This window comes from Dromiciops gliroides, chromosome 4 (assembly GCF_019393635.1).
Source record: "Dromiciops gliroides isolate mDroGli1 chromosome 4, mDroGli1.pri, whole genome shotgun sequence".
Classification (NCBI taxonomy): Eukaryota; Metazoa; Chordata; class Mammalia; order Microbiotheria; family Microbiotheriidae; genus Dromiciops; species Dromiciops gliroides.
In genome coordinates this window covers 273,852,579-273,924,667 of record NC_057864.1, presented here as the reverse complement: position 1 = coordinate 273,924,667, position 72,089 = coordinate 273,852,579, and the positions used below count along the sequence as shown (strand labels likewise).

Below are 72,089 nucleotides of genomic sequence, written 5' to 3'. Positions count from 1 at the left end.
CTTGATGCAGACATTTACTTCCCTTTTGGTCATTTCCCTTCTTTACTTAAGGAATTCAGGACCTGATTCATAAGCTTCCCTTTTCCATATGCCCTACCCTAATACTTGTGAACTTCAATATTTGGTATGTGCTGGTGGTTTCTCAAATACCCCAGTGTCTTACCCTCTAAATTTCCCATGTCCTCTATCATTATCTCTTCAACTATACTTAGGGATGATCATTACTTTCATATGCCCATCACTCATGAATGATCTACTTCCATAATGAAGAATTCTTTCTGACCACAACCTCTAGTACTCTAATTGCTCTTTTGGGTTCATCACTTCTAAATCTATTATTTATCCTTATAATTTCCTCTAATCTCTACACTCTATCCTGTTCTGTCCATATATCTCCCCTCCCTTTGAAGTGTTAACCTTAGATTTGAGTAGTTTTAGTCACTTGACTACATTGTGCTATCAATAGTAATAAATACCAAACTCCAACACTTAGATTCTTTACAGGTATTCAAACTTAATATAGGCAAAACAGAACTCATTTATTTGCTTGCAACCCATCCCTCCCACAAATTACCCTATCCCTAACAATACCACTAACATCTAAATAGTTTAACTCTCCTAGTGTTGCCATCTACCTTCTCCATTCTTCCTTTTGTTTTCAGTGTTCATGAAGAAAAAACAAACAAAAGAATCTATTACAATCTAAATTCATGCCATATAACCTCAACATGGCCCTTACTTCAGTATGACAATCTTTTTATTCTTCCCTCATTGTCCTTCAATAGCCATCCTTTTATACTTCCTCTGTTACATCAACTCTTCTGAACCTTCTTTCATTTTAAATATGTCATTTCCATCATTTTGTCAGTATATTCTTTTCTACTCAATTCATATCTGAATATTTCTGTGACTTGCTTGGTGGTATTTGAAACTTCCTGTGACTGAGAACTTTATCATGTAGAATGTCTCCAAATAGCCACACTGGTCTAGAGGACCACTGGCCCAGTGATGATGGGCACTATTGTCCCTTATTGGTAGAAGTTGTCATATTTCATATTCCCCTGGCATATAGCTTTTAAGCATACAGGATCCCTTCCATCCAACAGTGCAGAATTGCAATAAGACTTCAGTAGAGGAATATTATTTTTCATAATTCAGCTTTTATATAGGGATTTGAAATATAAAAATTAGTATGTACTCACTGATGTAATACATACATAGCAAAAAACCCCCACAACTTTTTTTTTTTAATGAACAAATTGAGTGTTTAAACTTCCTGGAGAATGAGTTCTTTTCTCTTTTTAGGTAAGGGAACCTTCTCATTATAACTTTACTATTGGGTCTGCAATGATACTTTTACATCCCCAAACTGACTCTAAGCCATAGAACAAATGGACTTCTGCTTTTGAAGAGATGATTGTTACAGGCATTTTAGGAGACCAACACTTTTTCTGCTTATGATCTCAAGAGGACCTTTTAAGTGACAACAAAAACAAATCTCCATAGAGAAGTACTCAATCCCTGAGGAATATCAAATTTCAGAAGCTTGTTAATTCTCAAATCTCAATTATACAATTGAGCCAAAATGAAGAGCCTTGATTGAATGCATGTGCCTACTGCTTACACCTGCAGTGTGTGATTTTTTTTCAAAATTAAATGTTCTAAGGAAATTATGCAGCACTTCAGATGCTGACAGACCTGAAATTGAAGGCATCTTCATCTTGCATTGAACATAACACTATCCTGAAAATTTGTGTACTCAGAATTAGATCTTTAAAATCAGAATATGTTCCAAATAGCTACCTCTTGATTATCTGCACTAATAGAGAGGAACAGCAGCACAAAGAATCCAAAGATCATTTGCACTTGGCTTTAGAATGTATGTAATTATTTTTTTGGGAAGCAGATTTACCTTTCTCACTCTGCTTCGCTTAGGAAAATATTAAAATTAGTCTGTACTGCCTGAGCACACACTGACTAGGCAAGGGCAAAGAGCTGCAGCCTGGAAGTTTGTTCATCAGTAGGATTAAAAACATATCAGAGAAAATTCACAAACTAGATGAGACATCAATAGAAGGTCAATAGCTGATTGGCAGCTTAATGGTTTTTTTTAATTTATGGAATTCATGATTGCGTGTCATAGGTATATGAAATCATTATTAATTATAACATTTCATTTTTTCAATTCAACAAATATGCATTAAATGCCTAGTATATGCAAGATACTGTGCATATGAGAGCACGAATTATGGAAAATACAATATTGCCTGCCCTCAAGGAATTTGGGGGTCTCATGGAAGGGAGAATAAAATGTACATATATAAGTGTGATACAAAAGAAAATCTCATAGGAGCAGAGAATGGGTGTAGAAAAAGTCCTATTAGAAATACAAGGGGAGAAAAATCACACTTCATAGTGTTAAACATAAAGAAACTGAAAGGAATAAAAAGATTTCAAGAGGCAGAGATGTAGAGGGAGCACATTTCAGGCAGGTGTGTCTGTGTGTGTTGGGGTTGGGGAGTGATCTATGCAAATGCACTGAAGGAGAAGGTTCTGGGTTTAAATTGCACCTCTGCCACTTACTATCTGTGTAGGTAGTTTGCTTAACTTTCCTTGGTTTCAGTTTCCTGATCTGAAAATGTGGATGTTGGACCATATGACCTCTTTGATGCTTTTCTATTGTGAATCTTTTATCCTGGGGGATAGTTGGCAATCCAGTTTTTCTGGAACATAGAATGTGTGATGGGAAACAGAATGAAATAAGGCTTTCACACAGTATGGAGACAGATTGTGAAAGGCCTTACATGTTAAAGCAAGAAGTTTGCATTTTTATTCAGAAGTGTAGAGAAATCCACAACAAATTGTGAGTGATCTGGTTAGATGTATATGTGAGAAAGAGAATTTAGAAGCTGTTTAAGGGGGGAATGGCTAAAGAGCCGAGAGATTAGAGATATATTTTAGGAAGCTATTGCAATAGTTCAAGAGAGAAGTAGTGAGGACCTTGAAAATGAAGGCCTATGGCAAAATGAACTAGGCAGGTAGCTGTATCAGTGAGCAACTTAGACCTGCCCAGCTTCCATCTACAGGGTAGTATTTGAGGAATACTTCAAGATCCTTTTCCTGCCTCAAATATTTCCTTACCGGTTACATTATAATATAAAACTCCCCTTTCACCTTTATAGCCTACCATTTTCTCTGCTTGGTTTCATTAACAAATTTAACATTCTAATAGTTATTAAGAAGGCACTATAAAGGTGCAGCTAGGTGGCACAGTGGATAGAGCACTGGCCCTGGAGTCAGGAGTACCTGAGTTCAAATCCGGCCTCAGACACTTAACACTTACTAGCTGTGTGACCCTGGGCAAGTCACTTAACCTCAATTGCCTCACCAAAAAAAAGAAAAAGAAAAAGAAAAGAAGAAGAAGGCACTATATGTAAGGTGAGAGACAACATAGTCTAGTGCATAAAGAGCTGGTGTTTGAGTCAAGAAGATTAGGGTTCAAGCCCTATCTCTGACAAATACTGACTTAGTGACCCCGAGCAAATCACTTAACCTCTTATTGCCCACAGGCAATTCATAAAACTCTAAGTTACAGAGGAGGTGCCAATCTGTGTCAATAGAAGTAGCTTCTCATTGAGATCTCCTAAAATAGATGAAACCATATTTTCAAGTTTTTTGTTATTTTTTGTTTTTGTTTTTGTTTTAAGTACAAGATGATATGTTAAATACTGGTGAGACAACTAAAAAACCACTAAAACTGTTATGTAACTTATAGTCTAATCAAAGGTAGAGGCATTGTCTGCAGCAATCAAATGTTGAAATGTATGTTACATAGGAAGAGAGGAAGGCCGTCTTGTCTTATCCCATGAGGACAGCAGCATGGGCAATTTTGTAAAAGTAGGAAATGTTGGTATTAGTAGGTACCCCAAAATTTGGTTTTAATGAAATTTTATTTAGGACAGGTAATTTTTACATGGGTGATTTGAAGTGGTGGTGGTGTACCCCCACAAGAACAAAGAGAAAATTAATAAGATACTCATAAACTCTCTGTCAGTGCCTGGCTCCAAGAAAGGAATTATATGAATTTAAGAATATTATTTTCAAAGTATTTTCCAATTTATGTTATCAAGTGATGTTTATGACCATCTGTAGGGTAGGTGGATAGGAGTTATTTGTCCCTAAAAAAGGTCCATTTAGAAAAAAAATTAAGATAAAAACTTGGTGTCAGTTCATGATGAGATTATTATTTAGTCCATTTAGTTCAACATTTCATGTCATGTTGTAGAAAAAGGATGGGTCCTTTTTACCTTGGATTTCAAATTTTGAATTCTTAAATGTTCTTTTAAATACTTTGACAACAACCAACCCAGAATCATGGGAGAGTGAGACTCTGAGGAACTAGTAAAATAAAATCTATTGAGACTCAATATAATTCATTTATAAGTGGAAGCAAACAAAAATAGCAATGGGTCTATAGATTTAAAAAATGAGAAAATGTGAATTGAATTTCATTTTAAGAGGTATCTTTATGCTAAATATTGCTCTTAATATTATTTTACATTAAATAGTCATTTTTTCGGCAAATGTAACTACAGAGAGAACCATTTCATTATTTTGGTTAAACATGAAAAATTCAGTTTCAAATTTTGAAGATAAAACAAAAAGTACAAAAAAGACAAGAAAATTAGCACCAGAATGAGTAAGCTTGATCCATAAAATGAGAAGGAAGACACTGTTCAATTTTAGTATATGTGTTCCCTCTGGACTCTGGGGTTCCTTAAAACAACTCATTACAAGATTGTGAAAATAACACATTTTTTCTTGATGCCTCTTCATACCTTCTTTTGTCTTCCTCTGCCTTAATTAGGCTTTCTTATTTCCCTGTTCTCATTGTGGTGACCCACCAACTAGATGGTGCTTTATCTTCCTTATCTTTGCCCAATTTCCCTTCTCATAGAGCCTCAAATCCATGAAAACTTCACATGATTAAAATTTTTCAGAATATAGAGACCAAATGAAATATGACCAAGAACACCTGCCACAAATTTCCTAACAAATGGTCATACAGAAATTTAAACTTCTCCAGTTGGGAACAAGAAGGCTACTGGCTCCCCAAACAGCCATTTTCAGTTGTTTACATATTTATTTATTAGGAAGTTTTAGTTTTTTCCCAACATTGAGTTGAAATTGACCTGTCTTTAATTTCCATCCTTTGTTCTGTGGTAAAAAAATATGAAAGTTTTTTAACAGTTGGTTAGGATAACTGAAAGACACCAGTTTTTGAAGGACCACCCTTTTGGGGAGGAGACCAACAGTCCGCCTGCAGTGCACGTCAGACTGCCTGCTACACACTCGACTTCCGGGGTGCGAGGTTAAAAGACTAGGAGAGAACGGAAGTGGGGCTTTTCCCTGCTCTGCTGGTCTCCTGACTGCGCTGTACAGACGGTCTCTCTCTCTCCAAAGGTGGCCTTCGGTTTTGGTGAGTTTTTATAAGGAATATAGACTAAGCTTAGACTTAAGACGATTTGTATTGTGTTTCTACTTTCCTATCCTTCTAATCAACATCACCTTGTGACTACCATAACAATAAAAGGTCTATCTAGAAAACCAAAAGCTTCTTCCATTTACTAGTCTGAGAGATAAATTAAGGGAAAGGTTAAGTAGGGAAGATTTATGATCTAATATCCAATTTTAAATCTCACAGTTCTTAGCTCTACACTCTTAGACCATGAAGAAAAAGTCTAATTCATCATATGACAACCCTTCAAATGCTTTAAGACAACTAACATTTCTCTCCTAAATCAACCCTTCTCCAGGCTACACATCACCATTTCCTTCAGATGAACTGATCAGTTAATCCACAGGTATTTATTAGAGACAAGCCCTGTGTTTCATAGTAAGGAAAGAAAAATAGCAAAAATAGGCTTTGCAAACATTTGCATATAAAACCAGGAATCATACATTCTAAAAAGAGAGACAGTATACATACATATATATATATACATATATATATATATATATATACACACACACATATATAAACATGTGTATATGCACACATTATATATGTATAGACATATACATATATGTTCGTGTATATGCATGTGTGCTTGTGTGTATGGAGAGGAGGTAATGTTAGAGTAGATGGCATTAGCAATTTTGGGGATAAATAAAAGCCTCCTAGATGTGGTGATCCTTGAGCCAAAGAATCAAAGAATCCAAAGATCATAAGAATTGGTAGTTGGAAGGGAAAAAATTGTGTGGAAATTGCATGGAAAACAGCCAGTGCAAAGGAATAGAATGGCGCAAAATAGGAAGCAAGAAACATAGAAAGGTAAGAAGGATGTAAGCTATGGATAGCTTTTAAGTGCAAAGAAATTTATATTTGATACTAGAAGTAATAGCGAGTTACATGATTTTATTTAGCATGGGTATAACATTATCAAACCTTAGATTTATGAAAATCACTTTGGTACCTGTGTGGAGGATAGATTTAAGTGAAAAAACACTTAGGAGAGGAAAACCTGTTAAAAGGTTACCATAATAGTTCGGGGAAGAGGTAAAAAGGCCTGAAATAGAGAGAAGGTTTTTATGAGTGGAGAATCAGTGACATATTCAAAAGACATGAAGGTAGAAATAATGAAATTTGGATTTAATATGTGGGTTGATTAACTATGAGGAATTTAGGATGACAAAAAATTGTTAGCCTAGTTGGCTGGGAGGAGGGTGATATCCTTGAAAATTATATGTGCCAGCTACCACGGGAATAACTTTACAAATATTCTTTTGTGTGATCCTCATAAAAATCCTATGAGGTAGGGGCTGCTATAATCCTCAATGAATGAATGAACCATAAATGAATTGCCTGGGTCATATAGTTAGCAAGTGTATGAGGCCAGATTTGAACTCAGGTATTCTTGACTTCAGGCTCAATTCTCTTTTCTTGCATGTTGGGGAAAAAGATAAGTTCAGTTTTGACTTATTGATTTGAGATGTCTACTTGACCCTTAGTTTGTGATGTCCAAAAGGCATTTAGTAATGACTAGATATGGTTCAGGAGAGAAACTGGGGCTGAATATATAGATTTTGAAATCACCTACAACCATCCAAAACTATGGAATCACCAAATGAGACAATGAAGGAAAAATATGAGGGACCAGGGTAGATCCTTGGTGGGAGCAATATACATACATGGCAGCTCAAAATCCTCGGACTTGCAATAGCCTTTAAATAGCTATTTAAAGCTATGAAAGCTTTTATATAAAGCTTTATATTAAAACATAAGGGGGTGAGAGATGACATTACTCTTCTATACTGTATATGTCGCAAGGAAAGAATAAAATGCTAAGATATGGCAGGCACCTGGAGAATGTGGAGAGCTCCCTGACAGACTTGATCTGAAGGGAAGTCCTCCTTGTTCATGTTTTTTTTTCTCTGAAACTCATTCATATTTCCAAGATGTCTTTTTTCGTTCTCTGTCTTTTTGAAAAAAAAATCACCTGCTGTACTTCCTTTCCTAGATCATGTCAGTCTGTCAGCCTGGTCCTTTACTATATCATATTGATATTTCTAAGTATTTTTCTTCTTTGCGAATGTTTAAGCTTTTCCTTATTCCTTGAAAATAATTACAAAGTAATTTAATATCTTATTATATACCTGCATATATTATTCCACTTTATGTCCCATCCTATTTTGAGAAGAAAGTCAAGTATGGTATTTTCTCTTTATGTCATTTTCTTATAGCATATATACTCCTTGTGTTCTCCCTTCAAATAACAATCCTGGTTTCCATCAGATAAGCTCATAAGGACATTAAGGGTTGCCATCAGTCTAAAACACTTGATCTTTGACAAAACAAATGAGGTTAAATTAAAGGAAGTGTCTGCTTCCATAGGGCAAACAAGATAATTATTTTACTCTGGCAACCTTTCTCTCACTCTAATGGACCTTTCCTTTTATTGCCCACCATCACCTCCAGTAACATGAGGTGGTCCAGTCATATATGTAATACTGAAAATGAAATATGAACAGACCCCTATTTATCAAGGAAACAATGGTGTAAAAACTGAATCACTCTCTATACAATTCTGCCTAAATGACCACAAGAATGTAAGCTAAACATATTTGAAAAAGTGCTTTTCTTTAATAATACATCATATAATCCCATAGTTTTTGAAGAGATTTTAAATTTAAAAATCCTGGTTGTGCTAACAAAAAAATCTAATTATCAAAAATTGGAAGGTGGCTCTCCCTCCCATCACTTTTATTCCATGAGATATAAACAATTTACAAAAGTAAATGTTCTGCTATTGTTAGTTTGTATGAACAAGGAGATCCATCCTCAATGGGATGTGCTGGGTGCCTGGCAACCATTTCAGTGACATCACAATGTTCCTTTAGTACAATAAAGGAACTGAAGCACATAATTCTACTTACTTTTCCCTCAATGCTATTCTTCATGGAATTTAGAAGTACCATTTTAAAATAGTAATCCAATGAGCTTGTCTAATATATTTTTTTTAAATTTAATTCAATTTACATCCCAAAAAAATTTCTGGAAGTTTATTCTCTTAGTTTTTGAGGTTTTTTGGATTAGTGTTTTTAACATTAAGAATTCACAATGTATTGGAAATCCAATAAAAATTTCAGTGGGTTTTTGTTTTTGCAAAATAGGTACTGTTACCACTACTGCCATACAATTTTCATGGTCTTAAAACATTAGTTCCTTTAAAAAATATTTGCTAATAGCATTTCTTGTGGGCTATTTATCCCCATACTTACATTATATAATCTGGACTATATCTCTTTCATACTTGAATTTCTTTCTGGTTGATTAAAATATGTTTTCTTTGACTTGGAAATTAAGAATTAGTTAAGACATTTTTTGGATGTTTGCAATTTAGAGTGGGATTTTGGGGGCGGCAACCTGTGAATTTCACCCACATTTTCACTTTTCCCTGTTGTAATGTATTTGAGACTGTCATGTTCTATATGTTTCTGCCATATAGCAAGACCAGTAGAATATTCATTTTTAAGGAGTGGACCTTAACTCCCATGGGAAGCATGAGATTATTAGAGCAACTTTACAGTTCTCTTAAATAATCCAGTCTTCTTTCTTTCTCCTGTTCAACTCTACTCCCAAGCCATATTTGTAATGAGTCCTTACTATAAGATATGAGAGAACTAGCCTTGGAAATCAAGCATGAGAAAATATACAAGAAAAACAACTTATCCCACAGGTACAGTCTACCTATTTGTAACTGAGTAAGGGTCCCTAAAGGAATCAATGGACAAGAAATCCCTACACAACCAGAGATATGAATTGCCTTGACCAAATATAATCTTTGTATGTATGTTGCAATGCAGTTGGACGCTAAATTTGTGCTCACTATCTCCATAAAAACTGTGTGCATCTTTGGGAGAGTAAGCCCCAAGTTTATAGGGAGAAACATTTCATATCTATTTTAATAAATGTTTTTTATTTCAGCTGATTTTTTGTTGACTAATTGTTAAGGGAAAATTCACTGGTGGGAGTCATGTGGTATTAGGTTAGACCCATAGTTACCATAGAATCTGGGAATAGTAACCATCTTCCGGTAACCTAACTGGTCAATGTCAGTGTACGTATGTGATAAATAGCCCACAAGAAATGCTATTAGCAAATATTTTTTTAAAAGGGACTAATATTTTAAGACCATGAAAACTGTATGGCAGTAGTGGTAAGAGTATCTATTTTGCAAAAACAAAAACCCACTGGAATTTTTATTGGATTTCCAATACATTGTGAATTCTTAATGTTAAAAACACTAATCCAAAAAACCTTAAAAAGTAAGAAAATAAACCTCCAGAAATTTTTTTTTGGTGTAAATAGAATTAAATTAAAAAAAATATTAGACAAGCTCATTGGATTACTATTTTAAAATGGTCCTTCTAAATTCCATGAAGAATAGCATTGAGGGAAAACTAAGTAGAATTGTGTGCTTCAGTTCCTTTCTTGTACTGAAATCCCATTGAGGATGGATCTCCTGTTCATACAAACTAACAATAGCAGAACATTTACCTTTGTAAATTGTTTATATCTCATGGAATAAAAGTGATGGGAGGGAGAGCCACCTTCCAATTTTTGATAATTAGACTTTTTTGTTAGCACAACCAGGATTTTTTAATGTAAAATCTCTTTAAAAACTATCCCCTCCAATCTGTCCTCCCTTCTTGTGTAATCCTGACTGTGGCTCCATAATAATTGAATTGTTTCTTTCTGGCTGCTTGCAATATTTTCTCCTTGATCTGGCAGTTCTGGAATTTGGCTATAGTATTCCTGGAATATTTCATTTTGGGATGTCTTTCAGGAGGTGATCGGTGGCTTCTTTCAATTTCTATTTTACCTTCTGCTTCGAGAGTATCCAGGTAATTTTCCCAGAAAATTACTTGGAAGATGATATCTAGGCTCTTTTTTGGATCATGGATTTCAGGTTGTCCAATAATTTTCAAATTACCTCTCCTGGATCTATTTTCCAAGTCGTTTTTTTCAAATGAGATATTTCACATTTCTTTCTCTCTCTCTTTTTTTCATTCTTTGGGTTTGCTATATTGTTTCTTGATTTCTTATAAAGTCATAAGGAATTACTTTCTTCAGAGAGCTTTTGTACCTCTGTTCACATTTGGTCAATTCAGCTTTTCAAGCTGTTGATTATTTTTCATGATTTTCTTGCATCACTCTCATTTTTCTTTCCATTTTTTCCTCTACTTCTCTTACTTTATTAAAAAAAACCCTTTTTGAGTCCTTCAATGGCCTGAGACCAATTTATATCTTTCTTGGAAGCTTTGGATATAGGAGCTTCAACTTTTTTTTTCTTTTTTCTGAGGGTGTATTTTGATCTTCCTTGTCACTATAGAAACTTTCTAGGGCCAGCATTTTTTTTTCTGTTTGCTCATTTCCCAGCCTATTTATTAACTTTTACCTCATTGTTAAAGTAAGGCACTGCTTCCAGGGAGGTGGGCACACTGTCCCAAGCCTCAGGGGGTTTGGTCAGTTGTTCTTTGAGATATTTCTAGGAATTTTTAAGTCCTTAGTTCTTCCAAGGTGACATGATTTAAGTAGAGGTATGCTCACCACTCACCAGGCTTGTGCTCTGATCTGCAAGCAACCAGAGGCCTTATTCTCTGTCCTGGAACCCTGAACAGTGCCCTGCTCCACTGGGGCTGCAAGCTCTGGTGTGCTTGAGCTCCTCCCCCACCTAGGACAGCCACTCATGACTACAACCTGGATGTGAGTATGGGCAAAACAAGAGTCCCACTTCAGCACCAGCAAAGAGATTACTGTAATCTCCCCCTGACCAACCACTCAACCCCCTCACTGTCAGTGAGCTGAGTTCCAGAAGCAGCTGCTGCCTCAGCTAATGCAAAGGTTCCTGAAGCCTAATTTGCTGGGGCTAGGGCTGCACTGGTGTTGGATCTGTGCTGGCATGGTCTATGATGGGCTGCACTCCACTCTCCCCTTGGTGCAACAGACCTTTCCTGCCCACCTTCTAAATTGTCTTTGAATGGAAAAAGATTTCATCCTGTCCTTTTGTGGGTTCTGCTGGTCCAGGAATTGTCTTATGGCTTTATTTGAAGGTATTTGTAGGGGTCTTGCAGAGAGCTCAGGCAAGTCACTGCCTTTCCTCTGCCATTTTGGCTGTGCCCCCTGATATTTAGTGTTCAATTTACACTATAAAATGAGACATACAACAAGGACATTTCCTTTTTTCTTCTTACCAGTAAAGCAGAAGTGTGTGTGTGTGTGTGTGTGTGTGTGTGTGTGTGTATGTTTGCACTTTATTGTCTATCTTCTGTCTAAATCTACAGTGAGCCAATGTAACAGAGGTATCTTTCTGCTGTGCTTCTCCACTCCAACTGATAGACTAAGTACCTTTTCTTGAATTTTCTGTTCTCCTGGGATGACTACATAGCAGTATCCATTGGATGTAATACAGTAATGTATTAGTTGACATAATCTTTTCAGGAATGGAATACACCATTATAAATTTTCTAGAAATCATTACATGTGATTTTAAAGATGAAGATAAAATTTATTTTCATTATCTAGAAGTCATTTTTATAAGCATGAAAATTTCCACTCACCTTAGAATTTCTCTTGATAATAGTAGATGTCCTCATAACATCTCAACTTATAGTGAGTTTATATATATTAGTCACATGATATGAATTTCATCCATAGCACATGAACATGATAGTTTCCATATATTTTGCATCTATATTCATACCTACATTCCAATCTATTTCTATTACATCTATATCTACATGCCCATGCCTATAACGATGTCAGCTATGTCTATCTTTACATTACCTTGAACAAATATTTTACTCAACTGTAAAGTTACAACCTTATTGCACTCTCTTCTGTCAAACTTCTTATCAAACTGGATTATTCCAGATGCTTCTACATGTTCTTCAATTCATTCACTACTTTAATGTTACCTTCTGACATAGTTTACATATTTAGTACTCCTGCACCTGGAAATAAGATTTTTTTTTTTACCAACAGCTTTTTCTCTTTTCATTCGTTGTGACATCTAAAGCATTTAGCACTAATAACTGCTCCTTATTTATTGAGAGCTTCTTTTCCTTTGGCTTCCATAAAATTATTATGATAGGTAGATAGGCACATTAAAAGTTGATATTAAAGGGTCACAGAATCATATATTCATAACTAGTAGGAATCTTAGCAATTGTCTAGTCTAATTCCCTATTTTATAGATTAGAAAACTGAAAATGAGCAGTTATATGGTTTCCCAAAAGTCATATAAATAAGGTAGTAAGTTGACATAGCTAGAATATGAATCCTCTGATTCAAAATCTAGCATTTGCCTGTGGTAACTGACGTTTTTGACTAGTAGTACCTTTTTATTTATGTCAGATAATTAAACTGCAAAACTAATTAATACAAAGACATCCTATTCCACAGTCATTGAGATCATGTAAAAAAAGATACTTGCTTACTTATATAACAAAATTGATTGCTAAATTGAAATGAGATAACAAGCTTTTTAAATGTAATTTTAGAATTAGGAAAAAGGATAAAAAAGGACAAAAATATAGCCTTTTAAAATATAATGGATGTACTTAGACTTATTCTGGAAATTCCACATGGTATAATGGAATAAGCACTCAGTTTAGAGTCAAGAAAGATACAATCATAAATTTAGAGTTGAACTAGACCTTGGAGTCCTTCAAACCCAACCTCCACATTTCACAGATGAGGAAACTGAGACCCAGAGAGATTAAGTGACCTTTCCTAGATTCCCAATAACAGTCTGAAGTGATCTTTAAACAATATTTTCTTAATTCAAGTCTGACACTCTACCTAGTACACCTTAATGTCTCATGTCACCCAGTTTTTTTTGACCTTGGACAAGTCATAAAACTTACTGAAAATTCATTTTTTCAAATGCCATATAAGATTATTAATAAATGCCTCTGACTCTATGTGACAGGGCTATTAAAATCAAATGAGAGTTTTTGTAAGGTAGTGTTATTATTATACTTTAAAATTGTGATCATTATCTCTCTCCATCTTTATCTCTTATTTCTCTTTGTCTGTTATTGACTGAGAAGCAGGCCAAATTTTGGTACTGAAATGTCACATTCACAGAATACTTTTAGTTACAAGGACTTATTATTTCTCAACTATCCATTTTGCATTCACCAGGTAAAGACTTTGTTTTTCAGAATAGTCACCCTCTGTACAGCTTTGCCCTTCTTGTATTGTCCTTTCCCACCTCTGGATCCCTACCTCCCCATACACAGAAGTTGCTTTTTCTAAATCTTCATTTATTTTCTCACCTATTTCTTTCAATTCTACTAATATTCTTCTAAGTCTTCAGCTTTATAATCTGTCTTATACAATTGTTCACTTTATTCCATCTGACATGTCCAATTAGCTCCTAAGTCTTGCACTTCTACCTCTACACTATCTTATACATCCATTTACTTCTGTCCAGTCATATCACCATCACCTTAGTTCAGGTCCCTCATACCTTCTCACATTCATTTTTTTTTTTTTTTTTGCAGAGCAGTGAGGGTTAAATGATTTGCCCAGGGTCACACAGATAGTAAGTGTCAAGTGTCCAAGACCGGATTTGAACTCAGGTCCTCCTGAATCCAGGGCCAGTGCTTTATTCACTGCACGACCTAGCTGCCCCTTCTCAATTCATTTTTGCAAAAAAAGCAAACAAAATCAAAACCCTTCTAAATGGTCTTTCCGGCTTGATTTTTTCCCCTCTCCAATCCAACCTTCACAAAGCTGCCAAACTGTTATTCCTAAAGCACATATCTAATAATGAAATAAAGTGTGACAGTTACTAGCAATGTGATTGTGAGCAAGTGACTTAATATGTTTGCCTCAGTTTCCTCATCTGTAAAATGAGGATAATAATAATGCCTACCTCCCTGGCTGGTTGTGAGTATCAAAAGATAATAACTTTAAAGCACTTAGAAAACTTCATGGCACATTAGTAAATAATATATTAATGTTAACAATAATGACAACAAAAAGGAATCAGTTCTTTATTAAAGAATCCCCAGTGATTTCAAATACATTTAGGATCTAATACATACTTATCTCTTTGGCATTTAATGCCCTTCACAACCTGGCTCTGTCCCTATATTTCTAGGTTTATCGCACATTACCCCTCTTTCTGTGAACACAGGAGCCCTGTGTTCCAGAAAACATAGCCTATCATTTCCCATCTCTCTGCCTTTGTTCATGCTATTCCAGAAGCCTGGAATGGACTCCTTCCTTATTTATTATACATTTTAGAATTCCTAGTTTCTACCTGTACAAGGGCTTGCCTTATTGTCCCAGTGGTTAGAATCTTATTTGTCACATTACTTTGTATGTATAGACATCCATCTATATACCTACACATGTTTATACAAAGTAATTACAAACTTCTTGAGGACAAAATCATGTTGACATTGTATCTTGAAGGCTCCATGGTCCCTGGTGCAGAGTAGGCCTTAATAAAATGCTTGTGAAATTTAAATGAATGGTTAAAATGCTTCTCTTTTTTTGAGATCCAGCTTAGGCACCTCAGCATCCAGGAAGCCCTTCCTGAATGAATATAAAAGCTTACAAGTTAAGCTATTACTATGTGACAATCACTGTTCTAAGCCATGTGAATAAAAATACAAAAATGAGACAAAAGCTACAAGTTATATCTCCTCAATCTTTATCATCTAATTGACATCATCTGTTTTTATGTTTCCTTTGTCTCAAAATAAATCCTTTGTCTGTATCCCCATCCAGAAATCCATTCCCCATAACAAAAAAGATTAAAAAAAAGAAAAAAAGGTTACTTAATATAAGTAATTAACAAATCAACTGTAATAGTACATTCAATGTTCTATACCAATAGACTTCCACCTCTCTGTTAAAGGAGAAATGTATTTTAGCATGTTTTTGTTGGATTTTATGTTTTTTTGCCATTTGCAGAAGACTTTATTTGTAGGATCACAGTTCATAAATGAATAGGAGATTTAAATTCACAGACCAGGGTATCCTATCCTGGTGGGGAATGCTGGAATACTCCAGGGCAGCATTTAATATGGAGAACTGAGTTCCTTTCTCTCAAACCTTGCCCTCTTCACTGGACAGTTTTGTTAAGGGACCTCCAGGGACCTTTGTTTCATGGGCTGACTCAGTAGGCAACCCTGGATTTTCCTGTTTCAAGCTGTTTATGCATAACTGAAGCGTCAATGGCTTAGCCAGTTCTCCTCAGGGGATCCTTATGATTGTCATTTTGGTTGGGGTTCCCCAAAATGCCAATCTAGGGGGCCAATATTGGTTCCCAGAGTCAGTGTAGGATGCTGGCCACTAAAGCAGGAAGTAATGTTCTGCAGGGATGAGGTTAGGTTTGACTTCTCAGGATAAAAAGCCACGTCATTGAAGGTCTTTCCTCTGAGCCTGCATGGCTTTTGTGGCCTGTTGTAAGAGAGATGTTGGGTCCCATCAAGCACAGAAGTGAGCTAGGCTACCTGACAGATGGACCTCTGTAGGGACCAATTTTTAATTGGGGAGTGCTAGCTAAGCAGCTCGCCGCAATATTGGGGCAAGGAAGGAGACCGGCAGCCTCCCTCAAAACAGAATAAGATTTATTTTAAGAAGAATGAACTTAAAAACACACACACACACACACACACACACACACACACACACACACAGGATCAGTAGGATCAAGGGAAAGGAAATAAAATGGGTAAAGGGAAATTATAATACCTGAAAAAATACCACCGCCCAGGAATCAGCTGAAAATACTCAACAGAACTCCTGTCACTTTCTAGCTTCCACCTCGAATGCCCAATCCTCCTCCCCCAAACCTAGAAATACCCCACACAGCCCCAGCCAATGGGATGGCTGCTCTGACAGTCACATGACTGCCCTCACTAGGCTTCCAATCGTTATAATTTTGCCAGGCCCATGTAGGTGTAGGTGAGTGGTGATGACATGAGGTGCCAGAGCCCTGGCAACAGCTACAACCAGTGGGTGGAGCATTGTGCGGTTTGCGGAGCCCCAGGCCAGTGTGTGCCGAGGCATAAAAACCTCAAATAACAATTCTTTACACTTCACATACTTATCAAGGCTCTGTGGTGAGAAGCAATCACTTTAGCAACAGGCTTATTCGTTTTATTCATATATTATTCAATGCCATTTTTTCTTTCCATTTATTGTAGTATGGGAATTACATGGCTTATATAATAATTTTAATATGGTTTCTTTTTGTGACAACAATGGTCACATGCCCATGTCTTTTTTCTATTCCCTCCATTTTGCCATTGATAAGGTTCATCACATCCTTATCTATTTTCTTCCTTATAACTTCCCTTTTCTACTTCCCCCAATTAAGTTTAGTCTCATGCAAAAACATTGATTCATCTGTAGGCAGGTTATTGTTAGGTTTAGTATATGGTGTTTCAGGTAATGATACTAAACTAACTCAGAATAACTGACCTTGACAAAATCATACTAGACTCAGCTGGTTTTCCCATCTTTGGTTATTTCTATGAATTGAGTGCAAGATTTTATGTCACACACATTTGGTTGATTGTTCTTTGTTTTAATTCTGTTCCCTCAACTCCTAATCACAGGTCCCCAGGTCCCCAGGTCCCCAGAGAGCTAAATTGTTTTTCATCCTTGCCTGGTAGGTTCCTAACATAGCTTTGAGGATATAGTCAATCCTTAATAAACATTTATTAATTTGAATTGGATTTTAGAGGTAACTCCACTATCCATTTCACTTTTCTCTTTTATTATGGAGGCATAAAATGTCACTGTGATTCTAAATCAGTTGCTAAGTGTGACTCAAAATGATTCATTTACCTAACTTTTTTTCAAAGGAGACAGACTATTTTACAGTAAAAACTAACATATGCTAAGCAAAGATAACATATCACATGTAACAAATATAACAGGGATCTTTTTTTAATGCTGTGCAGTGTCATTCATAAAGGATACTGTTTACCAAGCTACTAAAAAAAACAACTCTGTGATTAGTATCCATAAAATTATACTATACTACTCTCACCCCTCCCCATACCTCTATGTTCTTTCTTCTATTTCTTTTGCTAGCTCTTAATCATTCTCCACTCTAACTTAGATATTCTTCAACGACCAATATCCAATCTTCCATTCTCTTCCTGTACTCTTTCCTGTTCTCATGGTTTCAGCTAAGATCAATAAATGAATGAACTTTATACTCAATCCATGAACTTTACTTTTCTTGAATTCTAGTCCCAAATATCCCATGGTAAATAGGATATTTTTTCTTTGATCACCATAAGTTCAAACTTAATATGTCCAAACCACCCCATCATTCATCTAGTATATCATAAGCACCCCTTATGTTGGATGTATTATTTAGACACTGGGGGAATATAAAGATAAATTAGACATAATTTCTTCCTACATACCAGGAATTTATAACCCAGTGGGAAAAGAATAAACTCACCTAGAAAAATATAGTATACACAAGAGTATGACAGATACATAAGGGGTATATATGAAATAAGATGAAAAAATAACTTGCATCTGGGGAATCAGAGGAGGCTTCATTGAAGGGTTTGCTTTTGAGCCTTGAAAAATTGAGCAGTATCTGGAAAGGTGGAAATGGAGGAGATGACTCAAGCAGAGGCAATAGTATAAGCAAAGGCAAAGGAGCCATAAAGTATGGGGTACATTTGAGGGATATTGGCAATCCATTTAACTGAAGCTTAGCATTTGTGAAAAAGGAGTTTTATGAAATAAGTCTAGAAATGTAAGGTGGAGTTAGATGGTGTGGTATTGTCTGTGCCAGATTAAGGAATTTGATCTTTATTTATTATATGATGGGTTTAAGTTCAAGTTTGGGGGAATGATTCTTTAACTCTGTTAGAGGAAACAATATGATTTCTAAGGATAAGGTATAGGAGGTGGGGCAGCTAGGTTGTGTAGTGGATAAAGCACCAGCTGTGGATTCAAGAGGACCTGAGTTCAAACTTGGCCTCAGACACTTAACTCTTACTAGCTGTGTGACTCTGGGCAAGTCACTTAACCCGCATTGCCTTGCCAAAAAAAAAAAAAGAAAAAGAAAAGAAAAGAAAAGGCATGGAAGGTAGGGAGACCTGTTTGGAGACAATTATAATAGTCTAGAAAAAAGCTAAGCAGCAATTGTTGTATGATAATAGCAGTGGGAATGGTAAGGAAACAGTAAATGACCAAGATACTCTGAAAGTAGAAGGACTTGGTGATTAACTAGATATGCAGAATTAAAAAGAAGTGAAGGATAATGTCAAGGTTATAAGAATAGGTAGAAAATGATTTTGCCATTGGCAGAGATAGAGAAATGGAAAAGAAATGAAAGAACTCTGTGTAGTATGGAACAGCCAGGAAGAGGGTAGAAGAATGGGGAAAAATTATGAGTTCAGTTTTTCTCATGTTGAAAGCTGCCAGTGTTATAATGCACTTGATGTTCCAGTGCTACATGCAGGTATAAATGTAAAGTTGACAATACCAGTGTAGAATTTAAGAGAGAAAGTCTGTCTAGAAATTGTGATTTAGGATTTATCTGTATCACAAAGATAGTTGAATCCCTAGAAGCAGATGAGGTAATTAAGGAAGAAACTAAAGAGAAAGGAGACTAAGGACATATCTTTGTGTAACAATTACATTAAGAGGGCCAAAAGAAACAGGAAAGAAGATGGAGATGGAGTTGTTAGACATGTGAGAGAAAAATCAAGAGAGTCTGATGCCACAGAATTCAAGGGAGTAGAGAGTTTTATGAAAAAAAGATGGTTTGTCAACAATTTCAGGGAAACTGGTGGCACAAGTGCTGGGGCTAGAGTCAAAAAGACCTGAGCTCAAAATCCAGGCTCAAACACTAGCTTTGTGATGTGGGCAAGTCACTTAACCCTGTTTGGTTCAGTTTCCTCATCTGTAAAATGAGTTAGAGAAGGAAATGGCAAAGTACTCTAGTGTCTTTGCCAAGAAAACCCAAATGAAGTAAAAAAGAATTGGACATGGTTGAAACAGCTGAAAAATGTGTCACCTGATACAGAGAAGTCATGGACAATGAGACCTAAGAAAAGGTCACTGTTTTGATTGATAGCTTTGGAAAGTTCATTATTTTTTCCACTACAGATATTTTCTCTTAGCAAATTTCATATAAGTAAGATTAATCAAGATGTATATCAAGGTAGCACTCCATGTTAAAATAGTTATAGTAATAACTCAAATGATAATTGAAACATGGCAATTAAGTTTTACAAAACACTTTATACTTATTTCATTGGATCCTCATAATAATCCCATGAGCTAAGTGTTACAGTTCTTATTATGTCCATTTTACAGATAAGGAAAATTTAGGCTGAAGCAGGATTCAAGTCTTCCTGACTCGAGAGACAATACTATGCAATGTTGCTTCTGTATACTTTAAGGAAGCATCGATTAGTCTATTTGAATGTGGGTTATTGCTTCTAAATCACAGTTTGTCCAGGATACTTTGGAAAAAAGATAGTATTTCAACCACTCTATTCTTCAGTAAGGGAATGTTTCTAGAGAATATGCTTCACTTTTGCTCATGTAGTCAATGCAAACACTGAAACAAAGATAATAAAGAGAGGAAAAATTTAATCAATGTAAATAAAATTTTATTTTCTGGCTTAGTCTCTATAAATGAAAATAATTCTGTTACCTCCTGTATCCTCCTTCTTCTCACTATTTTGCCTTCCATTTATAAAAGCCTGATTACTTAAAGAGTTCAGCATTGTGTCCTGGATAGCATACTGGGCTTGTGGACAAGAAACGTGGGCTCATATTCTACTTTGACATTATTTATGTGACACAAGGCAACTTAACCTCTGTGTGAAAGCCCCTAGGATTTTCCCATTATGTTATTGTGATATGTTTGGTGGAGGGAAAAAAAAACCCCACAGATTTATTGTGTATTTATGGTATTCAAATATATTCAGTCAAGAAGTCAAAAAGCATCCATTTAGGACTATGTAGAGGAACTGAGCTAAGCACTGGAGACAGTCCCTGCCTTCAAAGAGCTTAATTTTAATGGGGCGGGGGGAAACAACAAATAAAAAGGTGAAAAGTCAGGGTGGAGAAAGAAGTCTGTGACAATTGGAGTGATGCCATCTGCTGGAGAGTTACTGTAGGATAGCTCCGCCATTAGGAGAAGGTGTATGAGGGCAAGCCATGTGGCTTGGAAGGTCAGTTCCTTGGCATCAGGAAGTGATGTTTGCTCATGGGTACTATCTATCAAAGCTACCAGCCAATTAGCTTGGAGGTGTGTGTGTGTGTGTGTGTGTGTGTGTGTGTGTTGGGGGGCAGGATGGGCTGCTTCAGTTTTCGAGGAGAGGCTTCTGGGAGGAAGAAAGAAGCGTTGGTCCTTTTTTGTTCCTGACCTTGCTATGGCAGGTCAAATGATGGGGTCTCTTAGAAATAGTTAGATTTTTACCTTTCTCTCTGATCATTAGATCCTAATGCTCTTTAATAAATACCTAAAAGTCTAAACTCTTGCTAAAGCTTCTAATTTATTGGCAACTACTCATTAGATTTTTTAGACAGACTAGCTAGAATTTACAGGCAACCAACCATTCAAGTCCAGACAATCAGCAACTGAGACAGAGAGGAATGATGGACAAAAGATTGCTGACTTGGACACTTCTCTCAAAATGGAATTTCTGGGAGGAATCTCATTCAGAAGAAGGGTTCACTAGGGTATAATGATTTTCTAGGGGTGGGAAGGCTACTTGGAAGAAGTAATTTGGTGTGAGAAGACTGCTAGACCATGTTGGAGAATAAAGTCCAGAGATGGGGGCAGCTAGGTGGCGCAGCAGATAAAGCACTGGCCCTGGATTCAGAAGGACCTTAGTTCAGGCCTCAGACACTTAATACTTACTAGCTGTGTGACGCTGGACAAGTCACTTAACCCCCATTGCCTCTCAAAAAATAAAATAAAATAAAGTCCAGAGATGAATTAAGAAACAAACATAAATATCTTAAAATGCAAGAATCAGATTTTGGGCATTAAGGCAAACACACTTATAGGACATTACTTTGTTCCAGTCCTATTTCACATTGGCCAAGAGTTGTTTATCTTCTTTTTGTGTCATTGACTAATTTATCAATCTGGTGAAGCCTCTGAACCCCTTCTCAGAATATGTAAAAATGCATAAAATAAAACACATAGGATTAAAAAGAGTAAAAATAAAGATTTTTTTGCCATCCAAATTTGTAGATTCAACTCTATTAATAACTCCTGACAAATCATGTGGGTTATTAGTTCTCTAGGAACATTTGTAAAATGTAGCAATAATAATCTCAGTGTACTATAGACAAAGACAAAGCCTGAAATCAAAATCAAACATAACTATACATTTCCATGAGAGCGGCTTTGTGTTTTTGATATTTTTATATGTGTATATATATATATATATATATATATATATACACACACTATAATAAAGTATATATAATATAATACATGCACACATACATATATACATGTGTGCATGTAGAGATACCATGGGGCACAAAAGAATCTGAATCCTTATTTGCTTATGCTCCATCAGTAATGCCAGCCATTGAGATGTTTTCGGGAGCAAGAGCACATGCATGACAGCTAGTGAAATTGCCTTACATAAGACATAGCTGGATGACAGTTGTTCATGAGCTACCACCTTTGTCCAGAAGTATTTAGACTATAACTGTTTCTCTAGAAGGCTATGTCCCTTTCAACAAGAATGAAATAAGTCTTAAGCTAGGAATATTGACTTCTACTATACCAGCTCCCACTCATCCTAATTTCCTGCACTGAGGAAGCTGATAGAATAGAGAATGATGTTCTGTGGCTAAGATACATATGGAGGAACTTGGTACCTAAGAATGGCCACTCTAGTGTCTGGAAACTCTTCTATAAATGATGATCGCAATATTTACCCTGCCTAAGTAGTATGATAGGGTCAGAGAGTTGGATCTGGAAAGGAGAATAGATGTTGTGAGGGAAAACAATCCTCTTCTCAGTAATTCTCAGGAACTCAAAGCAATGTGACAAAGGCTCATTTGTTTCCTTCTCATGAGAAGGGGGCACCCTAGTGTGAAGCTAGTGGGTGCCCAAAAATGGGGGCTTGCAGGCCCTGTTTTAAACCCTAGTCCCTAACACAAATGGGCCCTCCCCTTTTCATCATTGGTCTGATTATTCAAGGGTTACAATCTATGCACAAATCTAGCTAATCAGAACTCAGTATTCCTATTCCTTAACAATTCTAACTTATATGGGCCTAACTCAGGAGCGGACCTTATTCTTCTTTATATGGACATAACTCAGGAACAGACCTTATTGAGACCATAGCTCCTTGAACCATGTGATTTTGTTAGCCAGAAGGGGAGGAGGAGATCTGAGGCCTTTGTCCTAAAAACAGGTCAGGAGGAGTATGATTGACTGTTATATCCTCATTGAGAGGGGACAATTACCCATTTTCTCACAGATGTCATCTAACCTATCTTCTCATTCGACAGATTAAGAAACAGAGGTCCAGGAAGGGTAAATTACTTGTTTATAGTAAGAGCATATAAGCATAGGGGCTTTTATGGCCTTTGAATGGTCCAGTTATGGAAATCCTTGCTACAGTTTGTTAGATGTTCAAAGAAACATATTAGATGTTAGTATGTTAGATATTTCCAGAAACAGGCACTCTGAATTCATTTTGGATATTATTTATTGACTGTGGGAAGAAAATAATTTTCTAAGTCTTAAAATGATATATAATTATTAAATGCTGCCATTCTTATCTTTTTGATAGCAATCAGATGCAGTGGTCATGGGACAAGTCACTATCTTGCTATTACTCTTTTCTATTTAATGTGCTGTGAACTATTATAGCATAAGATGTGACTATTTTTATAATTTTGTAACATAATAAAAATATGAGTATGTAAACTCATTGTATTTAGGCTCATTGAAAAAAAATCTTTGGAACAACTCCAGTCGCAGAAAGAATGACTAGTAGTACAAAATGTACCTCATGGTTTTGATGTCTTCTGCTAGACCTTTATATTATGAAAGCTTTTCATTCCATAACATTTTGAACTATGAATGTTCTGTATACTAAACATGGTTCTTAACATCTATAATAGATCAATACTATGTTTTCACAACAATGGGTAGCTATTTTGTCTATGATAATGCTCTGATTTCTGGGCAGTTTACTTTTTAAATCCTCAAGGATATTTTGGGATCTGTATTTAGTGTGTGCATGTGTGTGTGTGTAGAAACTTCATCTATATTCCAGAAAAGCCTGGAAAGACTTAAATGAACTGATGTATAATGAAGTGAGCAGAACTGTTAGAACATTGTGCACAGAGACAGAAATATTGTTTCTTGAAGAACTGAATGACTTGGCTATTCTCAGCAACCCAATGATCCAAGATAATCCCAAAGTACTAATAATTAAATATATTATCCACTTCCAAAGAAAGAACTGACATTGATTGAACCAGGTCAAGCATGCTGTTTTTCACTTTTTTCCCCTTTTATTCAAGATTTCTTTTTTCTTTCCTTCTTTTTTTTTTGCAGGACAATGACAGTTAAGTGACTTGCCCAGAGTCATACTGATAGTAAGTGTCAAGTATCTAAAATCAGATTAAAATTCAGGTCCTCCTGAATCCAGGGCCGGTGCTTTATCTACTGTACCACCTAGCTGCCCTTTTTGTCAAATTTAAAAATATTTTTAAACCATGTTGTTTTCTCATAAGTATTTATAGTTTGTTTAAGAAACACAGGCTATAAATGTGTTGTATAAAGTACAGCATGTAAATATGTAATTCGACTAATTTTTGGAAGCTCTTCTCTTTTCTCAATGAATACATTGTAATGGGGAAGAGGCCAATCATGATCTAGTACTAAGAATATACAAGGGTCCTACATGGATGTTTGGTGAGTTTCCAGACTTGTCATCTAGAAATGCTATCACAAACTTCTGGAAATTTGTGATGACATGAATAGAGGAGTCATACTCTGCTATCTGTTGACTTTTTCTTATCTATTTACTAAATGGTGAACTAATTGGGAATTTGGATTGGTGGCTGAGGCAGATACAAGAATGCATACAAAAAGTTCCATTAGAGAAATTTGTTCTATTTCCTTCTTAGTGGTGACCAGATGCCAGAATGCCTCTCTGAACTCTGGAGGGGCAACGGATAGCATGATGTACTCTACTAGAGACTGGTCCATAAGAACATAGCCTCCTTGGCAAGACTGTTTATGTGATAGGGCTACATCTTATATATTCTTTCCTTTGGTACAGGAGCTTCTGTTATTTCAAAAGATTCAATGATAGAAACAGAGATAAAGAGAGATAGATAGGAATGTAAATATGTATATATTGAAATATGCATATATTGTATTTAAATATGCATATATAGTTCAAATAATGGAAAATATACATGCATACATACATGTGTATACACACACATATGTGTGTGTTTCTGTGTACACATATGTGCAACATATATATGGTAGATGGGTGGTAGCCAAACCTAAAATACCAATGCAGCCCTGAGAAATGACTTGTTTGACCTAGCCTAGTCATGAATCAATACAGGAGCCAAGATACAGTGTCTTTCTTCAAGAGAGTAACTATTCCAGTGTCTGTGCTGCATTTGGAAGTTAATTTGGTTAAGTGAATGGTTTGTAAAAATTTCTTTAAGTTTGAGCCCATCCTCTCCAGGGACTGAGGTGATAGAGGGAAGAATGTGCTTCCAATTTAGGGAGATGTTTCTGTTCTCAACATATCTTTTAAGTAAATGTATATTTGCCAAAGCTTAATGATATTCACAGGTTAGGTGATATTAGGTCAGTATTATCTACTACTTCATATTGGGGAATACAGACTAGAATGAGGGCTTGAGCTCATTATGTTAAAAGAATCATGTCAATCCATCAGGGTTAATTCTAAACTCCTGACATATAGCTTCCCACTGAGAGTCTGACTTGCTACTTTTTAGTATGAGCATGGATAAGGACCGTGGATAAAAATGTATGTTAAATACTTCATCTCCATCTGTTTTTCCAGTGTCTACTTCTGATTAGGTCATATCTAACCTGAGAATCCCATGCCTCCCAGTCAATTGTGAAAAAGGGTAGAGTGAAGAAGATTGAAGTGGATATTTAATTTGTGTAAGAAACAAGCCTACATTTTCTATTGGTGAGATAGTGGGATGCAGCTCATCCAAGCTCCACCATCTCCAGTGAGGCTTTAGCTTCTTCTCTGGAGATATCTGAACAAAATCCCTGAAGCTTAGCACAGTGTGCCCCCTACACCATGGAAGCAGAGACCTACTTTAACAAAGAATTAAAAATAAAAAGAAAGAAAGAAAGAAAGAAAGAAAGAAAGAAAGAAAGAAAGAAAGAAAGAAAGAAAGAAAGGAAGGAAGGAAGGAAGGAAGGAAGGAAGGAAGGAAGGAAGGAAGGAAGGAAGGAAGGAAGGAAGGAAGGAAGGAAGGAAGGAAGGAAGGAAGGAAGGAAGGAAGAAATAGGGTGGGGAAATGAGCAAACAACAGAAAAAAATCTGACCATAGAAAATTACTATGGTGATAAGGAAGACCAAAACAAACATTCAGAAGAAGATAAGCAAGTCAGGCATGGACAAAATATTTCAAGTCATTATTAAGGAAAACTGTCCTGATATTCTAGAACCAGAGGGTAAAATAGGCATTGAACAAACCCACAGATCACTTCCTGAAAGAAATCCGAAGTTGAAAACTCTAATGAATATTATAGCCAAATTCTAGAGTAACTAGTTGAAAGAGAAAATACTGCAAGCAACCAGAAAGAACAATTCAAGTATCATGGAGTGACGGTCAGAATAACACAAAATTTGTAGTTTCTACATTAAAGGATAAGGCGACTTTTGATCCAGCAATACCTATGCTAGGTTTACATCCCAAAGACAACCCCAAAAGAGAAAAAGACCCATTTGTACAAAAATATTTATAGCATCTCTTTTTGTGGTGTCTAAGAACTGGGAATCAAAGGAAGGCACATCATTTAATAGCTAAACAAGTTGTGGTTTATGATTGTAATGGAATATTATTGTGCTACAGGGAATGGCAAACAGGATGATTTCAGAAAACCCTGGCAAGACTGATATGAACTCAGGTATATCAAAGTTAGTAGAACCAGGGACTGTTGTACACAGTGACAGCAATATTTTTTGATGATGAACTTTGAATCCCTTAACTATTCTCAGCAATATAATGGTCTGAGACAATCCCAAAGGACTAATGATAAAGCACACTATCCACTTCCAAAGAAACAAATTGGTATTGATTGAACACAGACTGAAGCATGATTTTTTGATTTTATTTCATTCAAGTTTTCTTATACAAAATGACTAATATGGTAATGTTTTACAAAATTGCATATGTATAAATCTCTACTGATTTCTTACCTGCTCAGGAAGGAGAGAGGGTAAGGAGGGATAGAATTTGGAACGCAAAACTTTAAATAAAAATGTTTATAATTTTAGAAAAGGATCAGATGACATGGAATATGATATTACAAAGGGCAAAAGAACTGGGATTACAACTATGAATCACCTTCTCAAGAGAATAAGTATAATTCTTCATGGGGGAAAATGGGTATTCAATGAAAGAGAATATTTTGAGATACTCTTCATGAAAAGACCAGAGCCAAAAAGAAAATTTGACTTTCAAATACAAGACTCAGGAATATCATAAAAAGGTAAGTATGAAAAGGAAATCATAAGGCTTATTAAAAGGTTAAACTGTTTACATTCTTACATGGAAAGAGAATACTTTTAATTCATAGGAACTTTCTCATTATTAGGGAAGTTGGAGGAATATATATTGACAAAGGGGACAAGTGTGAGTTTAATATGGAGGGATGATATCTAAAAAATAAAATCAAAATGTGAGAGAGGAATGTACTGGGGAAGGGGAAAAGAAGAGATGGCTTGAGGTAAATTATCTCACATAAAAGAAGCAAGAAAAAGAGGGGGAAATGGGGGAGGTGAGGGGAAGTGATTGAACCTTACCTTCATCAGAATTGGTTCAAAGAGGGAATAATATAGACACTCACTTAGGCATAGAAATCTATCTTACCCTGCAAGAAAGTAGAGAGAAGATGAGAGAAGGGGGGTGATAGGAGGGAGGGCAGATTGGGACAGGGAGAAGTCAGAATCAAAACACTTGTGATGAGGGACAGGGTGAAAGGGGAGAGAGTAGAATAAATTGGAGGTTAGGCAATAGAATGTAGAGAAATAATTAGCAATAGTACCTGAAAAAATTTTGAAGCAAACTTTTTTTTTTTCTGACAAAGGCTTCATTTCTCAAACATATAGAGAACTGAGTCAAATTAATACAAATAAAAGTCATTCCCCAATTGATAAATGAACGAAAGATTTGAACAGTTTTCAGATGAAGTAATCAAAGCTGTCTATATCCACATGAAAACAATGCTCTAACTTAATTGGAGAGATGCAAATAAAACAATTCTGGGATAATACCTCATACCTATTAGATTGGCTATTACAACAGAAGAGGAAAATGACAAATCTTGGAGAGGATATAGGAAAAATGAGACATTAATGCACTGCCGGTGGATTTGTTGACTGATTGAACTATTCTCTAGAGCAATTTGGAATTACGTCCAAAGGAGTATAAAACCATGCATACTCTTTGACCTACCACCACCACTATTAGGTGTATATCAAAAAAGAGATTAAAAAACAAAAAGGAAAGGGGCTTAAATATACATAAATATCTATAGCAGCTTTTTCTGATGTCGAAGAATTAGAAATTGAGGAGACGCCCATCAATTGGTGAATGGCTGAACAAATTGTGGCGTATGAATATGATGAAATACTATTGTGCTATAAGAAATTATGAGGAGGATGCTCTCAGAAAAACCTGGAGAGACTTACTTGAGCTGAAACCAAGTGAAATGTATTCTGTACAAAGTAACAGCAATACTGTAAGATGATCAGCTGCTAATGAATTAGCTGTTCTCATCAATATAATGATTCAAGAGAATTATTAAGGACTTATTTTGAAAAATGCTATCCATTCCGAGAAATAGAACTGATGTTGTCTCAACACATATTTAAGCATATTTTTTTTTACTTTGTTTTTCTTTTTTTTCTCTTTTCTTTCATGATGTGACTAATATGGAAGTATTTGGCATGACAACACATATAGAACTGATATTGAATTGCTTGCCTTCTCAATGGGGAGGGCAGAAAGAAAAGAAAAGAATTGGGAATGCAAAGTTTTAAAAATGAATGTTAGGGGGCGGCTAGGTGGCGCAGTGGATAAAGCACCGGCCCTTGATTCAGGAGTACCTGAGTTCAAATCCGGCCTCAGACACTTGACACTTACTAGCTGTGTGAACCTCGGCAAGTCACTTAACCTCCATTGCCCCGCAAAAAAAAAAAAAAAAAAGAATGTTAAAAATTGTTTTATATGTAATTGGGGGAAAACAAAATACTAAATAAAGATATTAAAACAAAAGGGAAAGACCACAAGAAAGAAAAAAACAAAGAAAGTGAAATAGTATGCTTTCATCTGCATTCATACTCCATAGTTTTTTCTCTGCATATGGATAGCTTTTTCCATAATGAGTCTTTTGGAATTGTCTTGGGCCATTTTATTGCTGGGAAGAGCTAAGTGTCTTATTGCATAATAATTGCACAATGTTGTTTTTTACTGTGTTTAAGGTTCTCCTGTTTCTGCTCAGTTGTATCAACATAAGCTCATGTAAGTCTTTCCAGGTTTCTCCTGAAATCGACCTGCTTATCATTTCTTATAGCAAAATTGCATTTCCTTATATTCATATTTGACAATTTATTAAGCCATTTCCCAACTGATGGGCATTCCCCAATTTTCCAAATTTTTGCCACCACAAAGAGAGCACCTATAAATATTTTTGTACATGTGGCTCCTTTGTCCTTTTTTATGATCTCTTTGGGAGACAGATCTAGTAGTGGTATTGCTGGATGAAAGGGTATGCATAATTTTATAGCACTTTGAGCATTGTTATAAATTACTCTCCAGAATGCATTGGTGTTTCAATTTTTCCACTTCTCTAAATGTATCATTTTCCTTTTTGTCATATTAACCAATCTGATAGATGTGAGGTGGTACTTCAAAGTTGTTTTGATTTGCATTTTTCTAATCAATAGTTATTTAGAGCATTTTTTCATATGACTATAAATAGCTTTAATTTCTTAATCTGAAAACTGCCTATTCATATCCTTTGACCAGTTATCAATTGGGGAATGATTTTATTTCTCACAAATTTGACTCAGTTCTCTACATATTTGAGAAATGAAGCCTTTATCAGAAGCACTGCCTTTAAAATTTTTTCCCCAGATTTCTGCTTTCCTTCTAATATTGGTTGCATTGGTTTTGTTTGTGAAAAATGTTTTTAATTTAATGTAATGAAAATTATCCATTCAACATTTCATAATGTCCTTTATCTCTGTTTTGGTCATAAATTATTCTCTTGTCCACAGATCTGATTCATAAACTAATCCTTGCTCTCCTAATTTGCTGATGGTATCACCCTTTATATCTATGATATGCACCCATTTTGACCTTATATTGGTATACTTTGTGATATATTGATCTATGCCTGCCTTCTCTCATATTGTTTTCCAGTTTTCCCAGCAGTTTTTGTCAAACAGTGAGTTCTCATCCCACAAGCTTGATTCTTCGGGTTTATCAAATAGTTGTCTTGTGTACCTAACCTATTTCACTTTTGCACCACTCTATTTCTTACCCAGTACAAAATAATTTTGTAGATTGCCACTTTATAATATAGTTTTGTATCTGGTAAGGGTAGACCACCTTCTTTTGTATCTTTTTTTTTATTAATTCTATTGATAGTCTTGACCTTTTGTTCTTCCAGATGAATTTTGCTATACTTCTTCTATATCTATAAAATATTTTTGTAATTTTATTGGTATGGCATTGAATAAGTAAATTAATTTGGGTAGAATTGTCATTTTTATTTTATTAGCTTAGCCTCCTCATGAGCAACTGATATTTTCCCAGTTGTCTAGATATAACTTAATTTGTGTGAAAAGTGTTTTGTAATTGTGTTCACATAATTCCTGGGTTTGTCTTATTATATAGCATCCCAACTATTTTATATTATCAATATTTATTTTAAATGTTATTTCCTCTATCTCTTGCTGCTGGACTTTGTTGGCAATACATAGAAATGCTGATTATTTATGTGAGTTTATTTTATATCCTGCAATTTTCCTAAAGGAGTTAATTATTTCAAGTAGTTTTAGATGATTCTTTAGGATTTCCCTAAGTATTATATCATCTGTAAAGACTAAGAGCTTTCTTCATTGCCTACTTTAATTTCTTCAGTTTCTTTTTGTTCTTTTATTGCTAAAGCTTACCTTTCTAGTATAATATTGAGTAATTATGGTGGTAATGGGCATCCTTGTTTCACTCCTGATTTTGCTGTAAATGCTTCTATCCTATCCCCATATAATGCTAACTGATGGTTTTAGATACTGCTTGTTATTGAAAAGAGAAACTCCATTTATTCCTATGCTCTCTAGTGTTCTTTTTTTTCCCTTTGTGCTTTCTCTCTCTCTCTCTCTCTCTCTCTCTCTCTCTCTCTCTCTCTCTCTCTCTCTCTGTGGGGCAATGACTTGTCCAGAGTCACACAGCGAGTAATTGTCAAGTGTCTGAGGCTGGATTTGAACCCAGGTCCTCCTGAATCCAGGGCCAGTGCTTTATTTACTGTGCCACATAGCTACCCCCTCTCTAGTGTTTTTAATATAAATCAGTGCTATATTTTTAAAAGGCTTTTTCTCCATCTATTTAATTATATGATTTGTTAGTTTTGTTATTGATATGGTCAATTATGCTGATAGTTTTCCTAATATTGAAGCATCCCTGTATTCATGGCATAAATCCCATCTCATACTGTATTACACTTGCTATAATTTCTTTGCTAATATTGTATTTAAATTTTTTGCATTAACATTCATTAGGGAAATTGGTCTATAATTTTCTTTCTCTGTTTTGGCTCTTCCTGGTTTAGTTATCAGTACCATATTTGTATCATAAAAGGAATTTGGTATGACCCCTTCATCTATTTTTCCCAATAGTTTATATAGTATTAGAATTAATCCTTATTTAGGTGGCAGCTAGGTGGCACAGTGGATAAAGCACTGGCCCTGGACTCAGGAGGACACTTAATCCTCATTGCCCTGCAAAAACAAAAATAAAGTGAATACTGCCAAATTGTTAAATAATGATTAATTCTTTTTTGGGGGGGAGGGGCAGGACAATGAGGGTTAAGTGACATGCCCGGGGTCACACAGCTAGTACGTGTCAAGTGTCTGAGGTCAGATTTGAACTCAGGTCCTCCTGAATCCAGGGCTGTTGCTTTACCCACTGCACCACCTAGCTGCCCCCAGGATACACTTTAAATCCATCTGGCTCTCGAGATTTTTTCTTAGGGAGTTCATTGATTCTAACATGAGGATATTTAAATATTTTATTTCCTCTTCTGTTAATCTGGAAAACAAATATTTTTGTAAATATTTATCCATTTCACTTAGATTGTCAGAATTATTAGTATTCAGTTGGGCAAACTAACTCCTAATTATTGCATTAATTTCCTCTTCATAGGTGGTGAATTCAACCTTTTTATTTTTGATAATGGTACTTTCATTCATTTCCTTTTTTCTTGTTTTTTAAATCAAATAATTAAGAATTTATTTTATTTTATTGATTTTTTCATAAAGACAGTTTAGATTTATTTTTTCATATGATAGTTTTCTTAATTGTAATTTTATTAATCTCTACTTTGATTTTCAGAATTTCTAATTTGTCATTTAATTAGGGATTTTAAATATGTTCTTTTTCTAGCTATTTTAGTTGTATGCCTAATTCATTGGCAGCCCCTTTTCTCTATTTTATTCTAAATGTAACCATTTAGAGAAATAAAATTTCCCCTAAGAACTTATTTGGTTGCATCCCATAAGTTTTGGTATGTTATCTCATTATTTTTCTTGACTTTGTTGAAATTATTTATTGTTTCTATGATTTATTGTTTGAGCCACTCATTCTTTAGGGTGAGATTATATAGTTACCAATTAATTTTAATCTATTTTTCCATGACCATTTAATACATGTATTTTTATTGCATCATTATCTTAAAATGATGCATTTAATATTTATGACTTTCTGCCTTTGATCGTGAGATTTTTCTGCCCTAATACATGGTCACTTTTTGAGTAGGTGCCATGTACCACAGAAAAAAACCATATCCCTTTCTATCCTCATTCATTTTTTTCCCCAGAGATCTATCAGATTTTATTTTTCTAAAATTTTATTTACCTCATTAACTTTATTATTATTATTTTTTTTTGTGGTTAGATTTGTCTCGTTCTGGAACAGGGCGGTTGAGATACCTCACTAATATAGTTTTATTGTCTATTTCTACCTGTAACTCACTCAATTTCTCCTCTAAGAATGTAGAAGCTATACCACTTGGTGTATATATGTTTAGTATTGATATGACTTTATTCTCTATGGTACCTTCTAACAAGATGTAGTTTCATTCCTTATCTCTTTTAAACATGTCTATTTTTGCTTTTGATGTCTCTATGATCAGGATTGCTACCCCTGCTTTTTTTTTCCTTCACCTAAAGCATAATATATTCTGCTTCAGTCTTTTACCTTTACTCTGTGTGCATCTCTGCCTCAAGTGTGTTTCTTGAAAAGAACATATTGTAGGATTCTGTTTTTTAATTCACTCTGCTATCTGCTTCCATTTTATGGGAGAGTTCATCCCTTTCACATTCACAGTTAGGAGTAGCAACTATGTATTTCCATCCATCTTATTTCCCCCCTTGTTAATACTTTTCTCTCACCCTTCACCTTGTTGTACCTCAACAGTGTTTTTCATCTGACCACCACCTCCCTCAATCTCACCTCCTTTCTATCACCTCCTTCCTTTTATTTCCCCCTTCCCTTTCTACTTCTACCCTCTCTTCTATCAGCACATCCTTACATTTTCTTTCTCTGTTCCTCTCCTCCTCCCCTATAAGACAAAAAGCATTTCTATATCAACTGAATATGTATGTTATTCCCTTTTTAAGCTAAATTCAATGAGAGTAAGGTCTAAACAATGCTCATCCCCTCCCTTCTTTCTCTCTACTATAATAGGTCTTTTGTGTCTCTTCATGCCATGTAATTTACTCTATTCTACCTCCCCCTTACCTTCTCTCCCATGGGGTACAATCCTTTTTTTCACCCTCTAATTTTTCATATAAGTACATCAAAGTCAACATATATTTATACCTTCTGTCTACATATACTTCTTTTTTTTTTTTTGGTGGGGCAATGAGGGTTAAGTTACTTGCCCAAGGGGACACAGCTAGTAAGTTTCAAGTGTTTGAGACAGGATTTGAACTCAAGTCTTGAATCCAGGACGGGTGCATTATCCACTGTGCCACCTAGCTGCCACTCTACATATACTTCTTTTAACTACCCTAATAAAGTCAGAGATCTCAAGAATTACTGGCATTATCTTCCCATGTAGGAATTTTAAAAGTTTAATCTTATAGAATAACAATTTTTGTCCCTATTTCCCTTTTTATGCTTCTCTTGAGTCATAAATGAAGTTTGTATTTTCTGTTCTGTGCTGTTCTTTTCATCATGAAAGTTTGAAAGTCTCTTATTTCATTGAATGCCCATTTTTCCCTTAAAGATTATGGTTAATTTTGCCTGGTAGTTGATTCTTGATTGCAATCCAAGCTCCTTTGCCTCCCAGAATATCATATTCCAAGCCCTGTGATCCTTTTATGTAGAAACAGCTAAATCCTCTGTAATCCTGACAATGGTTCCTTGATACCGGAATTGTTTCTTTCTGGCTGCTTACAATATTTTCTTTTTTACCTGATAATTCTGGAATTTGGTTGTAATATTCCTTGGAGTTTTCATTTGGGGATCTCTTTCATGAGGTTCAATGACTCTTTTATACTCTGGTTCTAGGATATCAGGGTAGTTTTCCTTGATAATTTCTTGAAAGCTCAGAAAGAGTTTTCCAGGCTCTTTCTTTTGATCATGGATTTTAGGTAGTCCAATAATTCTTAAATTATCTCTCCTGCATCTACTTTTCAGATGAGTTGTTTTTCCAATGGGGTACTTTACCTTTTCTATTTTTTCATTTTTTTTATTTTCTTTGACTGATTCTTGATGTCTCATAGTCAATCTAATCTTTTTAGCTTTTGTATCTCCTTTTCTATTTTGTCAATTCTACTTATTAAGGAGTTGTTTTCTTCAGTGAAGACCAATGTATTTTTTTTTAGTGAGGCAATTGGGGTTAAGTGACTTGCCCAGGGTCACACAGCTAGTAAGTGTTAAGTGTCTGTGGCCTGATTTGAACTCTGGTACTCCTGACTCCAGGGCCAGTGCTCTATGCACTGCACCACCTAGCTGCCCAATGTATTTTTTTTTTAAGTTGAATCTGCTTTATTAATATCTCCCCCACCATTTTAACATCTAGATGATTAGCAAACATTAAACAAATCATAGCATTTGCAATTTTTCAAGTGTAATTGTTTACACTGAAAAATCAATAGTTTGTTCTTTTTTTTTAAAGCACATAATTTATTTTATTTTATTTTTTTTTATTATTTTTTTTTGAGATATTTTATTTTTTCCGTTACATGTAAAGATAGTTCTCAACGTTTGTTTATACATGCTTTACAATTTCAGATTTTTCTCCCTCCCTCCCTCCCCTCCCTCCCCCCTCCCCTAGACAGCAGGTAATCTGATATAGGTTATATCTATATATATCTATACATATACATATAGATATATATATACACACACATATATATACACATAATAACATTAATCCTATTTCTGCATTAATCCTGTTACAAGAGAAAGAATCAGAGCAGTGATGCAAAACCTCAAAATAGAAAAAAAAACAACAGCACCCAAAACAAAAGAAATAATATGGTTCAATCAGCATCTATACTCCACAGTTCTTTCTTTCTTTTTTTTTCTTGGATTTGGAGATCCTCTTCTATCATGAGTTCCCTGGAACTCTTCTGTACCATTGCATTGGTGAGAAGAATATAGTCCATCACAGTAGGTCAACACTCAATGTTGATGATACTGTGTACAATGTTCTTCTGGTTCTGCTCATCTCACTCATCATCAGCTCACGTAAGACCCTCCAGGTTTCTCTGAACTCCTCCTGCTCATCATTTCTTACAGCACAATAGTATTCCATTGTATTCATATACCACAACTTGTCCAGCCATTCCCCAATTGATGGGCACCCCCTCAACTTCCAATTCCTTGCTACCACGTAAAGAGCAGCTATAAATATTTTTGTACACGTGGGTCCCTTTCCCCCTTCCATGATTTCTTTGGGCAAAAGACCTAAAAGTGGGATTGCTGGGTCAAAGGGTATGCACAGCTTTATCGCCCTTTGGGCATAATTCCAAATTGCTCTCCAGAATGGTTGGATCAGCTCACAGCTCCACCAACAATGCATTAGTGTTCCAATTTTCCCACAGCCTCTCCAACATTTATTATCTTCCTTTTTTGTCATTTTAGCCAATCTGATAGGTGTCAGGTGGTACCTCAGAGTTGTTTTAATTTGCATCTCTCTAATCATTAGAGATTTAGAGCATTTTTTCATATGGGAATAGATAGCTTTGGTTTCTTCATCAGAAAACTGCCTGTTCATATCCTTTGACCATTTCTCAATTGGGGAATGACTTGGATTCTTATAAATTTGATTTAATTCCCTATATATTTTAGAGATGAGGCCTTTATCAGAAGCACTGGCCTCAAAAATTGTTTCCCAGCTTTCTGCCTCCCTTCCAATCTTGGATGCATTGCTTCTGTTTGTACAAAAATTTTTTAATTTAATATAATCAAAATCATCCACTTTGCATTTTATAATATACTCTATCTCATGTTTGGTCAAAAACTGTTCTCCTTTCCAAAGATCTGATAGGTACACTATTCCTTTCTCTCCTAATTTACCTATGGTATCACCTCTTATGTCTAAATCATGTATCCATTTTGACCTTATTTTAGTATAAGGTGTAAGATGTTGGTCTAAGCCTAATTTCTGCCATACTATCTTCCAGTTTTCCCAGCAGTTTTTGTCAAATACTGAGTTCCTATCCCAGAAGCTGGAGTCTTTGGGTTTATCAAACACTACATTACTAGTGTCATTTACTACTGCATTTCCTGAGCCTAGCCTATTCCATTGATCTACCACTCTATTTTTTAGCCAGTAACAGATAGTTTTGATGACTGCCGCTTTATAGTAAAGCTCCAGGTTTGGTACCGCTAACCCACCTTCCTGTGAATTTTTTTTCATTATTTCCCTGGATATTCTTGATTTTTTGTTTTTCCAGATGAATTTTGTTATTATTTTTTCTAGCTGTATAAAATAATTTTTAGGTAGCCTGATTGGTATGGCACTGAATAAGTAAATTAATTTAGGCAGTATTGTCATTTTTACTATATTAGCTCTGCCTATCCATGAGCAATTGATATCTTTCCAATTATTTAGATCTGATTTGATTTGTGTGAAGAGTGTTTGGTAGTTGTGTTCATAGAGTTCCTGGGTTTGTCTTGGCAAGTAGACTCCCAAGTATTTTATATTACCTACCGTTACTTTAAATGGAATTTCTCTTTCTATCTCTTGCTGCTGGACTTTGTTGGTCATGTATAGAAATGCTGATGATTTATGTGGATTTATTTTATATCCTGCTACTTTGCTAAAGTTGTTAATTGTTTCAAGTAATTTTTGACTTGATTCTCGAGGATTCCTTAAGTATACCATCATATCATCTGCAAAGAGTGATAGTTTTGTTTCCTCCTTGCCTATTCTAATTCCTTTAATTCCTTTCTCTTCTCTGATTGCTAAAGCTAACATTTCTAGGACAATATTAAATAATAGGGGTGATAATGGACATCCCTGTTTCACCCCTGATCTTATTGGGAAGGCCTCTAATTTATCTCCATTGCATATAATACTTGCTGATGGCTTTAGGTAGATACTGTTTATTATTCTAAGGAAAGCTCCCCCTATTCCTAAACTCTCTAGTGTTTTTATTAGGAATGGGTGCTGTACTTTGTCAAAAGCTTTCTCTGCATCTATTGAGATAATCATATGATTTTGGTTGGTTTTCTTATTGATGTGGTTGATTATGTTAATAGTTTTCCTAATGTTGAACCAGCCCTGCATTCCTGGTATAAATCCCACCTGGTCATAGTGTATTATCCTGGTGATCACTTGCTGTAATCTCCTTGCTAATATCTTATTTAAGATTTTAGCATCAATATTCATTAGGGAGATTGGTCTATAATTTTCTTTCTCTGTTTTTGCTTTGCCTGGTTTTGGTATCACCACCATATTTGTGTCATAAAACGAATTTGGTAGAACTCCTTCTTCACCTATTTTTCCAAATAATTTGTATAATATTGGAATTAATTGTTCTTTAAATGTTTGGTAAAATTCACCCGTAAACCCATCTGGCCCTGGGGATTTTTTTCTTAGGGAGTTCATTAATAGCTTGTTCAATTTCTTTTTCTAATATGGGTTTATTTAAGGATTTTATTTCCTCTTCAGTTAACCTGGGCAGTTTGTATTTTTGTAAATATTCATCCATTTCATTTAGATTGTCAAATTTATTGGCATACAGTTGGGCAAAATATTTCCTAATTATTGTTTTAATTTCCACTTCATTGGTGGTAACATCACCCTTTTCATTTTTGATACTGGTAATTTGGTTTTCTTCTTTCTTTTTTTTAATCAAATTAACCAGTATTTTATCTATTTTATTGGTTTTTTCATAAAACCAGCTCTTAGTTTTATTGATTAGTTCTATAGTTTTTTTGCTTTCAATCTTATTGATTTCTCCTTTAATTTTCAGGATCTCTAATTTAGTGTCTAATTGGGGATTTCTAATTTGTTCTTTTTCTAGCTTTTTAAGTTGCATGCCCAATTCATTAATCTCCTCTTTCTCTTTTTTATTCATGTAGGCATTTAGAGCTATAAATTTTCCCCTAAGCACTGCTTTGGCTGCATCCCATAGATTTTGGTATGTTGTCTCATTATTGTCATTCTCTTGGATAAAGTTATTGATTGTTTCTATGATTTCTTGTTTGGCCCATTCATTCTTTAGAATGAAATTATTTAGTTTCCAATTGATTTTCATTCTACTTTTCCCTGGCTCTTTCTTACATGTAATTTTTATTGCATCATGATCTGAGAAGGATGCATTTACTATTTCTGCCTTTCTACATTTGACTATGATGTTTTTGTGCCCTAATACATGGTCAATTTTTGAAAATGTGCCATGTACTGCTGAGAAAAAGGTATATTCCTTTCTATCCCCATTCAATTTTCTCCAGACATCTATCATGTCTAACTTTTCTAGTAATCTATTCACCTCTTTCACCTCTTTCACTTCTTTCTTATTTATTTTTTGGCTAGATTTATCTAATTCTGAGAGGGGGAGATTCAGATCCCCCACTAGTATAGTATTACTATCTAATTCCTCTTGTAACTCATTTAACTTCTCCTCTAAGAACTTGGATGCTATACCACTTGGCGCATACATATTCAATATTGATATTACTTCATTATCTATAGTACCTTAAAGTAAGATGTAATTTCCTTCCTTATCTCTTTTAATGAGATCTATTTTTGCCTGCACTTTGTCTGAGATAAGGATTGCTACCCCTGCCTTTTTTACTTTAGCTGAGGCATAATATATTCTGCTCCAGCCTTTTACCTTTACTCTGTGTGTATCTCTGTGCTTCAAATGTGTTTCTTGTAAACAGCATATTGTAGGGTTCTGGTTTTTAATCCACTCTGCAATTCGCTTCCGTTTTATAGCAGAGTTCATCCCATTCACATTCACAGTTATTATTACGGAGTGTCTATTCCCCTCCATTCTATTTACCCCCTTTGTACTTTTCCCCCCTTCTTTCACCCTATTCCTCCTCACCGACGTTTTACTTCTTACCCCTGCCTCCCCCAATCTGCCCTCCCTTTTTATCACCCCCCTCTCTTTTCTTTACCCTTTTCTCCCTTGCTTTTGTCCTCCCTTCTCAGTCCCCCCCTTTCCCTTCCCCTTTTGTCTCCCTAAAGAGTGAGTTAAGTTTCTTTATCCCAATGAACATATATGTTATTCCCTCTTTGAGTCAAATCTAATGAGAATAGGGTTGAAACCATGTTCCCCCCTCCTTTCTTTCCCTCTATTATAATAGGTTTTTTTCCACCTCTTCATATGATATAATTCATCCCATTCCACCTCCCCTTTCCTCTCCTCCCCATAGACTCCCTTTTTATCTCCTTAATTCTTTTGTATCATCACATCAAAGACAATTTATATTTATACCCTCTATATAAAGTCCTTCTCTCTGCCCAAATACATTTACAGTTCTTAAGAGTTATGAGTATTATCTTCCTGTGTAGGGATATAAACAGTTTAACCTAATAGGGTAACTTTTTTTTTCCCCCTCTGTTTACCTTTTTAAACTTCTCTTGAGTCTTGTATGTTGAGATCAAATTTTCTATTCAGTTCTGGTCTTTTCACCAGGAAAGATTGAAAGTCCCCAATGTCATTAAATGTCCATCTTTTCCCCTGAAAGAAAATGCACATTTTTGCTGGGTAATAGATTCTCGGCTGCAATCCAATCTCCTTTGCCTTCCGGAATATCATATTCCAAGCCTTGCGGTCCTTTAATGTTGAAGCTGCCAGGTCCTGAGCAATCCTGACTGTGGCTCCATGATATTTAAATTGCTTCTTTCTGGCTGCTTGGAATATTTTCTCCTTCACCTGATAATTCTGGAATTTGGTACAATATTCCTTGGAGTTTTCCTTTTGGGGTCTCTTTCAGGAGGTGATCGATGGATTCTTTCAATGATGATTTTATCCTCTGATTCTATGATATCAGGGCAGTTCTCCTTAATAATTTCCTGGAATATGGTATCTAGATTCTTTTTCTGGTCATGGCTTTCAGGCAATCCAATGATTCTCAAATTGTCTCTCCTCGATCTGTTTTCCAGATCAGTTGTCTTTCCAATGAGGTATTTCACATTTTCTTCTATTTTTTCATTTTTTTTATTCTGCTTGACCGATTCTTGGTGTCTCATGGATTCCTTTTCTTCCAACTGTCCCACTTTAATTTTTAAGGCATTGTTTTCTTCAGTGAGATTATGTACCTTTTTTTCCGTTTGGCTAAGTGAATTTTTTAAGGTATTGTTTTCTTCAGTGAGATTATGCAGCTTTTTTTCCATTTGGCCAAGTGAATTTTTTAAGGCTTTGTTTTCTTCAGCTTCCTTTTCTAAGCTGCTGATTCTTTTTTCATAGTTTTTTTGTGTTGCTTTCATTTCTCTCCCCATTTTTTCTTCTACCTCTTGCAATTGATTTTTAAAATCCTTTTTGAGCTCTTCCAGGAAGGCTTTTTGTTCTTGCGACCAATTCACCTTCCCTTGTGAGGCTTCAGATGTAGACAATTTGAGGCTATTGTCCTCATCTGAGTTTGTGTTGGCTTCTTCCCTATTGATACAGAAGCTCTCAATGGAGAGGGCTCTTTTTTGCTTCTTACTCATTATTGCAGCTTATTTATTTATTCTTTAAGTTGAGGTCTGCTCTGGGGGCACCAGGGTCCCTGTTTTGGGCTTCTTGTGCAGGTGTATAGGTGCTGTGTGACCGGGCTTTTACTCTGAGGCCTTTATGGTGTGTGGAGATCCCCTGTCCTGCACTTCCTGTCTGATTGTGCTCGGCCAGCCAGGCGCCAGACCCCGGCGTCTGATCCCGCCGTTCGTGGCCCTCTCGGCCGGTGCAGGTAAGTTTTTCCACTGTCCTTCTTGGCCACCAGATTTTTGAACCAGGTTCCGGGAGCCTCAGTTGTTCGGCTGTGACCCGCAGCTCCTGCTGATTTGCCCCGACCCCCTCGGCGCTGGGTTGCTGCCCTGCGCTGGGCCTCCCTTTTGCCCGAGTCAGACCGACCTTTTCCTGAAGTCTTCTAAATTATCTCTGGTTGGAGGACTGTGTCTCTCTGTCTCTTTGCAGGTTCTGTAGTTTCAGAATCCGTCCAGAGGCTTGATTTAATGTTCGTTTTGAGGGAACAGAAGGAGAGCTCAGGCAGCTTGCTGCTTCCTCTCCGCCATCTTGGCTCCGCCCCCCCAATGTATTTTTTAAGGAATTGTTTTCCTTAGATAATTTTTGTGCTTCCCTTTTGAGGCTGTTGACTCTCATATAACTCATGTATTTTCCCAATGATTCTTATTTGCTTTTTAAAATCCTTTTTGAGCTCTTCCAAGAGTAGATGGTGGAAGGAGGCAGAGTCAAGATGGTGGAGAGAAGACATTGAGTTGCCTGAGCTCTCCTTCTGTTCCCTCAAAAAGAACATTAAATCAAGCCTCTGGACAGATTCTGAAACTACAGAACTTGCAAAGAGACAGAGAGACACAGTCTTCCAACCAGAGATAATTGAGAAGACTTCAGGAAAGGTCAGTCCCCACTCTGGCAAAAGGGAGGTGCAGTACACCACAGCACAGTGTGGAGGCAGTTGGGGCAAGTCAGCAGGAAGCTGTGGGCCACAGCTGAGCAACTGAGGCTCCTGGATCCTGGCTCAACAAGCTAGTGGCACAGCAGGACAGTGGCAAAACCCACTTGCACAAGCTGAGAGGGCAGGTTATCAATTAGAGGGCAACCCACAGGACAGGCACAACCAGGCCTACCAATCCCAGTGTACCACCAGCAAGTGTAGGGTGGTGAAAAATCCACAAGCCATAGAGGCTTCAGTGTAGAAAGCCAGTGACACAGCACCTATACCCCAGCAAAAGACGCTTGAAACAGGGACCCTGGTGCCCCAGGAGCAGACCTCAACTTTTAAAAAAAGCTGCAATATGAGTAAGAAACAAAAAAGAGCTTTTACCACTGAGAGCTTCTGTGTCAACAAGGAAGACCTAAACACAAACTCAGATGAGGACAATACTCTTAAGTTGCCTACATGTGAAGCTTCAAGAGGGAAGATGAATTGGTCTCAAGACCAAAAAGCCCTCAAAAAGGATTTTCAAAATCAATTGAGAGAGGTAGAAGGAAAAATAGGGAGAGAAATGAGAGCAGCACAAGAAAATTAGGAAAAAAATCAGCAGCTTGGAAAAGGAAGCACAAAGATTGGCTGAAGGAAACAATTCCTTAAAAAATTCATTTGGCCAAATGGAAAAGGAGGTGCATAATCTCACTGAAGAAAACATTGCCTTGAAAATTCGAGTTCTTTCAAGAAACTTTTTTTTTTTTGGTCTTGAGGCCAATTCATCTTCTCCTTTGAGGCTTCACATGTAGGCATTTTAACTGTGTTGTCCTCTTCTGAGTCCTGTCACCATAGTAGCTTTGTATGATCAGGGCTCTTTTCTGTTTCCTACTCATCTTTTCAGCCTATTTAATTATCTTTTAAGTTGAGTTCTTCTCCTGGGACACAGGGATCTCTGTCCCAAGCTAGTTATGATGGGATCCAGGGGTCTCTTCCTTGGCTTTCTGTACCAGGGGCTCAGGGACTCACAGTTTACTCAATTTGTTGGGGTGGCCCAGCCTAGGCATGCTGGTTTCTGGGACAATGTGTGTGTGTGTGTGTGTGGGGGCTTCCCAGGTTGGCAATTTGCATTATTTGCTTTGGTTGATGACCTCACAGCTGGCCTACTTTGCCACTAGGCTGTTGAGCAATTCCTAAGGGGCCTTGCTTGCTGATTTGTGCTATGGCTAAGAGTCTGTGGCTGGCTTGCCCAGACATCATCTATGCTGACTTGCACTCCTCTCTTACCAAAGTGAGACTGTCTTTTCCTGAAATCCTTCTAAGTTATTTTAAGTTGGAAAATTGTTTCACCCCATCTTTTTGTGGGTTCTGTCACTCCTGGATCCATTGAGAGGTTTGATTTAATGTATCTGAAGGAAACTGGGTAGAGGTCAGGCAACTTCCTGGCTTCTCTCCATCATCTTGTGTCCCAATAATTCAAGAACTTTGATCTTATTTCTATCCTAATATCTTCATTTAAACATTTTGTTTTGCTTTTGAACCACCTTGGTGTAGTTTTTTGATCCTCAATTACTTCTTGGGAGTTGCCAGAATCTACTTTTTATGTATTTTTGTTTCACTTATTATTTAATCTCTCTCTCTCTCTCTCTCTCTCTCTCTCTCTCTCTCTACCTCATACACACACACACACACACAAACATATATGTATATATACATATATTTAGGTGTGTATATTATATATATTTCAAATTATTGTTCCTTCTCTTGATTTTACTCATTTAACTTTTTTATAATAAGTCACTCACTTAGTTTAAGGGCTATTTATCTTAGCTTATTATTTTTCAGCCTTTTGCTTTACCTTCCTACTAGATTTTCTGTGACTTTTTTCACATTGGCTCTTTCTCCTTCAATTACTATATAGATTCTTTGCCTATTTCACCCTTAACTCCTAGCTAGCTTTACTCAATTTCTTCCTCTTGTTTTATATTCAGTCAGGTTGATTTCCTTCTGGGAGTAAATTTCATAGGGAGATGACTGATCCCAGCTAGTTTTTAAATTATTTTTCCTTCAGACATAGAATCTCCTGGAGACATTCTTTAGGTCATTCCTGTAGCTCTTGTGATCTGAACCACGTCCTACTTTAATAACATTTCCTTTTGCAACCATGGCTTGGACAGAGTATCTTCCACTTTCACTTTTTGGGGAATGGATGGCACTTCAGAAGGAGTCACTACTCTGAAAGGATGTAGCTGGGCCTCCATTCCCCCATTCTGGACCTGGTAGTACAAGCATATGAAATTTCTTGCACTAGTTTTGTTTAGGGGGTAGTGTTCAACCCTCCTCCATTTCTCCATTTGGGTAAAGTTTACAAGTAATACATGTCAAAGTCAGAATTTGAATCCAGATACTCTGAGACCATATCTAGCAATCTTTATAGGGTTGCTTTGGGAAATATTTTCTAAACCTTAAAAGGCTACATACAAATGAGCTCATTATTATTATTACTAAATCTTGTCCTTAGATTCCAAGGACATAGAGCCCTGGATATCTCACTAGTCTATGCCTATATGAAGGAGGTGTAGCATGGATCTCAGTTGGTTGTAAGAGGTTAGGAATTAAGCAATGATAACTGACCCTAGTCCAAGTTAATTAGGTTTCTACCTAACAGTTAGACTGAACCTACTCCTTTTTCCTCCATCAGCATCTTTGTGCTATTATCAAGGAGAAACACCTGGGGAAGGCAGCATTGCTCATCATTCTTCCATGTATATACTACAAAGAAGTGGGGCTTAAACAACAAAAAAATTGGTCCCAATGATGTATCTACCTGTCAAGCATGCTTCCAATTAAGGATACACATAATGAATGCTAATGCAGCTTTACTTAGTTTGTTTTTTCTACAATCTCTCTCCTCTTGGTTAAGTTTTTAATCTATAATTTATAATTTTTATCTATGATCTTGACCTTTAAAATAGGAAATAACATTACATGATGTTACATATCAAGATAAATACCTTGGTTTTGAGTTATTCATGCAGAGACTAATGAAAAAATGATGAGTTAGTGCTCTCATTTGGATGCTTTCAGCTCAAAAGCCAATTAGCTCCATTGTCCTGTTTCAAGCAGCAGAACATTTCTATGTTCCCATGAAAATTTCATTTTGTCAAAAGAGAAGCCTCTTATCCATTAAGTCAAATGAATTTACAATTTGAAAAGTCCACATTGCCTGAGTGTCTGCAGAATACTTCAGGAACCGAGGAAAATGGAAGACAACAAAATATAGAGGAAATTTTAAAGGAGACCAACAATTCCAATAACCATTAGCTTTTTTTCAAAAGCTAAGACAGTTGTAGATAATAAGCTGTTTCAAAAATTCACAAGAGTTCACTTTTTCATATCCTCAATATGACAAATCACTTAATGCTTTATCTACTATGGAGATCTTGTCATCCTAACTGCAGAACTTCATCTTTAGAAAAGAAACCCAAGACTGTAGATAAAAATTTTAAAGCCCCTAAAGGCAGACTACATAGCCAGTTTCTTGATGCTTTTAGTAGGAAATAAAATAAACAAAACACTGGTTATGAATACCCCCATTATGTCCTGGAAATTTTTAATCTTGATTTTGCTCCAGATACTACCAGCTTCATAATGAAAACCCCACCAGGATCATTTGGCAATTAGATGGTTTGAGAAACATACAAATAGAATATAGATAAACAATGCATGTTCTTTCTTATATTTTGGCTGGAAACTACACAAGCTTTAAAATAAATTTCTGTTTCCAGTGTCTTTCATATAAAAAAACATTAAATAGTATCTCATAGTATAAAGCATTTAGCTATTGAAATGGGTTGCATATATGTTCATAGATCACAGATTTGGAGATGAAACAAATGTTAGAAGCCATTTAGTCCAATGTCTTAATTTTTAAAATGAAGACTCTAAGAGTAAATGAAAAGAGCCTTGAAAAAAGTCAGAGAGATAGCAAAAATTAAAACCGGAATTTGCAATCAGGTCTTGCACGGGAAAATCTTATAAACTATACACACTACCCCCCTCCATATATATATATATATATATATATATATATACACAAACATGCACATACACACACACACACACACACACACACACACAACATGTCCTAATTTCAGATTGCAATACTACATTGCAGAGAGAGAATTTCCACAGTGAAAGGTCCTTATGTCAAAGAAATCAGAGTCTCTGAATTAAAACATAGCAATAAATAAATGCAAACAAACAAAATCTAAGAAAGATAAATGACTCATCCAGGTTCAATCAATGAATTTCTAACAAGTCAGAGCATAGGACTAGAATTCTTTATCTTCTATCCTCATTCTTTCCTCTTTTATGCTAATGTAATAAGTGGCTAAAATTGAGAATTACAGAATCTCATTTTTGAAAGGGACCTCAGAGACCTTTGAGTCCAACCAACACCAGATGAAAAATCACTTCTATAACACTTTTAGCAAGTTATTTTCTATGTTTTGCTTGAAGATGATGGGGAACCAGTTACACTGTATCCTATTCCATCCCCAAACTAGAGACATCTTCAGAAAACCAGGAAGTAAAAGCCAAGATAGTGGAATAAGCAGTCAATCACCATAACTGTCCTATACCCATCTCCAAACAACCATAAAAATAGCACCCCAAAACAAATATTGTAACAGGACAACCAGCAAAAAGACAGGATGAAACAATCTTTTAGCCCAAGAAATTTGGAATATTGGCAAGAAAGGTCTGTCTCACTAGGGTAAGAGTAGAGTGCTGTCCAGGACAAGAAGCTTCCCAGCAAGCCAGCTGCAAGTACCACCTCAGCAAACCAATGGTAGACTTTGAGCCCTAATGTGATAGACCAGGAAAACACCAATCCCAGGACCTCAAACTTCCCTCAGCATACAAAGGGAAAGGGCAGATGGGAGCTCTGAGAACCAACACATGCTTCAGTATAGCCCTAGGCAAACAGGTAGACACCAACCCTCCAGGTACCTAAGCAAATAGGCAACCAGTGTCTGCATGTTTTAGCTTAATCCAAGGCAAACTGGAAACCTCCAGTGGCCAGACCACCATGTGCATCACTGTATTCCCAAGGAAATGCAGAAAAAACCCACCAGCCTCAGCATACACCAGACACCAGCATTAGGACCCTGGCTCAACACCAGGTAAGCTGCCAACCCATGGCCTCCAACAGCACCATTCACATCCCACACAAACCCCTAAGCATAGCACCAGATATGAGGGTCACTGTGGGCCTCAGAGTAATGTGAGTGAGATTTTCCCCACCCTTTAGATATAAGTGATTTAACTATTATAATAATCAGTATATAAAGGATTCTGATTTAACATGTTTAGGTATTCTTCAGTAGCTTAATCAAACAATAATGGAGTAAGTAAGATAGATATTAGAAGAACTTATGTAAACCACATAATTGAAACCATTAGTTTAATCTACTGTGGTTAAGCATTCACCAATTGGCTTAAAGGTCAAATAATAAAAATAACTCCTGAGCCGAAGTGGACAAATCAGAAATTGAGAATAAGCCATCTAATGGAAGTTGATGGATTCCACTGCTGTCTGACATCAAAGAAATAAACCATAGTGGTTTCTAGCACTCCGTTCAAAATACACTATAGTGAATCTACAGGTTAAGTGTATGAGACTGAGGTTTCCTTCACTCTATTTTATACTTAATGTAAATGAACCATTTGAATTGTGTGATGTAAATGGTGTTTGTGGGAGGAGTTTGTATAAAAATAGTAGTGTATAAATACATTTAAGCCCTGGTTGTATATAAATACCATCTCCTGGTGATGCTCTGGGTCTTTGAGGTCCTAAACCTTCCTGTGACCAGTTTTATTGTGAGATAGGCCTTCTATCAATAAAACTATTTCTATAGCTTGGAGACTTTGCTATTTCTTTTCTTCATCTGACTTAGAAATTTTCATGACAGTAACATCAGTGTAGCATCAGGTAAACATCCATGGCTTGTAGCTTCTAGCACAAGAGACCTGAGACAGTGCTTCTTCCACCCCAAGAGCAGAGCTTGAATTTAAAAGAAAGGAAAAAGTCCAAGAAAAGATTAGCAAAAACAACAAAAAAAGAATCTGACCATAGAAAATTATTATGGTGATAGAAAAGACAAAGACAAACTGAGAAGAGGACAATAATATCAAAGGGCAAAAACCCAAAGAAAAATGGGAAGGGGTGTCAGAAATCCCAGAAAGAACTCATGGAAGAGCTCAAAAAAGCTTAAAAATTGTGTAAGAGAGGGAGAAGAAAAATGGGAAAAGAAAGAAGAGAGGTGCAAGAGAACTGTGGGAAAAGAATCAACAGTTTGGAAAAAGAAAACAACGGCTTAAAAAGTAGAATTGGTCAAATGAAAAAGGGGAAACAAAAATCTGCTGAAGAAAACAATTCCTTAAAAAGTACAATTGGCCAATTTTTGAGGCCAGTACTTCTGATCAAGGCCTCATCTCTAAAATATATAGAGAATTAAATCAAATTTATAAGAATCCAAGTCATTCCCCAATTGAGAAAGGGTCAAAGGATATGAACAGGCAGTTTTCTTATGAAGAAACCAAAGCTATCTATTCTCATATGAAAAAATGCTCTAAATCTCTAATGATTAGAGAGATGCAAATTAAAACAACTCTGAGGTACCACCTGACACCTATCAGATTGGCTAAAATGACAAAAAAGGAAGATAATAAATGTTGGAGAAGCTGTGGGAAAATTGGAACACTAATGCATTGTTGGTGGAGCTGTGAACTGATCCAACCATTCTGGAGAGCAATTTGGAATTATGCCCAAAGGGTGATAAAGCTGTGCATACCCTTTGACCCAGCAATTCCACTTTTAGGTCTTTTTCCCAAAGAAATCATGGAAGGGGGAAAGGGACCCACATGTACAAAAATATTTATAGCTGCTCTTTACGTGGTAGCAAGGAATTGGAAGTTGAGGGGGTGCCCATCAATTGGGGAATGGCTGGACAAGTTGTGGTATATGAATACAATGGAATACTATTGTGCTGTAAGAAATGATGAGCAGGAGGAGTTCAGAGAAACCTGGAGGGTCTTACATGAGTTGATGCTGAGTGAGATGAGTAGAACCAGAAGAACATTGTACACAGTACCATCAACATTGTGTGTTGACCTACTGTGATGGACTATATTCTTCTCACCAATGCAATGGTACAGAAGAGTTCCAGGGAACTCATGATAGAAGAGGATCTCCAAATCCAAGAAAAAAAAAAAAGAACTGTGGAGTATAGATGCTGATTGAACCATACTATTTCTTTTGTTTTGGGTGTTGTTGTTTTTTTTTCTATTTTGAGGTTTTGCATCACTGCTCTGATTTTTTCTCTTGTAACAGGATTAATGCAGAAATAGGATTAATGTTATTATGTGTATATATATATATATATGTGTGTGTGTGTGTGTGTGTGTGTACATATATATGTATATGTATATAGATATATAGATATAACCTATATCAGATTACCTGCTATCTAGGGGAGGGGGGAGGGAGGGGAGGGAGGGGAGGGAGGGAGAAAAATCTGAAATTGTAAAGCTTATATAACCAAAAGTTGAGAACTATCTTTACATGTAACGGAAAAAATAAAATACCTTATATGTTAAAAAAAAAGTACAATTGGCCAAATATAAAAGAAAGTACAAAAGCCAATTGAACAAAAAAACTAAAGAATTAGAATTGGGCAAGTGGAAGTCCATGACTTTGAGACATCAAGAAACAATAAAACAAATAGAAAAGAAAGAAAATATAAAATACCTCATTGGAAAAACAATTGACCTGGAAAATCGATCCAGGAGAGACAATGCCAGAATTATTTGACTACATGAAATCCCTAATGAAAAGGAGGACCTGGACATCTTCCAAGAAAATATCCAGGAAAACTGCCTTGACATACTGGAACCATAGGCATCGAAAGGGCAAAATAGGCATTTAAAGAATGATCACTGATCATCTCCGGAAAGAGATCCTACAGTAAAACTTCCAAGGAACATTATAGCCAAAATTCAGAACTATAAGGCCAAGAAAAAAATACTGCAAGTGACCAGAAAGAATTCAAATATCAGGGAACCATGATAAGAATTACTCAGTACTTAGTAGCTACATTAAATGACCAGAAGTCATGTAAGATATTCCAGAAAGCAAAGGAGACAGGATTATAATCAAGAATCACTTACCCAGCAAAATTAAGCATGATATATAAGGGGAAAATGCTCTTTTAATGAAATAGAAGGATTTCAAACCTTCAAAAGGAGTTAAACAGAATTAAATGAAAAATTTGATCTGCAATAAGGCCTAAAAGAAACATAAATAAGGAAAAAGGAAAAAAGAAAATATAAGGGATTCAATAGAAGTATACTGTCTCCATTCTTAAATGGGAAGATACTTGTAATTCTTTAAAAAGTGTATCTATAATAGTACATCTAGAAGAAATATCCTATCTATGTATCTATTGGTCATCTATCTACCTATCTATCTATCCATCTATCTATAACATATGGGTATAAGGAAAATTTGAGGGAAAGACCTAAAAATAACAGATGAGAAAGAGGAATACTGTGGGTGCAGAAAGACAGGTGAGGTAGAATGGTATAAATTATTTCACACAAAGAGGTGTGAAGTATTTGTTATAATGAAGGAGAAGGTGAGATAGTGGGCATCCCTTGAACCTTTGATCAGTATTGTCTCAAAGATGGAATGATCCACACAATCAGTTGAATATGGAAATTTATCTTACCCAGCAGGGAAATAGGAGGAGTGGAGATTAAATAAAGGGAGGGGGGGGCTAACAAAATGGAAGGAAGATCTAGGGAGGTGGCAGACAGAAGCAAAGCACTGGTGAGAAGGGAAAAAGTTAAAGGAGAAAGAGAGAGCAAACAAAGGCAAAATAGGATGGAAGGAAAGACACAGTAATCAGAACTGTCAGTATGAATGGGTTTAACTCTCCCATAAAATGGAAGCAGATGGCAGAGTGAATCAAAAACCAGAATTTTATAACATGTTGTTTACAACACTTGAAGCAGAGACATACACAGAGTAAAGGCAATGGGCTAGAGCAGAATCCATTATGCTTCAGTCGAAGTAAAAAGAGCAGGGATAGCAATCCTGATCTAAAAGTGAAAGCAAAAATATACCTAATTAAAAGAGATAAGGAAACTACATCGTGTTAAAAGCTACCATAGATGATGAAGCAATATCAATACCAAACATATATACATGAAGTGGTATAGCATCCAAATTCCTTTTTTTTCTGTTTTAACTTCTTAAATTTATTTTTTATTGCAAATTTTCTGTAAGTTACATATAAAAAGAAAAAAAATTCACATTGATTTTTTTTTGCAGGGCAATGAGGGTTAAGTGACTTGCCCAGGGTCACACAGCTAGTGTCTGGTGTCCGAGGCTGGATTTTAACTCAGGTCCTCCTGAATCTGGGGTCAGTACTTTATCCACTGCACCACCTAGCTGCCCCACTCCCCACATTGATTTTTTAAAACTTTGTGTTCCAAATTTTCTTCCTCCCTCCTTAACTCTCCATAAGAAATCAAACAATTCAATATGTCATGCATGTGCAGTCAGGCAAAACATCTTCACATTATTTACTCTATTTTCTATCTCCTTTCCCCATATCCCTCCTCAAAAGTGTTTTGCTTTTTACTGCTCCCTCCCCCAATTTGCCTCCCCCCCCTTATTCTCTTCCTTTGCCTCCCCCTCTTATTCTCTTTCCCTCCCACTTTCCCTCAGGGCAAAAGATATTACTATACCCACTTGAGTGTGTATGGTATAATCTCTTAGAGCCAATTCTGATGGGAGTAAGGCTCACTCATTCTCCTGCTCCTTCCCCATCTTCCCCTCCACTCCATAAGCTTTTTATTGTTTCTTTTATGTGATCTACTTTACCCCCTTCCACCTCTCCCTTTCCCTTCCTTACCCCTTAACTTTATTTTAAAGATGTCATGATGTGTTGAGTGAGATGAGCAGAACCATGAGAACATTGTACACAGTATCAATAACATTGTGTTTTGATTTGTGTTTTGATCAACTGTAATAGACGTGACTCTTCCCGGCAAAACAATGGTCCAAGGTAGTTCCAAAGGACTCATGATGGAAAATGCCCTCCAAATACAGAAAAAAGAACTGTGTAATCTAGATGCAGATTGAACCATATTATTTCTACTTTTTTCTGTGTGGTTTTTACCTTTTGTTCTCATTCTTCTTTCACAGAATGACTAATGCAGAAATATGTTTAATGGCATTGTACATATATAGCCTATATCGGAGGGGAGGGATTAGGGAGGGGAGGGAGGTAGAAAATTTTGAAACTAGAAATCTGATAAAAACAAATGTCAAAGACTATCTCTACATGTAACTAGAAAATAATAAAATACTTTTATGATTAAAAAAAAGTTATACAATGAGGGAGAGAATGAATATAAGTGAGGCTTCCAACACTTAACAAAACATCAGCACAAACCCTGGTCCAATAAGGAGGAATAAAAATGATTAAAAAATTGTAAAATAAATAAAGCTGTCATCATGGTTCCATTAGGTAACACAGTGGACAGTGCACCAGTCCTGGACCCAAGAGGCCTAGAGCTCAAATCCAGCCCCAGACATAAGCCACCTCACCCAGCTTGCCTCACAGAAAAAAAAAAAAAGATAAAAAATAAATGCTTTACAGATATTCAATTTACACCTGTGTGTTCTAAGTATATTTCTTTCAGCTGCCCTAATACTGAAAAAGTTCTTATGAGTTAGAAGTATTATCTTCCCATGTAGGAATATAAATAGTTTAACCTTTTAATATCCCTTGTTGTTTCTTTTCCTGTTTACCTTTTTGTGATTCTCTAGGGTCCTGTATTTGAAAGTCAAATTTTCTATTCAGTTCAGGTATTTTCATCAAGAATGCCTGACAGTCCTCTTTTTCCTTGAAGTCCCATTTTCCCTAAAAAAAGATTATACTCAGTTTTGCTAGGTAGGTGATTTTTGGTTGTAATTCATGTTCCTTTTTCCTCCAGAATATTATATTCCATGCCCTCTGGTCCTTTAATGTAGAAGCTGCTAGATCTTGTGTTATCTTGACTATAGCTCCACAGTATTTGAATTTCCTTTTTCTAGTTGCTTGCAATATTTCCTCCTTACCTTGGATCTCTGGAATTTGGCTATAATATTCCTGGAAGTTTTCCTTTTGGAATCTCTTTCAGGAGGTGATTGGTGTATTCTTTCAATTTCTCTTTTACCTTCTGCTTCTAGAATGTCAGGGCAATTTGCCCTGATGTCAAAGCTCTGATTTTGATCATGGTTTTCAGGTAGTCCAGTGATTTTCCAATTATCTCTCCTAAATCTATTTTATAGTTCAGCTGTTTTTCCATGGAGATATTTCATATTGCCCTCTATTTTTTATTTATTTGGATTTGATTTATACTGTCTTGATTTCTCATAAAGTCATTAGTTTCTATTTGCTTTATCATAATTCTTAAGCAATGATTTTCTTCAGAGAGTTTATGTACCTCCTTTTCCATTTGACCAATTTGGCTTTTCAAGATGTTGACTTTTTTTCATGACCCTCCTGCATCACTCTTATTTCTCTTTCCATTTTTTCTTCTACTTCATTTTCCCTCTACCTCTCCGACATTCTCTTCAAAGTCCCTTTTGAGTGCTTCCATGATCTTAGACCAATTCTTATTTTTCTTGGAAGCTTTAGATGTAGGAGCTTTGACTTTGTTATTATCTTCTTCTGAGGATGTATTTTGATCTACCTTGCCACCAAAGAAGCTTTTAATGATCTGCTGCTTTCTCTGTTGCTCATCTTGACTGCCTATTTCTTAGCTTTTAAATCCTTCTTAATGTGTAGTGCTACTTCCAGTATGCACTGTCCCCAGACAAAGGGGGGCCCAGGTAATATGATTAGGCTCTTTCTCAGCCTTCCTTGCCTGTAATTAACCAAGGGCTACTTCCTCTTTAACCCAGAAGAAAAAATCTGATTCTCTACAGTTGAAAGCTTGGTGTACCTGTGCCTCTCCCCCACCAGACAACTGCTACTCTAGTCTGCTTACTGTTTCAGAATATGGGTGCTCCACCTTAGCTCCAGCAGAGACCACAACTATTTTCCCCCGGCCAACCACTGGATTCCCTCACCAGTCTGAGTCAAGTTTTAAAAGAAGCCACTGATCTCGCCTTGATGTATTTTTCAAGTCAGTTGCTTTTCCATTGAGATATTTCACATTGCCTTTTATTTTATCCTTCTTTTTGTTTAGCTTTATTATTTTTTGATTTCTCATAATATCATTAGCTTCCATTTGCTCAACCCTAATTCTTAAGGAATTTTTTTCTTCAGAGAGCTTTTGTATCTCCTTTTTCATTTGGCCAATTGGGCTTTTAAAGGCATTCTTTTCTTCATCACCTTTTTGTACCTCTTTGACTATTTGGCCCAGTCTGTTTTTTTAAGGTGTTATTTTCTTCAGTATTGGTGTGTGTGTGTTTCTCCTTTACCAAGCTATTGACTTTTTTTACATGATTTTCTTGTATCACTCTGATTTCTTTCCATTTTTTCCTCTACCTCATTTACTTTATTTTCTAGGTCTATTTTGAGCACTTCTATGGCCTGAGACCAATTCATATTTTTCTTGGAAGCTTTGGATATAGGAACTTTGACTTTGTTATCTTCTTCTGAGGGTATATTTTGATCTTCCTTGTCACCATAGAAACTTTCTAGGGTCAGAATTTTTTTTATTTGCTCATTTTCCCAACCTTTTTCTTGATGTTTAACTCTTTGTTAAAGTAGGGCACTGCTTTCAGGTTGGAGGGAAGACTGTCCCAAGCTTCATGGCTTGAGCAACTGTTCTCCAAGATACTTCTAGGAATTTGGAATTCCTTAGTTCTTCCAAGGTGGTATGATATAAGGAGAGGTATCTTCACCACTCTCCTGGATTGTGCTATGGTTTGCAAGCAACCACAGGCCTGCTTTTCTCCCATGGAACTATGGCTGCAAGTTCTTGTGTGCTTGTGCTACTCCCCCACCTTGGACTACCATCTAAGACTGTGACTTGAATCTGAGTATCGGCAAAACAACAGAGTCCTGCCTCAGTGTTATCAAACAGACCCCTGTAATCTCCTTCTAGTCAATTTTTCAACTGCCTTACCATCTCTGGGCTGAGTTCCAGAAGCAGTTATTGCCATAGCTGATCCAAAGGCTCCTGAGGCCTGATCTTGGTTTGCTTGGGCTGGGTCTGTGTTGGTGTGGCCTGCATTGGGCTGTGCTCCACTCTCACTCTGGTACAATAGACCTTTCCTGATGACCTTCTAAGGTGTCTTTGGCTGGAAACTTTCACCCTGTCATTTTGTGGCTTCTTCTGCTTCAGGAATTGTCCTATGGCATTATTTAAAGGTATTTGGAAGGGTGTTTGGGAGAGCCCAGGCAAGTCACTCTGTTTCTTCTGTTATCTTGCCTCTGCCACAGACTTTTTTTTTTTTAGTGAGGTAATTGGGGTTAAGTGACTTGCCCAAGGTCACACAGCTAGTAAGTGTTAAGTGTTTGAGGCCGGATTTGAACTCAGGTACTCCTGACTCCAGGGCCGGTGCTCTATCCACTGCACCACCTAACTGCCCCCTCTGCCACAGACTTTTAACTCTTTGTTAAAGTGGGTCACTGCTTCCATGGTGGAGTGCATACTGACTCAAGCTACAGGGGGATTGTGTAGCTGTTTTTTGGAGATACTATTAGGGATTTGTAAGTTTTTAGTTCTTCCAAGATAGTATGATTTAATGGGAGGTATGTTTATTACTCTCTTGGCCTGTCGTCTTGTCTGCAAGAAACCACAGGCCTGCTTTTCTGCCCTGGAACTATGAACAGAGTCCTACTCCACTGTGACCATAAGCTCCAGTGTGCTACTGTGCCTCTCTGACTTGGGACTGCCACCCAAAATGGCAACCTGAATGGGATTATGGGTAAAACAACAGAGTCCTGCCTCAGTGTTAGCAAAGAGATCCCTGCAATCTTTTGGCCAATTGATTGACCCCCTTACTGTCTGTGGGCTAAGATTTCTAGAAGCAGTTGCTGCTGCCGAGGCTTTCAAGGTCTGCTCCTAGTTTTCTCAGACTGGTGCTTGGTCTGTGCTGGTGGCCCATGCTGGAATATACCCTACTCCCACCCTGGTACAACAGCTCTTTCCTGACAACCTTTTAAGTTGTCTTTGGCTGGAAAATTATTTCACCCTGTCTTTTTGTGGGATCTGCTGCTCCAGAAATTGTCTTATGGCATTATTTGAAGGCATTTGGAGGGGTCTTAGGGAGAGGTCAGGCGAGTCACTGCCTTTTCTCCACTATCTTGTCTCTGCCTCCAACATTTGATAATTTCATTAAAAAGAATGACAACAAGGAAACAAAATACTAATGTGTATGTTTTATAGCCAAAACAGTTCTTAGGGGGAAATTTATTTCTCTAATTTTTTACATTAACAACATAGAAAAAGAACAGATCAATGAATTGAATGCAACAACAACAACCACAACAAAACTAGAAAAAAATTTAAATCTCCATTTGAGTACCAATTTGGAAATCCTGACAATCAAAGGTGAGATTAATAAGATTATAAGTGAAAAAGAGAAAAAGAAACCAAACTATTGAGCTAATAAATAAACCAAGCAGATGGTTTTATGAAAATACCAAGAAGATAGATAAGATTTCTTTTTTAAAAAAGAAAGAATAAAAACAAATATCCAGTATCAAAAATGAAAAGGGTAAAATCACCAACAATGAAGGAAATAAAGCAATCATTAGTTCATATTTTGTCCACTTATATGCCAATAAATCTGGCAATGTGAGCAAAATCAATGAATAATTACAAAAATATAAATTGGTCAGATCAAGAAATGGGATGCCTAAATAACCATATCTTAGAAAAAGAAATTGAACAAGCCATTAATAAACTCTGTAAGAAAGTATTCCTGGGGCTAGGTGGGTTCACAAATGAATTCAAACAAACATTCAAAGAAAAATTAATTCCAATACTATATAAATATTTGGAAAAATAGGGAAATGAACCCCATATACTCCTTTTCTGGCACAAATATGGTACTGATACCTAAACCAGGAACAACAGAAACAGAGAAAGAAAATTGTAGACCAATTTCCCTAATGAATATCACTGCAAAAATTGTGAATATAATACTAGCAAGTCAACTTCAGAAATATATCAAAATGATTATACACTATAATGAGGTGGGATTTATACCAGACATGCAGGATTGGTTCAGCAGTAGGAAAACTATAAACATAATTGGCCACATCAATAACTAACTCAACAGAAATCCTATGGTTGTCTCAATAGATGCTGAAAAAGCTTTTCAAAAAATACAGTACCCTTTCCTATTAAAAGACTAGAAAGCATAAGAACAAATGGAGTTTTACCTTAAATGATAAGCAGTATCTATATAAAGCAATCAGCAAGCATTATTTTTCATGGGGATAAGGTAGAAGCCTTCTCAATAAGATCAAGGATGAAGCAAGATTGCTTGTTATCACCACTATTATTCAATATAGTATGAGAAATGTTAGCTATAGTAATAAGAGAAAAAATAATCAAAGGAATTAGAATAAGCAATAAGGAAACAAAACTATCAATCTTTGCAAATGATATGTTGGTATACTTAGAGAACCCTAGAGAATCATCTAAAACTTACTTGAAATAATTAACAAGTTCAGCAAAGTTGCAGGGTATAAGATAAATCAACATAAATCATCAGCATTTCTTCATGTGCCCAATAAAAGCCTGCAGCAAGAGATAGAAAAAGAAACTCCATTTAAAAAATTTTAAACAAAATAAAAACCTTGGGAGTCTACCTGCTAAGACAACCCCAGGAACTGTATAAACACAATTACAAAACACTTTTCATGCAAATAAAGTCAGATTTATGCAAATATATGAAATATAAGTAAATATAGGGGAAAATGAATTGCTCATGAGTAGGCAAAGCCAGTACGATAAAAACAAAAGAATTGTTTGATAGAGCTAGGAAAAATAATAACAAAATTCATTTAGAAGAACAAGAGGTCAAGAATATGATGGGAATTAATGAAAACAATGCAAAGGAAGGTGGCCTAACAATACCAGACCTCAAACTATATTATAAAGCAGTAATCATCAAAACTTAATTTCCTACACATTTGACAAATGAGGTTAATTTTGTTATTAAATTTTTCTGCCTCCAAAATAATTATTTATTAAATTTATTGGTATGGTACTGAGTAAGTAAATTAAATCAGAATTACCATTTATTATATTGGTGTGATCTACCCATGAAAAATATTTTTTGAACTGTTTAGATCTGTATTTGTGTGACAAATCATTTAGCAATTATGTTCATATATTCCCTAAATTTGTCTTCAAAGACAGACTTCCCTATGTTTAATAACAGATATAGTTATTTTAAACGAAATTGCTTTATCAATTCCTATTATGTTTTGGTGCTAATATATGATTTATGTGGGTGTATGTTATATCTTGAAACTTTGCTAAAGCTGTTGCTTCAACTAGCATTTTAGTTAATGCTATTGTGTTAAGTATACTATCATATTATCTGCAAAGATTTATGGTTCTGTTTCTCCATTACCAATTTTTGTTCTTTCAATTTTTCTTTCTTATATTGTGGATATAGCTAATATGTTTTAATATAATATTTTTTCATAACTTTAAAAAATAAAGTATTTTATTTATTTTTTCCCGTTACATGTAAAGATAGTTCTCAACTTTTGTTTATAGAAGCTTTCTAATTTCAGATTTTTCTCCCTCCCTCCCCTCCTTACCCCCTCCCCTAGACAGCAGGTAATCTGATTTGGGTTTATATATATATACATACACACATACACATACACATACACATACACAAATACACATTACATATATATATAATAACATCAACCATATTTCTGCATTAGTCATGTTACAAGAGAAAAATCAAAGCAATGAGGAAAAACCTCAAAAGAGAAAAACAACAGCACCAAAACCAAAAGAAATACTATGATTCATTCAGCATCTATACTCCACAGTTCTTTTTTATTTTTCCCTGGATTTGGAAATCCTCTTCCATCATGAGTTCCCTGGAATTCTTCTGTACCATTGCATTGGTGAGAAGAATATAGTCCATCACAGTAGATCAACACACAATGTTGATGATACTGTGTACAATGTTCTTCTGATTCTGCTCATCTCACTCATCATCAGCACACGCAAGACCCTCCAGGTTTCTCTGAACTCCTCCTGCTCATCGTTTCTTACAGCACAATAGTACTCCATTACATTCATATACCACAACTTGTTCAGCCATTCCCCAATTGATGGGCATCCCCTCAAATTCCAATTCCTTGCCACCACATAAAGAGCAGCTATAAATATTTTTGTACATGAGGGTCCTTTTCCCCTTTCCATGATCTCTTTGGGGAAAAGATGCAAAAGTGGTATTGCTGGGTCAAAGGGTATGCACAGCTTTATCACCCTTTGGGCATAATTCCAAATTGCTCTCCAGAATGGTTGGATCAATTCACAGCTCCACCAACAATGCATTAGTGTTCCAATTTTCCCACAGCTTCTCCAACATTTATTATTTTCCTTTTTTGTCATTTTAGCCAATCTGCTAGGTGTGAGGTGGTATCTCAGAGTTGTTTTAATTTGCATCTCTCTAATCATTAGATATTTAGAGCATTTTTTCAAATGGGAATAGATAGCTTTGGTTTCTTCATTAGAAAACTGCCTGTTCATATCTTTGACCATTTCTCAATTGGGGAATGATTGAGTTCTTATAAATTTGATTTAGTTCCCTATATATTTTAGAAATCAGGCCTTTATCAGAAGTACTGGCCATAAAGATTGTTTCCCAGGTTTCTACCTCCCTTCTAATTTTGGATGCATTTGTAACGATTAGAATGATGCCACGTGATGGAGACTTACTGTAGAAGAGTTCCGCCCATGAAGCGAAGGTCTTTGAGGGCAAGACCAGGAGTCTTTTCTTTGGCGTCAGGAAGTGACATGGGCTAGTGGGAGGAGGAAGGAAGAGACTGGCGCTCGGTCTCAGGCTCTTTCCTTTGGACTCTGGTGGAGAGCGGAGCTAGAAATGTGCTCTCCCTTTAATAGATAGGAATCTAGGCCTTTCTCTCTCTCTTTACCAAATTCTTATTCTCCTTAATAAATGCTTAAAAGTCTAACTCTTGCTAAAGCTTATAATTTATTGGCGACCACTCATTAGATATTTTAGACAGTTTAGCTAGAATTTTAGCCCTTAACACATTGATTCTGTTTGTACAAAATTTTTTTTAATTTAATGTAATCGAAATCATCCATTTTGCATTTTATAATATTCTCTATCTCTTGTTTGGTCATAAACTGTTTTCCTTTCCACAGATCTGAAAGGTAGACTATTCCTTTCTCTCCTAATTTACCTATGGTATCATCTCTTATGTCTAAATCATGTATCCATTTTGACCTTATTTTAGTATAAGGTGTAAGATGTTGGCCTATGCCTAATTTCTGCCATACGACCTTCCAGTTTTCCCAGTAGTTTTTGTCAAATACTGAGTTCCTATCCCAGAAGCTGGAGTCTTTGGCCTTATCAAATACTAGGTTACTAGTGTCATTTACTACTGTGTTTCCTGTGCCTCGCCTATTCCATTGATCTTCTACTCTATTTCTTAGCCAATACCAGATAGTTTTGATGACTGCTGTTTTATAGTAAAGCTCCAGGTTTGGTACAGCTAACCCACCTTCCTGCGCATTTTTTTTTCATTATTTCCCTGGATATTCTTGATTTTTTGCTTTTCCAGATGAATTTTGTTATTATTTTTTCTAGCTCTATAAAATAAATTTTAGGTTGTCTGATTGGTATGGCACTGAATAAGTAAATTAATTTAGGTAGAATTGTCATTTTTACTATATTAGCTCTGCCTATCCATGAGCAATTGATATCTTTCCAATTATTTAGATCTGATTTGATTTGTGTTAAGAGTGTTTGGTAGTTGTGTTCATAGAGTTCCTGGGTTTGTCTTGGCAAGTAGACTCCCAAGTATTTTATATTATCTACTGTTACTTTAAATGGAATTTCTCTTTCTATCTCTTGCTGCTGGACTTTGTTGGTCATGTATAGAAATGCTGATGATTTATGTGGATTTATTTTATATCCTGCTACTTTGCTAAAGTTGTTAATTGTTTCAAATAATTTTTGAGTTGATTCTTTAGGATTCTTTAAGTATACCATCATATCATCTGCAAAGAGTGATAGTTTTGTTTCCTCCTTGCCTATTCTAATTCCTTTAATTCCTTTTTCTTCTCTGATTGCTAAAGCTAACATTTCTAGTACAATATTAAATAATAGGGGTGATAATAGACATCCCTGTTTCACCCCTGATCTTATTGGGAAGGCCTCTAATTTATCTCTATTGAATATAATACTTGCTGATGGTTTTAGGTAAATACTGTTTATTATTTTAAGGAAAGCTCCACCTATTCCTAAACTCTCCAGTGTTTTTATTAGGAATGGGTGTTGTATTCTGTCAAAAGCTTTCTCTGTATTTATTGAGATAATCATATGATTTTGGTTGGTTTTCTTATTGATGTAGTTGATTATGTTAATAGTTTTCCTAATGTTGAACTAGCCCTGCATTCCTGGTATAAATCCCACCTGGTCATAGTGTATTATCCTGGTGATCACTTGCTGTAATCTCCTTGCTAATATCTTATTTAAGATTTTAGCATCAATATTCATTAGGGAAATTGGTCTATAATTTTCTTTCTTTGTTTTTGCTTTGCCTGGTTTTGGTATCACCACCATATTTGTGTCATAAAATGAATTTGGTAGAACTCCACCTATTTTTCCAAATAATTTGTATAATATTGGAATTAATTGTTCTTTAAATGTTTGGTAAAATTCAACTATAGACCCATCTGGCCCTGGGAATTTTTTCTTAGGGAGTTCATTAATGGCTTGTCCAATTTCTTTTTCTAATATGGGTTTATTTAAGGATTCTATTTCCTCTTCAGTTAACCTAGGGAGTTTGTATTTTTGTAAATATTCATCTATTTCATTTAGATTGTCATTTATTGGCATACAGTTGGGCAAAATAATTCCTAATTATTGATTTAATTTCCACTTCATTGGTGGTAACATCACCCTTTTCATTTTTGATACTAGTAATTTGGTTTTCTTCTTTCTTTTTTTTTAATCAAATTAACCAATATTTTATCTATTTTATTGGTTTGTTCATAAAACCAGCTCTTAGTTTTATTGATTAATTCTATAGTTTTCTTGCTTTCAGTCTTATTAATTTCTCCTTTAATTTTCAGGATCTCTAGTTTAGTATCTAATTGGGGATTTCTAATGTGTTCTTTTTCTAGCTTTTTAAGTGGCATGCCCAATTCATTAATCTCCTCTTTCTCTTTTTTATTCATGTAAGCATTTAGAGCTTTAAATTTTCCCCTAAGCACTGCTTTGGCTGCATCCCATAGATTCTGGTATGTTGTCTCATTATAGTCATTCTCTTGGATAAAGTTATTGATTGTTTCTATGATTTGTTGTTTGACCCATTCATTCTTTAGAATGAAATTATTTAGTTTCCAATTGATTTTCATTCTACTTTTCCCTGGCTCTTTCTTACATGTAATTTTTATTGCATTATGATCTGAGAAGGATGCATTTACTATTTTTGCCTTTCTACATTTGACTATGATGTTTTTGTGCCCTAATACATGGTCAATTTTTGAAAATGTGCCATCTACTGCTGAGAAAAAGGAATATTCCTTTATATCCCCATTCAATTTTCTCCATACATCTATCATATCTAACTTTTCTAGTAATCTATTCACCTCTTTCACTTCTTTCTTATTTATTTCTTGGCTAGATTTATCTAATTCTGAGAGGGGGAGATTCAGATCCCCCACTAGTATAGTATTACTATCTAAATCCTCTTATAACTCATTTAACTTCTCTTCTACGAATTTGGTTGTTATATCACTTGGCGCATACATATTTAATATTGATATTACTTCATTATCTATAGTACCTTTTAGCAAGATGTAGTTTCCTTCCTTATCTCTTTTAATGAGATCTATTTTTGCGTCTGCTTTGTCTGAGATAAAGATTGCTACCCCTGCTTTTTTTACTTTAGCTGAAGCATAATATATTCTGCTCCAACCTTTTACCTTTTCTATGTGTATCTCTCTACTTCAAATGTGTTTCTTGTAAACAGCATATTGTAGGATTCTGGTTTTTAATCCACTCTGCAATTTATTTCTGTTTTATAGCAGAGTTCATCCCATTCACATTCACAGTTATTATTACTAACGGTCTATTCCCCTCCATTCTATTTACCCCTTTTGTACTTTTACCCCCTTCTTTCAGCATATTCTTCCTCACTGATGTTTTGCTTCTTACCCCTGCCTCCCCCAATCTGCCTTCTCTTTTTAATCCCCCCTCCTTTTTCTTTACCCTTTTCTCCCTTGCTTTTGTCCTCCCTTCTATCAGTCTCCCCCCTTTCCCTTCCTCTTTTACTTCCCTAAAGAATGAGCTAATTTTATTTATCCCAATGAACATATATGTTATTCCCTCTTTGAATCAAATCTAATGAGAGTAGGGTTGAAAGAATGTTCTCCCCTCCTTTCTTTCCCTCTATTGTAATAGGTTTTTTTCACCTCTTCAAATGATATAATTTATCCCATTCCACCTCCCCTTTCCTCTCCTCCCCATAAACTCCCTTTTTAACACCTTAATTTTCTTTGTATCATCAAAGACAATTTATATTTATACCCTCTGTGTAAAGTCCTTCTCTCTGCCCAAATACATTTACAGTTCTTAAGAGTTATGAGTATTATCTTCTCTTGTAGGGATGTAAAAAGTTTAACCTAATTGAGTAACCTTTTTCCCCTCTGTTTACCTTTTTAAACTTCTCTTGAGTCTTGTATGTTAAGATCAAATTTTTTATTCAGTTCTGTTCTTTTCATCAAAAAACTTTGAAACTCCCCAATGTCATTGAATGTCCATCTTTTCCCCTGAAGCAAAATGCTCACTTTTACTGGGTAATAGATTCTTGGCTACAATCCAAGCTCCTTTGCCTTCTGGAATATGATATTCCAAGCCTTATGGTCCTTTAATATTGAAGCTGCCAGGTCCTGAGCAATCCTGACTGTGGCTCTGTTATATTTAAATTGCTTCTTTCTGGCTGCTTGGAGTATTTTCTCCTTGACCTGATAATTCTGGAATTTGGCTACAATATTCATTGGAGTTTTCCCTTTGGGGTCTCTTTCAGGAGGTGATCAGTGGATTCTTTCAATGATGATTGTATCCTACAATTCTATAATGTCGGGACAGTTCAACTTAATAATTTCCTGGCATACGGTGTCTAGATTCTTTTTCTGGTCATGGCTTTCAGGCAGTCCAATGATTCTCAAATTGTCTCTCCTTGATCTGTTTTCCAGATGATTTGTCTTTCCAATGAGGTATTTCACATTTTCTTCTATTTTTTCATTCTTTTGATTCTGCTTGACTGATTCCTGGTGTCTCATAGATTCCTTATCTTCCAACTGTCCAATTCTAATTTTTAAGGCATTGTTTTCTTCAATGAGATTATGTACCTTTTTTTCCATTTTGCCAAATGAATTTTTTAAGGCATTGTTTTCTTCAGTGAGATTATGCACCTTTTTTTTTCTATTTGGCCAGATAAATTTTTTAAGGAATTGTTTTCTGCAGCTAATCTTTGTGCTTCCTTTTCCAAGCTGCTGATTGTTTTTTCATAGTTTTCTTGTTTTGCTTTCATTTCTCTCCCCATTTTTTCTTCTACCTCTCACAATTGATTTTTAAAATCCTTTTTGAGCTCTTCCAGGAAGGCTTTTTGTTCTTGAGAACAATTCACCTTCCCTTTTGAGGCTTCACATATAGGCAATTTGAGGTTATTGTCTTCATCTGAGTTTGTATTTGCTTCTTCCCTGTTGATAAAGAAGCTCTCAATGGAGAGGGCTCTTTTTTGATTCTTACTCATTACTGCAGCTTATTTATTTATTTTTTTAAGTTGAGGTCTGCTCTGAGGGCACCAGGGTCCCTGTTTTGGGCTTCTTGTACAGGTGTATAGGGCCTGTGTGACTGGCTTTTTACACTGAGGCCTTTATGATGTATGCAGTTCTCCTGCCCTGCACTTCCTGTCTGAGTGCACTAGGATCAGTGGGCCTAGTTGCACCTATCCTGTTCGTGGCCCTCTAGCTGGCAACTTGCCCTCTTGGCTGGTGCAGGTACGTTTTTCCACTGTCTTGTTGGGCCACCAGATTTTAGAGCCCAGGTCCAGGGGCCTCAGTTGTTCAGCTGTGGCCTGCGGCTTCCTGCTTACTTGCCCCGACCCCCTCGGCACTGGGCTGCTGCCCTGCCCTGCGTCTCCCTTTTGCCCGAGTCAGACCAACTTTTCCTGAAGTCTTCTAAATTATCTCTGGTTGGAAGACTGTGTCTCTCTGTCTCTTTGCAGGTTCTATAGTTTCAGAATCTGTCCAGAGGCTTGATTTAATGTTCTTTTTGAGGGAACAGAAGGAGAACTCAGGAAGCTTGCTGATTCCTCTGTGCCATCTTGGCTCTGCCCCCTGTTTTAATATAATATTAAATAAGAATGGTGATAATGGACATCCTTTCTTCACCCCTGATCTCAGTGGGATGGCTTCTAATTTATTTTCAATACTGATAATGCTTGCTCATAGTTCCAGATGGATATTATTTAAAGACAAAATTATTTTATTCCTATGCTTTTTTGTATGTGTTTTTAATTAGGAATGGATCTTGTAATTTGTTAAAAGTGTTTTCTGTATCTGTTGATATAATCATATAACTTTTGTTGTTTTATTATTGATATAGTGAACTATGCTTATAGCTGTTTTTGTTTTTTTTTTATTTTATTTTTTAATATTGAACTAGGCCTTCATTCCTGGTATAAATCCAACCTAGTCATCATGTATGATCTTTGGAATATATTGGTATAATCTCCTTGTTACTATTTTATTTAAAATTTTCAAATTAATATTCATTAGAGAAAGTTGCCTATAATGTATTTCTCTGTTTTTTCTTTCCCTGGTTTAATAATAAAAACCATATTTATGTCATAAAAGGAATTTGGTGCCACTCCTTTACTGATTTATTTCCAGATGGTTTATACATGGAATTAGTTGTTCATTAAATGATAGAATTTAATAGTAAATCCATATAGTCCTGGGGATTTTTTCTTATGGAACTTATTTATGGGTTGTTCAATTACTTATTTTCTAAAATTAGGTTATTTAACTATTCTGTTTGCTTTTCTGTTATTATGTGCAATTTGTATTTTTTATAAATATTCATTCATTTCATTGAGATTGTCTCTTTGGTGCTTATATGTTTAGTACCAATATTAATTCATTCTCATTGGTACCTTTAGGCAAATATAATTTTCCTGATTATCTCTTTTACCTAAGGCTGTCTTCACTTTTGCTTTGTATGAAATTATAATTGCAAATTAATTTTTTAAAAACTTTTTTGGCTTTGAATAGAATTTTATTTTCCTGAAATATATGTAAAAACAAATTTTAACATCAATTTTTTAAAACTTTGTTTTCCAACTTGTCTTCCACCCTCCATTTATACCCCCCACCCACAAGAACTCAAGAAATTCAAAATAAGTTACACATGAGTAGTCATGGAAAAATTCCCGTATTAGCTAGTTATGAGAGAAAACAGTAAAAACACCAACTCAAAACTTTAGATTAAGGAATTGTCAAAGAGGAAAAGAAAAAAAAATTAAAATGTACTTCCATCTTTTTTCAGATACTAGCTGCTTGCAATATTTTCTAGCTGCTTGCAATATTTTCTCCTTGACCTGGGAGTTTGGTAATTTAGCTATAATATTTCTGGAGGTTTTCCTTTTGGGATCTCTTTCAGGAGGTGATCAGTGGGTTCTTTCAATTTCTATTTTAGCTTCTGATTCTAGAATATCAGGTCAATTTTCCCTCACAATCTCTTGGAAGATGGTGTCTAAGCTTTTGTTTGGTCATGGTTTTCAGGTAGTCCAATGATTTTAAAATTATCTCTCCTAGATTTATTTTCCAGGTCAGCTGTTTTTCCAAGGAGATATTTCACACTGCCCTCTATTTTTTCATTCAATTGGATTTGCTTTACTGTATCTTGGTTTCTCATATGGTCACTAGCTTCCATTTGTTCAATCCCTAATTCTTAAGCAGTTATTTTCATCAGACAGTTTTTTTGGGGGGGGGGGTGAGGCATTTGGGGTCAAGTGACTTGCCCAAGGTCACACAGCTAGTAAGTGTCAAGTGTCTGAGCCTGGACTTGAACTCCCGTACTCCTGAATCCAGGGCTGGTGCTTTATCCACTGCACCACCTAGCTTCCCCCTATCAGACAGTTTTTTAATCTCCTTTTCCATTTGGCTTTTCAAACTGTTGACTTTTTTCTCATGACTCTCCTGCATCGCTCTCATTTCTCTTTCCATTCTTTCCTTCCTTTCTCTACATGTTTTTTCTATTTCTCCTATTTTCTCTCAAAGTCCCTTTTGAGGGTTTCCATTGCCTGAGGCCAGTTCATATTTTTCTTGGAAGCTTTGATCCTGTTATTATCTTCTTCTTCTGAGGTTGTATTGTGGTCTACCTTAGCCCCAAAGAAGTTTTCAATGGTCTTCTGCCTTCTCTGCCTACTCATCCTGGCTTACTATTTCTTGGCTTTTAACTCCTTCTTAAAGTGTGGCCCTGCTTCCAGGACACACTCTTCAAGCTAGAGTGTGGCCCAGGGGATGAGTGGGCTTCTTCTCAGCCTGCCTAGCTTCTCTTTTATTTGATTTTAAACTCTCCACTGGAGGTTGGGGGGTTGGGGGTAGGGCTGCTTCTCAGGTCCACTCCTGTTCCCAGCTTCAGAGGGTCCCAAGTGTTTTTGTTTGAGGTGGGGGTGGGGGGGCAGGTTTTAATCTCACCTGGCCTGTTCTCTGGTCCGAAGATAACCTCAAGCCTACTAACTAAACAACCAATGAGCAAAGCTTTCTGTGGTGTGGTTTTTAGCTTTGATGAGCCTGCTCCCCTGCTCCCCTCCTCGACCTGGTTCTCCTGCTCAGGATTTCTTCTTGGTTCCCTGCTGGGGTGGGATAGTTGAATCCTTCCCCACAGTCCACTGGTATCCCTACTCTTACCCCCCACCCCCACCCCGGGCCAGCTGTTCAATCTGACTCTCAGTTCTAGAAGATGCTGGTGCTGCAGCCAATTCAGAGGCACTGGGGCAAATTCCTCAGGTGGCTGTCTGGTGTGTCGGCCTGATTGCAGGGTTAGGCTTTATTCATGGCCCAGCACAGCCCCCTAAAATCTATCTATAGCTGGAGAAAACTCTCAGCCTGTATTTTCATGTGTTTTTCTGCTCCAAGGGTTCTTTTAATGCTAATTTTGGGGTGATTTTATCAGGAGCTCTGTGCGTTTAATGTCTTTCCTCCTCCATCTTGGCTCCACCCCTGTGAATTCATTTTTTTTTTTTTTAGCTACACATAATTGATCCTGCTCCAGCCCATTATTTTAATTTGATATCTGTCTTTGTATTTCAAATGAGTTTATTATATACAATATATTCTTGGATTCTGGTTTCTAATTCATTCTGTTCTGTACTTCTATGTTTTGTGTGAGACCATCCCTATAACATTCATAATTATGATTATGAACTATGTATTTCCCTCTACTCTATTTTCTTCTGTTTATGCTTTTCTTTTTCTTTTGACCCTGTCTTTCCCCACAAGCCTTTTTTTACTTCTGATCACTGCCTGCCTTCAATTTTCCTCCTCCTCTTCTTTCTCCTCTTTCTTCTTCTCCTTCTCCTTCTTTCTCCTCCTCCTCCTCCTCCTTCTCCTTTTTCAATTCCTCCTCAATTCTGCTCCTTCCCCTTCTTCTTTTCCTTCCTCTTCTCCTCCCCTTCCCTTCCTCTTCCCTTTCCCTTTACTCTTCCCCTTCCCTTTCCTCTTCCCCTACCTCTTTCTCTTCCCCTTCCCATTTTCCTTCCCCTTCTCCTTCCCCTTCTTCTTCTCCTTCCCCTTCTTTCTTCTCCTTCCTCTTCTTTCTCTTATCCCCTAACCCTTTTACTTGCCTTTCTATATTGTAGATTTCTATATCTGACTGATTTTGTGTATATATTCCTTCTCTTTTAACGAATTCAGATTTTAGTAATGTTCAAAGTTTGGCCACCACACCTCTCTCCCTGCATTTTCCCCTTCATAGTTAGAACTTTGTCTCTTTTATGTGACTGATTATATATATATATATATATATATATATATATATATATATATATATATATATACATATTTGCTATTCTTCCTTTTCCTTCCTTCTTCTTACAATGCATAACTCTTTCTAAGATAACCACATTTTAAATCACCCTATTATTATCAACAAACACTTTTTCCTGTCTACATATACTATAACTTTCTCAATTTTTTAGGAGTTACATTTATCATCTTCCTATATAGGAATCTAAATAGTTTAAACTTATTGAATCCTTTATGATTTCTCTTTCATGTTCATGAATTTGTTTGTTTATTGCTTCTCTTAACTCTTGTATCTGAAAGTCATATTTCCTATTCATCTTAGGACTTTTCATCAGGGAAATTTGAAACTCCTATATTTCAAGAAATATTCATCTTTTCCCTGAAGGAATATACTTAGTTTTGCTGGGTAGGTTATTCTTATTCACAATCCCAGTTCCTTTGCTTTTCCAAAAGTCATATTTCATGCCCTTCACTCCTTTAACATAGGAGCCACCAAATGTCGTGTGATCCTCACTGTGGCCTACTGTTGTTTTTTGGTCCTTTTAGATTGCTTGTAATATTCTCTTCATGACCTGAGACCTCTAGAATTTGGCTGTAATATTCCTGAGAATTTTCATTTTGGGGTGTCTTACAAGAGATGATTAATTAATTCTTTTAATTTCTATTTTACCCTTTAGTTCTAGGAATCTAGGGGTAGTTTCTCCTTATAATTTCTTAAAATATAATGTCTAGGCTCTTTCTTTTATCATAGATTTCAGGTAGTTCAATAATTTTTAAGTTTTACCTCCTTTATCCATTTTTCAGGTCAATCATGTTTCTCTTTTTCAGATGAGATACTTCAATATTTCTTTTATTTTTTTATTCTTTTGACCTTGTTTTGTTGTTTCTTAATGTCTCATGAAGTCATTAAATTTGACTTGCACAATTCTGCTTTTTAAGTTTTTAACTTCAGTGAATTTTTTTCCTAATTTACCATTTTCCCAGATCTATTTTTTTTTTTGTAAAATTTTATTTATTTTAGGGGCAGCTAGGTGGCGCAGTGGATAGAGCACCGGCCCTGGAGTCAGGAATACCTGAGTTCAAATCCGGCCTCACACTTAACACTTACTAGCTGTGTGACCCTGGGCAAGTCACTTAACCGCAATTGCCTCACTAAAAAAAAAAAAATATTTATTTTAAACTAAAAATCAAAAGAAGAAAAAAAGAATGATGCCATGTATACAGCAGAACAAGAGGATTCAATATAAAATAACAAATTTTCATTTCGAGAAATCCTTTATAATAAATACTATATATTGTTTTCAAAGACCCAGCTTTTCTTTGCTTCCTTTAGGTTTTCTTTTGTTCTCTTCTGTGTACTATTTACTCTCACCTGTTGCCCTTACTGTTTTTGAGTTTAAAGGTCCTAAAGCTGTGGCTGTCACTGCTGCCAAGTCCCACAATAAGTCTAGCTCCAACCATAATGAATTAATGCTTTCCTCCATGATATTTGATAGAAGGTATGAAACCATACCATATCTTGCACACAACAGCATATTTGGTGCTAGTTTTGATGTTAAAAACCACAGGAGAAAAGGTAGAACTATCAAAGAATACTTGAATGCATCAACCACAATCATGTCAGAAATAATTAGAATTAATAAATTATTATTAATATCTAGAGCATACTAACTGAATGTCATATAAACCAATTAAAGACAACAAATATATGGACAACAAAAGAATATAAAACATTTCTGATTTTCATAATAAACAATTGAAAACATAAACTGTGAAATATGTGAGGAGTCAAATTATGCAATTGCTCAAACTATCAATAAATATCATTAAATGCCTATGGCACATGGCTTAAAGAGAAAATTCTATAGCAATGAAAAAAGTAATAGTTACTTGAAACGCAAAGAGATTATATTATGTAGAAAACTCCTAAAGAATTAAGGTGTGCAAAATCACATATGTGTGAAGAGAAGTCTATATGATCACAATAAGTTCAATGCAAGGAAATTATGCAGATCAAGCAAGAAACAGAAAGCTTGAACATTATTAATATAATGAATAATGAAACATTTACCTCAAAGCAAGTGACTGAAATGAAGTTCTTTGAAACATGAGAGAGCAAAGGAACAGGTTCAAATTCATGATTATTAGCTCAAATGCTTCATGATGCTGCATGATTACTATAAAAGCACTTTACCTTCCTCTTCTCAGATTTATTCCTGACCACATGTTTCTTAAAAAAAGGTATGCTTTATTTGTTACAAAATTATAACAGTGGTTCCTCCAAACATAGGTCAGTTACTTATTTACATACTTTACAAAAGGCCTTCAAAACATGTATTATGGTACCTCCCCCCCACACACACACAAATATGAACACATAAACAATGCATTGGCTGATGAGGAAAAATCTTGTGCAAAGTTTTAGGGCTACAAATTTAGTAATAAGCTGCCTGAATTCACTACAAGATTAACACTGTCTATTAATTATTTCACAGCTTTTGATTCAGTTTACACTCATGGATGGTTCATGTAAAATATAAAATAAATTCAAGCATAGCAAAAATTCTGTTTTTGATGTCTACATGGAAAACTATTCATTATTTAAAAG

General features: G+C 35.9%; 1 pseudogene; it reads right to left on the bottom strand.

Moving 5' to 3' along the window:
* Positions 1–15,514: 15,514 nt before the first annotated feature.
* LOC122755018 lies at positions 15,515–50,142 on the bottom strand (annotated as a pseudogene).
* Between the last annotated feature and the right edge of the window lie 21,947 nt (positions 50,143–72,089).